This window comes from Gossypium arboreum, chromosome 8 (assembly GCF_025698485.1).
Source record: "Gossypium arboreum isolate Shixiya-1 chromosome 8, ASM2569848v2, whole genome shotgun sequence".
Taxonomy (NCBI): domain Eukaryota; kingdom Viridiplantae; phylum Streptophyta; class Magnoliopsida; order Malvales; family Malvaceae; genus Gossypium; species Gossypium arboreum.
The window spans coordinates 71,629,432-71,701,520 of record NC_069077.1 but is presented as its reverse complement, the minus strand read 5'-3'; the positions used below and the strand labels follow the sequence as shown (position 1 = coordinate 71,701,520).

Genomic DNA, 72,089 nt, shown 5'->3' with positions numbered 1-72,089 from the left:
AAAAAAAACTCAATGTCTTACTCAAGATTGCTACAAAGAAATTTCAAGAGTAGTCAATCCATCATTGCATGCATCATTAGCAAGCTTCACATTTAGCATGCAATGGCTTTAACACAATAATAACCTTGGCCAAATACCATTTCCATGGCATAACAAGGATTTGAACCATGGCTAACATGAACATCAAGTTAGCAACCAAAACATGCATGAATCTCATGACACAACCTCATACATACCTTAATCTTGATGCAAGTTTAGCCAAATCTCCTTCTAGATCTCTTCTAAACAAAGAAAATAAAGCAAAAATCTCTTCTTCCTCTTAAGAATTTCGGCCAAAGGAAGGAGGGGAAAAGATGAACAAATTTTTTTGTTTTTCTTTATCACCTACACGGCAATGGGGGGGGGATGCTACACTCACACACATTTTTTTTTTGTTTCTCTTCCCACATTTTAATTATTAATCATTTCTCTCATGCTCCATTAACAAAACATGTTTTAACATGTTTTCTTTGCCCATAAACCATGTCATGGCCGGCCACCACCTATAAAAAGGGGGAATTTGACATGCAAGTCCATTGTTTTGCATGCATGCTTTAATTAGTCATCACACATTTCCCCATCATACTTTCAAAGTTTACTACTAGGTCCTTTCTAGTGAAATTCACATTTATAGCTCTAAATCAAAACATCAAAAATGTCACACATGAATACACACATATTATAGGCATCAAAATAAATTTTAGATTATTTTTTTATGCCTCGGTTTTGTGGTCCCGAAACCACGTTCCGACTAGGGTCAATTTTGGGCTGTCACAACTCTCCCCCACTTAAGAAATTTTCGTCCCCGAAAATCTTACCGGTAAATAGGTTTGGGTATCGCTCTTTCATAGAATTCTCGGTTTCCCAAGTAGCTTCTTCTATCCCGTGTTTGAGCCATAACACTTTCACTAGCGGAACCCGCTTGTTTCGCAACTCTTTCACTTCACGTGATAGGATACGAATCGGTTCTTCCTCATAACTCATATTGGCTTGAATTTCAACCTTCGATGGACTAATCACGTGCGATGGATCAGATCTATAGCGTTGAAGCATCGAAACATGAAAGACATCGTGAATCTTTTCGAGTTCAGGGGGCAAAATCAGACGATATGCCACTGGACCGACTCGCTCGGATATCTCATATGGCCCAATGAACCTCGGGCTCAACTTGCCCTTACGGCCGAATTTGAGTATCTTTTTCCAAGGTGAAACCTTGAGAAACACTTTATCTCCCACCTGATGCTCGATGTCTTTACGCTTCAGATCCGCGTACGACTTCTGACGATCGGAGGCTATCTTCAGACTTTCACGGATTACTTTCACTTTCTGTTCAGCATCTCTAATCAAATCCACCCTGAAAATTTTGCTTTCACCGAGCTCACCCAAAACAATGGTGTACGGCATTTACGACCGTACAAAGCCTCGTAAGGTGCCATCTTAATACTTGATTGAAAGTCGTTGTTGTGGCGAATTCAATCAAAGGCAAATACCGTTCCCATGAACCATCGAACTCGAGGATGCAACATCTCAACATATCCTCGAGTATCCGAATTATCCGCCGGATTGACCATCGGTTGGGGGTGAAAGGCGGTGCTGAAATGCAACTTGGTACCCAAAGCTTCTTGCAACTTTTTCCAAAATCGCGAGGTAAATCTCGGATCTCTATCCGACACGATGGAAATAGGCACCCCGTGTAATCTCACAATCTGAGAAACGTACAGTTCGGCTAGTTTGTCCATTGAAAAGTCCGTACGTACGGGGACAAAGCGAGCCGACTTAGTCAATCTATCTACAACGACCCAAATCGCATCCTTCTTACTCACCGACGAAGGCGGTCCGGATCGAAGTCCATTGTGACTCGATCCCATTTCCACTCGGTATCGTGATCGGTGAAGTAATCCTGAAGGCACTTGATGTTCCGCTTTTACTTGTTGACATATTAAACACCTCGAAACAAAGTCGGAGATGTCTCGTTTCATACCATGCCACCAAAATCGACGTTTCAAATCGTTGTACATCTTCGTACTCCCCGGGTGGATCGCCATTCGGCTACAATGGGCTTCGTTCAGTATTATCGAAATAAGTTCCGAATTCTTTGGAACACACAGACGACTCCTGAACCTCAAACAATCGTCATCATCAATCTGAAACTCCGATTCCCTGTTCGGAACACACTCAGCCCGTTTTGCAACCAACTCATCGTCGACCTTCTGAGCTTCACAAATTTGATGTATCAATAATGGTTTGGCTTTCAATTCAGCTACTAACACGTTGTCGGATCGAACGGACAAGTGCACATTCATTGCTCGTAAAGCGAATAATGATTTACGACTCAAGGCATCCGCAACAACATTCGCCTTTCCCGGGTGATAGTCAATGACCAGCTCATAATCCTTTAACAGCTCGAGCCAACGTCTTTGTCGCAGATTTAAGTCTCTTTGAGTCATCAAATATTTGAGACTTTTGTGATCCGAATACACATGGCACTTCTCACCAAATAAGTAATGTCGCCAAATCTTTAAGGCGAATACGATAGCAGCCAATTCGAGATCATGGGTCGGATAATTTTTCTCATGTGGCTTTAATTACCTCGACGCATAGGCCACAACTCGACCTTCTTGCATCAATACACAACCTAACCCAAGTAGGGAGGCGTCACTATAAATGACAAACTCTTTGCCAGATTCGGGTTGCACTAGAATTGGGGCTTTAGTCAAATAAGTTTTCAGTTGATCGAAACTTTTCTGACATTTCTCCGTCCATTCGAACTTAACATCCTTTTGGAGTAGCTTCGTCATTGGCGTGGCTATCGTTGAGAAACCTTTTACAAATCGTCGGTAATAACCGGCAAGCCCCAAAAAGCTCCGAACCTCGGTAATATTTCTCGGAGGCTTCCAATTAAGTATGGCTGAAATTTTGTTCGGGTCAACTCGAATACCCGATGCAGATATCACATGCCCCAAGAAGCTAACCTCTCTTAACCAGAACTCACACTTGCTGAACTTAGCATATAATTGCTTATCCCGTAAAATTTGCAGCACTAACCTCAGGTGTTCAACGCATGTTCGGTCTCATTTCTTGAATAGACCAAGATGTCATCAATGAACACGACCACGAACCGATCCAAATATGGTATGAAGATCCGATTCATTAAATCCATAAATACCGCGGGGGCATTAGTAAGCCCAAACGGCATCACTGGGAACTCATAGTGACCATATCTCGCTCAAGGCGATTGGGTACGTCCAATCTCGAATTCGCAATTGATAATATCCCGATCTCAAATCTATTTTCGAGAACACCGAGGCTCCTTCAGTTGATCGAACAAGTCATCGATACGTGGTAACGGATATTTTTCTTTATCGTCGCTTTATTAAGTCGACGATAGTCAATCTGCAACCTCATGGTTCCATCCTTCTTTTTCACAAACAACACTGGCGCACCCCAAGGCGAAAAACTCGGGCGAGCAAAACCTCTATCCACCAATTCTTGCAACTGAGCTTTCAACTCCTTTAATTCCGTTGGTGCCATACGATACGGAGCTATCGAAATTGGAGTGGTACCAGGTACCAATTCGATGCCAAATTCTATTTCCCGAACAGGTGGTAAACCCGGCAATTCTTCAGGGAAAACATCCGGGTATTCACAAACCACTGGCATAGATTCGGGTTTCTTTTCTGACTCCTTGTCATCGAGCACATATGCAAAGTACGCTTCGCACCCTTTTCTTACATATTTCTGGGCCAACATTGCTGATATTACAGCTGGCAACCCCTTTAAGTCCGTAGACTCAACCCGAATTATCTCGTTATTCGCGCACCTCAAATCGATGGTCTTGCTTTTGCAATTTACAACCGTATCGTGCATGGTCAACCAATCCAAACCAAGAATAACTTCGAATTCATCGAACGGCAAAAGCATCAAGTCCGCCGGAAAACAAGAACCTCGGAATACTAGGGGACTTTTCTTGCACACTTTGTTGACAAGCACGTAATGACCCAAGGGGTTTGACACCCGAATTACAAACTCAGTAGACTCAATAGGGAAAGTCTTACTAGATGCTAAGGTTTCACATATATAAGAATGAGTAGAACCAGGGTCAATCAAAGCAATCACATTAGTATCGAAAAGAGTGAAAGTACCAGTAATAACATCTGGTGAGGCAGCATCCTCGCGTGCGCGTATGGCATAAGTCCTAGCAGGAGCACGAGCCTCGGGTCTTGTTGTAGCATCTCTCGACCCTCTCTGACCGCCACTAGCATTGCCCACATTTCTGGATGGCCTACCTCGAGCAGTGGTAGCACCCGGGTTTCCACTTTGACTTACATTTTGTTCAAACAACCTCGGGCAGTCCTTGACAAAGTGGTCGGCCGATCCACACTTATAGCAAGAGCGATCACGGAACCTACAGCTCCCCGAATGCCATTTACCATAATACAGACACTCCGCTCTCTCTCGGCGATCATTTCCACCACTGGCGATCGAAGTGACTCGTGTGGTCACAGGGGGTCGACCGCGATCTCGTCTAGAAAAGCCCGAAGCGCCTCTAGACCGGCTCACATCATCTTGAAATCTCTTGATGCCTATTGAAGAGACTTTCTCGAGACCTTTTCAAATTCTCCGGTTCCCACATCAACTTTTGTTTCTCCTTTCTAAGCTCTTGACTTTACAAGCTCGCTCAACAAGTACTACGAACTCTCGTATTTCGAGAATGCCAACGAACATCCTTATATCATCATTCAGCCCATCCTCGAGCGTTTACACATATAGATTCGGACGAAATGCATTCTCGGCGTACCAGCTAAGCCTCACAAATTTTCGTTCATAGTCGATGGCGACATAGAGCCTTGCTTAAGGTCAAGAAATTCCTTCGCTTTTGGTCGATGAATCTCGGATCGATATACTTCTTTCGAACTCGGTTTGAAAGAACTCCCAAGTCACTTGCTCTCTAGGCACCACAAGTCGAGTACTCCACCAATAGTAGGCGGAATCGCGTAGCAAGGAGATGGTACACTTTAAGCACTCATCGGGTATACAAGATAGCTCATCGAGCACCCGGATAGTGTTGTCCAACCAAAATTCAGCTTGCTCGGTATCGTCATCATCCGTAGCTTTAAATTCAGTGGCCCCATGTTTTTGAATCCTGTCATTGGGGGCTTACTTGACCTTATTTGGTCGATTCTGGAGGTATTGTAGGTCTTGAGGGGTTGCATTTGTCGGGAATGGAGGTTGTGGAACAGTAGTGTTAGTTCGAATGTATTGGTTAAACCAATCATTCATCACACTATAAAAGGCTTGCCTAGCCTCATCATTCAGATTGCTGGCCATAGGTTGAGAGTCCGCGGCGCTGTCCCTTGCGCGGAGCAGCGCCACACTCTCCACATCATCAGCTATTGCTCGGTTGGGATCGGGATCCATTGCTATAAACAAACACAAAGTCAAATTGTCAGAAATCACCACACTATCGATTCATCATTTAATGGCATGTATAGCTAGACCCCAAACATATCACGGTAGTCCTAGAATCGACTAAACCGTAGCTCTGATACCAATAAAATTGTAACACCCCGAACCCGAGACCGTTGCCGGTGTCGGACACGAGGAGTTAACAAGCCAAAACCACTTATGGCACCGACCAATTTGACATTCCAGGCAAGCTGGAAAACTGCGTTGCTGTTTTCTTAAAAAGCATATCTCGAGTTTCACAACTCGGAAACTGATTCCGTAAATTTTCCCTGAATTTAGACTCATATATCCATCCATGGATTTATTTCTAGAATTTTTGGTCGGGCCAATTGGTACAGTTTATTAGTTAAAGTCACCCATGTTACAGGGGTCGACTACACTGACCTTCGCGCGTTACAACTTGAATATCTCTCTGTACAGGGTTTCAATACTGATGCCGTTTGTTTCTAATGAAACTAGACTCAAAAAGAATCTTCACATATTAGGCATGACTTCTAATTCATTCTGGATAATTTATGGTAAATTTTAAAAGTCGCGACAGGGGACCCAGAAACCGTTCTGGCCCTGTCTCACGATAACTTTAATATCTCTTAACACGTAACTCCTATGACCGTTTCGTTTCTTCCATATGAAAGTAGACTCATCAAGGTTCATTTACATAATTCTTTCACTATTTAATACCATCCCTAAAATTTTTGGTGATTTTCACATTCCCGTCACTGCAGCTGGCAGCACCTGTTTTAAGGTAGGTCTTACCTATTTTGTAGTCTCCATGAACCAACTAGTCTTGCCATACATAGGTTCACCTATGATCATTTTAGCCATTCAATGGCTGATCATGTGACCAACACTCCCATTTCCAATCCATAATCACATCATGAAACCATATATATATATACAAATCACAAATGGTCTAAGTTCGTACTTTACTTCTACGGGCCATTTTCGCATGGCCGTACACATGTACATCACAACACATTTGAACCAACAAGGGTAGTCCTATACATGCCGTTTCAAAGTTCAACCAAAATTATACCAAAATGGAGGCTTTGATAGTGTGGATGACTTCGACTTCAATGATCCCGTATCCGATCGCTAACGAACAAAATCTATAAAGCGAGAGCCAAAGCAACGGGTAAGCATTTTTATGCTTAGTAAGTCTCAAGCAATAAAATCAGCTTTAACTAAAGCATTACATTCACATAGCCAAATGAATCATTTCATTAATACACATTCACATAATCATACTTACTTCACACTTCATCATTGTATACTTTCACAAGATATCAACCAATTCAATAGCTGAAAATTCGTTAGTCGATTGAACGAATGTTACTCAAACATATCGACTTTTCCAATGCACATGTAAACATACCTTATCCTTTGGGCTTTTCGAGCGTACTAATTAAATTTATTACAGCAACCAACGCTCACCTTCAGCCCAAGCTTCTTGAATACAACCGGATATAACCACATGCACGTATGTCTTGGTCTTAGCCGGATAGAACGACTTGCACAAATGCCTTCGGTATTAGCTTTGGATTTAACAACTTGCACGAATGCCTTGGTCTTAGCCCAGATTTAGTCACTAGCATAATTGCCTTGGTCTTAACCGGATTTAACTACTAGCATAAATGTCTTGGGACTTAGCCCGGATATCATTTAATTGCTCATGCACACACATACATCAATAGTCATTACACATCCATGTTTCGTTTTCGTTACTAAGGCTCAAACACAAACATATCACTAGCATAATCGCCTTCGGGACTTAGCCCGGGTATCATTCAAATACTCATACACACATAAATCAATAATCATTACACATCCATATTTCATTTCACATAATTGAGTAGGGTCATTTCTTGAGGACTTACCTCGGATGTTGTCGAACGGCTTCAACGGCCATTCGATCACTTTTTCCTTCCCCTTATCCAATTGTGGCCCTCTAAGCTCTCGAGCTTTATGTTAACAAGTAAATTGATTTAGTCGTTTGAATATCAAAGGGAATCTAAGGTACTTAGCCCTTATAAGGCCAGCACACAATTATATTCACACACTTGAGCTCATTAATTATAACATAGCATCAAGCACTCATATGGCCGATTATACTTAGTCATACTTGCACCAAATCAACAATAATTTCAAGGTTTTTCATACTATACATGCACTAGGCCGAATGTACATGCAAATTTCACAACCATTCTTCAACAAATTTCTCCTTTAAAGAAACATATTTATCACTTTCTTCATAACCAAAACATCATGTGCAAACATATATACACATATAGGTGTAAGGTCAATTTCAAGGTATCCATAACCATCCAAAACACAAATTTTAACTAACATGCAAGAAGCATAAACCATGCTCATGAATGCATCATGGCGAATACATCACAATCATGCCCCTTTCAACTTCGGTCATGGTTAAACAAAAAAAAAAACCCAATGTCTTACTCAAGATTGCTACAAAGAAATTTCAAGAGTAGTCAATCCATCATTGCTTGCATCATTAGCAAGCTTCACATTTAGCATGCAATGGCTTTAACACAATAATAACCTTGGCCAAATACCATTTCCATGGCATAACAAGGATTTGAACCATGGCTAACATGAACATCAAGTTAGCAACCAAAACATGCATGAATCTCATGACACAACCTCATACATACCTTAATCTTGATGCAAGTTTAGCCAAATCTCCTTCTAGATCTCTTCTAAACAAAGAAAATGAAGCAAAAATCTCTTCTTCCTCTTAAGAATTTCGGCCAAAGGAAGGAGGGGAAAAGATGAACAAATTTTTTGTTTTTCTTTATCACCTACACGGCAATGGGGGATGCTACACTCACACACATTTTTTCTTGTTTCTCTTCCCACATTTTAATTATTAATCATTTCTCTCATGCTCCATTAACAAAACATGTTTCAACATGTTTTCTTTGCCCATAAACCATGTCATGGCCGTACCACCTATAAAAGGGGAATTTGACGTGCAAGTCCATTGTTTTGCATGCATGCTTTAATTAGTCATCACACATTTCCCCATCATACTTTCAAAGTTTACTACTAGGTCCTTTCTAGTGAAATTCACATTTATAGCTCTAAATCAAAACATCAAAAATGTCACACATGAATACACACATATTATAGGCATCAAAATAAATTTTAGATTATTTTTTTATGCCTCGGTTTTGTGGTCCCGAAACCACGTTCCGACTAGGGTCAATTTTGGGCTGTCACAGTGGGTGCACGAGCCTCGAATCTATAGTAGTGTCTTTTGTTCCCCTCTAACTGACACTCACATTACCTGAATTTCTGGGAGGTCTACCACGAGATACATTGCCACTCGGCCTTGGATTTTGTACCATTTCTTGCTCAACAGACTCTAGGCAATCACAGATAAAGTGATCTAGTGATCCACATTTGAAACAAGCCCGATTATACAGTCTACAATTGCCGGGATGTCTTTTACCACAATGTTTGCACTCAGGGCGATTAGATCTGACATTTCCAACACTAGCAACAGATGTAGCTGGAGCTCTGAAGCTTGAATGTGATCTAGCACGATCCCTACTCAAATGCCCCACATTAGCCTTTGAACGGCTAAAATAATCTCGAAACTTCTTTGATACAGATTGAAATGACTTATTTGATGATCTCTTTCGCACTTCTTTATCTTCTGAATCAGCTTTTCTTTTGTTTTTTCTGAGTTCTTTAACTTTACATGCTCGTTCAACAAGCACAATGAATTCTTTGATCTTAAGAATACCGACTAACAAACGAATATCTTCATTCAACCTATCTTCAAATCTCTTGCACATAATAGCTTCAGTTGAAACACATTCTTGATCATATTGACTTAATCTCACAAATTCTCGCTCGTATTCTGTAACAGACGTACAACCTTGTTAAAGCTCAAGAAACTCTTTACGTTTCTAGTCGATAAATCTCTGACTGATATAGTTCTTTCAAAATTTAGCTCGAAAGAAATCCTAGGTGACTCGCTCTCTCAGAACCACTGATATCAAAGTCTTCCACCAGTAATACGCCGTATCTCTCAGAAGTGAAACGACACATTTTATGCATTCATCGGAATTCAATGATAATTCATCAAATACTCGTATCAAATTTTCTAACTAGAACTCGATTCTTTCGGCATGATCATTTGTCATGGCACGAAATTCTTCAGCTCTATATTTTCTAATCTTATCAATCGGAGCTTAATCAACTGATTCAGATTAGCTTGTGACAAGTAGGAACTTGAGAAGGATTGACCGAGGTTGGGGGTTGTTGAATAGCTGGATTAGTTCTAATGTATTGACTATACCAATCATTCATCATTTGATGGAAGGCTTGTCTAGCCTCTCCATCATGGCTACTCATAGCCGCTCTAGAATCGGATGGCACTATCCCTTGCGCAAAAGAAGGTGCATTACTTTCGACATCCTCAGCTATGGCTCGTTCAGGATCCATTTGCTATATAAAAACACATTTTCATTGTCAGGATTCATCACACTATCGCAGATCATAAATATGACATGAATAGCTAGACTTACATTAGTCCTAGAATTGACTAAATTGTAGCTCTGATACCAACCAAATGTAACACCCCTAACTTGTATCCGTCACCGAACTAGAGTTAAAGGCGTTACCGGACAATTGAAAACATTTTACAAACAATTCAAATACATTACCCACCATCATAATCAAACATGATCATAATGTCCCTTATATAGGTCATCAAGACCTTAAACATGCAATATAAAGGGGTCGAGACTAAATTGAGCACATACAAAATTTTTCGAAACTAAAACATTTTTCAAAGTTGTACAGGACACACGCCCGTGTAAACAGGCCGTGTGCCTCACACGGCTTTAGACACGTCCGTGTGTCTAGGTCATGTCAAAATAGGGCATACATACTGACTTATCCACACAGCCACAAGACACGCCCGTGTGCCAAGCCGTGTGAAAATTAGGGAGGCTACTAACTTGGATCACACGGCCAGTCACACGCCCGTGTGTCTAGCCCGTAGTAGAAATTGACTTGGCCAACGACCTAGCACACGCCCGTGTGTGCGACCGTACAGTCTGCCCAGACTCATTTCGAAATGGCCCTCGAGCAACATGGCTGAGACACACGACCGTGTCTCTACCCATGTGAGCAAAAATAGGCCATTTATAAGGCCAACTTTCAACCCATTAAGGGTCCTCCCTACAATCATCAAATAGGCACAAATTGCACATCAAATTCCAACCAATTCATAACCAAAACATACTCCATTTATGCCAATACATTATCAACAAATTCCATTCTCAATTCATCAACCAAATCATATCAAATCTAAACCAAAATCATACCAAAGCATATGTTTCAATTCTTCAAATTTACATCATACAATCTCATAACCAAACTTACAATTTTCTCAAATAAATATATATCAAAACTTACCAAAATTGACCATTTCATTTGGTCATTCATAAGCATATCACATATCATATACCAAAAATCAAACATAAGATCAACTAAACCAATCCATATCACATGGCTAAATATATACAACTCAAAACATAATCAAAGTACTTCTAGCCTATACATGCCATACTTTAATATATATATTTTCAGAAGGTACCAAATTAAGGTTTGATAGTGTGGTGACAATCCTCGATGATCCCCGAGCTCCCGATAGCTACGATATCTATAAAATAATGCAAACACACACAAAGTAAGCTTTCAAAAGCTTAGTAAGCCATATACAAATAAACTTATCATTTAAATCATATAATCATCATCAATTTGCATATAATTCATAGACAAATACTATCACAAACCTCAATGTTCATATATATTTCATATATTCCAAATTCTTTAGCACATATATTATATTTTCTTATGCTTTTATCACATATCATCAATTGATCACTAAAGTACATTTACTTACCTTTTTACATCAAATATGAGACCCATTCAAAATGTACCTGAATCGGATACATGTTCATGTTATAATTCATTTTCTCGGAATATTTTTTGAACCGTTCAGAATCATAAGGATACGCAAATAGCTCGGAAAGCTTGTACAATGCCAACGTCCCAGACGTGGTCTTACAGGTAATCAAATATCGATGCCACTGTCCTAGACAGGGTCTTACACGAAATCAAGTATGATGCTACCATCCCAAACGTGGTCTTACACGTAAATCATAAGTCAATGCCAACGTCCCAGACATGGTCTTACACGATAACACATATCGGATCCTATGTCATGACATATGTATCCTAACTATTCCTAAGGTTCGTACTGGGCTTTTTGGACGTCGAAACTTTGTCGATACTTTAATAGATGTCTCATATTCAAAGTATATAGCCATTCATCATTGTTCAATAACATATAAGCATAAATAAACCATTTCAAATACATTTATTTGTATATAGACTTACCTCGTACGGATTCGGATAGACAGAATCGGCTACTCGACGACTTTCGACTTTCCCCAATCTAATTCCGTTTTCTTTAATTCTTGATCTATATAAATTAAAATTTAACTCTCTTTAATTCACCAAATCACCCAAATCAATCCATAACCACACATTTAGGGCATTTTACAAATTAGCCCTCACATTTTCACATTTTGAAAATTTAGTCCCTAATAAAAAAAATCACAAAATACACAAAATTTGCATATACCCAAGTTAGGCCGAATTCTCATAGCTTTTATATGAGCCTATATGTTTCGTTTATTTCACATTTTAGTCCCTCAATTTACAAATTGCATGATTTAGTCCAAATTACTCAAACTCATAAAAAATTCAAAGACAAAATATACTAACCCAACACATATCTTTAATTTACCAACATTAAACTTCTTAAAGCTCATAGTTTCATCAATATCTCAACTCAAAATCATCAACAAAATCAGAAATTGAGACATGGACTTGATAGGATACTAAGCAACGATCACAAAAACGTAGAAATTATCAAAAACCGAACAAAAACATATACCTAAATAGCCAAGATGAGTATCGAAACCCTAGCACGCTTTTTGTTTTCTTTTTCTTTGAATTTTTAGCAAAAAAAGGATGATAATGGCTAAATTTTATGTTTGTTTTATCTTTTATTAATTTAAATACTAATTTACTTATATTACCTTAATTATAAAACATGAAATCCATTTAATTCATGTCCATAATAGTCCACTTACCATGCAATTGGCATAATAACAACATAAAGACCTCACATTTAATAATACAAATCAATTAAGCACTTTAACAAGCAGCAGGCAACTTTTACATTTTATGTGATTAGGTCCTTTTATCAAATTGAGCACACAAACGATTAAATTTTTATACGAAACTTTCACACATGCTAATTCACATATCATAAGCACGAAAAATAATTTTAAAATATTTTTCTGACTCGAATTTGTGGTCCCAAAACCATTATTTCAACTAGGGTCTGAATCGGACTATTACAGTATTTATTATGTTTTATTATTTATTTATTCTGAATTTTGGATATATTTTAAGCCTTTTAAATTATTTTGGAGTTTTATATTTATTACTCGAATAATAAAGTTTAGTTTAAAATTACTTCTTGTTTGGATTAATTAGAATTTCATTATACTTTAAAGTTTTATTTTAATGAAATTAGCTTGGAACACCCCAAACCCGGCTTAGATGTTATGGCCGAATTCGGAGATGTCACAAAGAATGGGTTTAGCAAACAGAGTCGTTTCGTAAAGTCATCTCATTTTATTAACTCATATACCTTATAAACATTTTCAAAAATGTTAATTAATTGGTTTATTTGTCAAAATTTATTTTACAGCAGAAGTTTAACAAACCCGTTTCATTTTAGAAATCTGATTCGTATTTTTAAAAAAATCTCTTTTTGCGTGAAAGTCATCGATCTCATAAAATATATTATCAAAGCATGCGGATTATCAACAAACCAAAAACCAACCGTTAAAAAACTTAATAAAGTCTAGAGAGTCCCAGAAATTAAAAACACTCGAATGAAAACCAAAATCATAAATAAAGCCATAAATTGCCAAGTTTAAACTGTTTACGACCGAGTGGTCACCGCTGAGTCTCTGCCGCACCAATCTGCCTAAGTCTAAGGATATCTTGAACAGAACAGACAAACAGATGTGAGTTTCCATAAACTCAGTGCGTAACCCAATAGAATTAGACATGTAAAACATACAGAATCATACACATAGTCAAATACAGTCTCAGATTCAAATAGAAAAAACAAATATGCAAAATCCTACCTGCATCCTCTACAAACCAACTCCGACCATCCTATCACTTCCTCCACATATACCAATCCCACCCAAAAATAGTTCCAGAAATCAGATACAAAATTTACAGATTAGACATGTTCAAGATGGTTATATATAGATATCAGATATACATATAACCGATTAGACAGACATGCTTAATAGAGTCCTCCTCAGAGCATATTATCAAATTACTAGTTCACTTAAACTTGGGTTTGGTTAGCCTTTACCGGCCCTACGGTAGGCCCCAGTCAATTGGAATGACCCGTGAATCCCTAGGGAAAATTTTAGAAAAATGGGCCCATATGCTTGTGTGAAATGCTCGTGTGGGCCCATACGCCCAACTTGGCCTAGCCCGTGTGGCTCACACGGCCATCACACGGCCGTGTCTTGCGTACGACCATGCCTTCATCGATCACACGGCTGTGTCTTGCACACGGAAAACCACACGGGCGACCAGACACCCGTGTGGTGTTGATAGAACAATTTTTTGACATTTGTCGAAGCCTCGTTTTCTGCATTTCGGGTACACACCTGGTACTTTTTTTATGGGAAAACAATCCCAAGCCTCTTGAAACCTAAAAATAGAATACTCAACAAGGAATTTAGAAGTCATTTCATGAACCCCACAAAGCTAAACTGAGTAAACGCACTCACTTACCGCCACCACACCCGTGAACTCGCACATTAGACCATTAAAAAGGAACTGTTGCTTCACCGAATTCTCCGATTATACGAACTAAAGATTCACAATGCCCAAAAGTGAGGATTAGCTCCAGAACAGAGTACGAAGGGAAGGGTTTAATTTCTGATAGACAGTAGATAAAACAAAAATAACGATAATGGGGATTTTGTTTGGAGGAAGAAGAACGTCAGAAACACAAAGAGAATTTTAGGAAAAATAAAATGAAAAAAAAAACTAATTAGATATCCCCCAACTTCCCACTAACACCTCAATCTCAACAACTTCATAATTTAAACTCTATCGAAACTCTCTCAGCCAACCGAGCAAAAATATAACATCTACGCTCATATAGGGATTTGAACACAAGACCTCTAACACACTAACCCCTTACCACTTGAACCAGCAGGCTCATTCTGATATGGATTAACAAACAATTTAATACAAGCCCATTCAATAAGAGTAAGGCTTGGATTAAGAAAAATAACAAAATTTAAGGCTTGGATTAAGAAAAATAACAAAATTTACCAAATGTGAGACTTTAACCCAAGACCTCACACACACACACACACCTAGAACACTTAACCAATGAAGTAGATACACAGTTGTGTTAGATGTTTACAAAAACATAAATAAATTATTCAAGGTGTTACAACTCTACCCCCTAAAAAAATTTTGACCTCGAAATTTACCTGATAAGAATAGATGAGGATACTGCTGACATATCGAGTCCTCAGGTTCCCACGTGGCTTCCTCAGTGCCATGATTCCACCATAGAACCTTCACTAATGGTATGAACTTCCTCCTCAGAACTTTAATATCACGATCTAGTGTCTGAACCAGCTCCACCTCAAAAGTTAGATCCGGTCTAACTTCGATCTCCTCAACAGAGACAACGTGAGATGGATCAAACCGATACTGCCTCAATATCGAGACTGTAACACCCCTTACTCGAGACCGTCATCGGAGTCGAGCACAAGGCGTTACCAGACTTATCTTACCTGTTCGGGGCATAAAAAATTTACTTTTAGAAAAATTTTGATTTGCTCACATTCATCCAATAAATCCATAAAAAAGACCCTCGAGGCCCTAAAACGTGCAATTTGAACAGTTCAAGACCAAACCGGGAACATTAAAAATTTTCCGATTACTTAACACAAATCAAAACAATTTATTTCACTATTCAAAATAAAACTGTCCATCTATGCAATAGTCCCTAAATTAATTATAACTCGAGTTACAAAACTCGAAATTTAAATCCATAAATTTTCCTTAAAACTAAACTCAAATATCTTCTTACCATAATATTTCCAGAATTTTTGATTTGGCCAATTAGTACAGTTTATTCATTAAAGTTTCCCCTATTTCACAGTTCAGCGGAGCTGACCTCTCTTCACTAAAAATCGATTATCTCATTATACAGAACTCAGATAATGTTTCTGTTTGATTCTAATGAAAATAGACTCACTAAGGAATCTAGACATATAAAATATGTTATAATTATTTTTGTAAAATATCTAGTGATTTTCCAAAGTTGGAACAGGGGATCACGAAGTTACTCTGAACTAGTCTTACAGAAATTTAAATATCTCAGAATATAGAATTCCTTTGCTTGCTCAGTTTCTTTATGGAAATAAACTCAATAAGCTTTAATTCTATATCCCATTCACCATTTAATTCCATTTCTACAATTTTTAGTGATTTTTTCCAAAAACAAGTCACTACTGTTGTTTCCTAACTGTTCCATGGCCAACTTTTACTCTTTCATAATTTCTTTGCATCAAACGTCATTTAGGCATACATAATTCCAAAACATGTTCTTATTTAGCTAATCATAAGCTAATCATTACCAAGTATTCACATGCCATTATTTAATCATATCATAAGGACATACATACACAATAGCCAAGTCCCTATACATGCCATAACTTAAAGTATTTCTAGTCACAAAATACCAAGATAGCTCGTTGATAGTGTGAGGCGATCTTCGACATCCTTATGATTTTCTGAGTTGGCTTTGTGATACTATAAAAAGAGAGAAAAGAAAGGGAGAAAGGATGAGGCTTAGTAAGTTTTCATGTAAATAAATAACAACATTCTAAATGAATTATCAAGATAACCTTAACCTTTCGAACATGGACTTATCTTACCTTCCCTTTGGTACACTCTTTGAATTTTTCGTTGAACCATTTGGAATACTAAGGATACACGGGTACCTTTCTTTTTAAAACTTACCATTTCCACGTCTTGACATAGTCTTACGTGGTATCCTTGCCTTATGAACTCACCATTGCCATGCATTGGCATTGCCTTACATGGGATCTTTGCCTTATCGTAGTTTATCAATGCCATGTCTTGACATGGTCTTACACGATTTCATTGCCTTGTAGAACTTACTAATGCCATGCCTTGGCATGGTCTTACTTGGTATCCTTAAACCCTAATGTCATGACATTTGTATCCTACACATTCCTAAGGTTCAACCGGGACTTTTAAGTATCATTTCTCCGTCAATTCTTGCTTGAATCATTAAGGAATAAATTTACAAAATAAATATATAGATGCTGAAAAATAACATCATTAATTATAAATAATAAAACATTGCATTTATTTACCACAAACTTACCTCGATACAAAATACGATCAAATATTTTGATTTAGTCCTCAACCTTTTTCTTTCCTCAGTCTAACCCCGAATTTCGTTCTTCTTGATCTATAATATAAAATTGAACTTATTTAATATTCAAATTTATCAAAACAGTCCTTAACTCTAACTTTAGCAAAATTATGATTTTGACCCTAAACTTTTGCATATTTACACTTTTTCCCCAAGGCTCAAAAATGAAACTTTATCCCTAATTCTTATGTTTTATGACATGCTGATCATTTATTTACCTACGGAAACATCAAATTCCCACTCTAACATGTACTTATGACCATTAGGTATTTTTACCGATTATGTCATTTTACTTGTTTTCGCTTAAAATCGCTTAGCTCAAGTCGTTTAACATAATTTCAAGCTTCATATTCTACCATAAAACATCAAAATAAACATGTTTCACCTATGGGTATTTTTTCAAATATGAACCCTAAGTTAAATTATTGCTAGAATAAGCTAAATCAAGTTACCGGGACTTCAAAAATGTAAAGAACATTAAAAACGGGGCTTGGAATCACTTACTATGAAGCTTGGAAGCTTGAAAAAACCCTAGCTATGACAAACCCTTGAAATTTCAGCCTAATGAAGAAGATAGGCACATTTTTCCATCTTTTTCCCTTTTTTTAATCTTTTAATTACCAAATGACTAAAATACCCTTCATTAAAACTATAGTTATTTTTATCTATGTATGTCCATTTTTGTCCATGAAAACCTAATGGTCTAATTACCATATAAGGACCTCTACTTCAATTATACTCTTCAATTTAATCCTTTAGCATCTAAAACTCATATTTATCAACTTTTGCAATTAAGCCCTAGTAGGCAAATTAAGCATGCTATCTATAAAATTTTCCATCAAACTCTAACACATGCATCTAATCACTTGGTAAATTATGAAAATTAATCGAAATAAACTCTTCTATCTCAGATTCATGGTTTCGCAACCACTTTTCCTTTTAGGCCCTATTTTAGGATGTTACATTTCTCCCCCTTTAGGGATTTTTGTCCTTGAAAATCTTACCTGTGAAAAGATTTGGATACTGTTTTCGCATAACCTCTTCAGGCTCCCATGTAGCCTCGTCTACCCCATGCCTATTCCATAATACTTCCACAAGTGTAATACTTTTGTTCCTTAGTTGCTTGACCTCACGAGCTAAAATCTTTACCGGTTCTTCACCATAAGTCATATCTTGCTAAATATCAACCTCTGTCTGTGAAATCACATGTGAAGGATCAGAACGGTAACGACGTAACATGGACACATGGAACACATCATGAATCGTCTCTAACTGTGGAGGAAAAGCTAACCGATATGCTAATGGTCCAACTCTTTCAATCACCCAAACGGTCTAATAAAACGTGGACTTAGTTTGCCTTTCTTGCCAAATCTAAAGACTTTCTCCCACGGGGATACTTTCAAGAACACTTTGTCACCAACTTGATACTCAATCTCTTTTCTTTTCAAGTCTGCTGATAAACCGTAATTTATCTTTTCAAGTCTGTTGATAAACCGTAATTTTTACATATTTCTATCCCATGCTTAGCATATTTTATGGATGATTTTTCCTTTAAATTGGTGAATTCGATGCTCCTAATGCCTTAATTTCATATTTTATACTTAGGTGAGCATAAGAGAGTGAAAGGAACAAGAAACGGGCCAAAAACGGAGAAAATGGGCCAACATACGAAATTAACACGGCCTGGATCTCCTCTCACAGTAGACCACACGGCCGTGTCAATTTGGCAGAATCGAAGCACAACTCACACGGGTGGACCACACGCCCGTGCCTCTTTAACATGCTTGACCACGACCTGAAGTAATCGCACATGGGCCTGTTACACAGGCGTGTCCCTATCGAGCCCAAGTTCAGTCCAATTCGGAAAAGTCCAATTTTGAGGGTTCTTAGGCATTCCAAAGCCTATAAATACACCCTAAAGGAGGAGGGAAAGGGAGACAAAGAGAGAAGGGAGCAAGGAATTGCTTAAGGAAAGCCAATCGATCCATCTCAGAAGCGGGATTCATCATCAAGACTAAAGATCTCCCTTCAATTTCCTTTCAAGAGTTTTGGGTTTTTCTTTATGTTTTGTATTCATTATTCTTCTGAGATGTTTACCTTTTTAGTTATGAACTAAAACCCCTAAATACCTAAGGGGAATGAAGCCTAAGATAGATCTTTTTATTATTATCATCTGAATTGTATGATAAATATTTGACTTGTTCTTAATTATGTGTTCTTAACTCTTGTTTTGATATTCCAGGATATTGATTCAAGTTAAGCTCTTATTCAGAGGAGGAATAGACCCTGTCTAAGAGTACATTTGTCATAATTAAGCGGAGTTAATTGCGCGCCTAGAGATAGGATGACAAGATTTTGCCAGATTAGGGTGAAACCTAATAAGGGGATCCATAGATCAAGTTAATGCAACCCTTGGGAGTTAATTAGAAAGAGATTTCAATTATTCAACCTAGGGTTAGACGTTGTTAGTCTCGAGAGAGATAATAATATAACTTAGGAATTTCTACGGATCAAGTCAAATGAATAAATCGTCCGATTCAGAGTCAAATAACAAGTGAAGTCTAGGTGAATTTTTCCTTAGATATTGTCTTAATTCAATCTTTTTTCCAAAAGTAATTCCCCAATTCTATTTTCTGTGAATTCTTAGTTTAGTTAATTAGTTAGTTAAAACAAACCCCATTATTCTTAGGCTAGATAATAAAAAGATAGTTATTACTAGTACTTTTAGTTCCTTTGGGTTCGACAATCCGGTCTTGCTAAAGCTATACTACTGTTCGATAGGTACACTTGCCTTCATCGTGATAATAGTTAGTTTCAAGAATGATTCCTTATAAATATTTAAAACCTGTCACGAATATCACGCATCAAGTTTTTTGCGCCATTGTCGGGGAACTAAGATATTAGGAACACTCGATTTTTATTACTTTAGCAATTTATTTTTACTGCAATTTAAATTTATTTCTAATTTTTATTACTAATTCTTCTTTTTCCCTTTTTCTAATAGGTTCTTATAGTTTATGACTAGAAGAAACCCGTCAGGACCATTACTTTTTGATAGTAAGATCGATCGCACAGTTCACAGAAACCAAATAGAAATAAGGCGAAGCTTACGTTACACAGAAGAGCAAAAGGAAGATAATTCAACCACTACGGAGGAGATGGCTGAGAACCAAGAAAATCTGCTACCTCCTGTGATTACTGTTGATCAAAATCCTACTCCACTCACTATGTATGATTATGCTAAACCTTCTTTAACAGGAACTGAATCGAGCATAGTTAGACCTGCAATAGCTACAAATACTTTTGAACGGAAACCTAACACAATTCAAATGATACAGCAATTTGTTCAGTTTGATGGTTTGCAGGACGAAGATCCCAACGGTTACTTGGAAAACTTTTTGGAACTATGCGATACATTTAAAATTAATGGCGTGTTTGATGATGCGATACGTCTTCAGTTGTTTCCCTTTTCATTATGGAACAAAGATAAATAGTGGTTGAACTCGTTACCACGAAGGTCAATTACTACTTGGGAACAAATGGCCGAAAAGTTTTTACTAAAATATTTTCCCCCAGCTAAAACGGCTAAATTACATAAGGATATCTCTTCTTTTGTGCAGATGGATTTAGAAACACTCTACGATGCATGGGAGAGATACAATGACCTTTTATGAAGATGCGCTCAACATGGGTTACCACTCTGGCTATAGGTTCAAACCTTTCATAATGGTCTGAATCCTTCGACTTGACAAATGGTTGACGCAGCTTCTGGCGGAACAATCAATAATAAAACACCTGAAGAAACTTATGAGTTTATAGAGGAGATGTCACTGAATAAGTATCAGTGGCAAGTCATGAGGAAGAAGCCAACTAAAATAGCCAATGTTTATAACATCGATTCAGTCACCAAGCTCTCTAATCAGGTAGAACTCTTGAGTAAGAAAATTGATGGTTTTCTTAGTTCTTCACAGGTTCACCCAGTAATGCAGAGCGAAGCAAGTGGAGGTGGATCAAGCAATTCAGAATACCAACCTTATGGCCACAAAATGGATAATGAGCAGTTAAATTACATAGGTAATAATCCTCGATCTCAAAATAATCCATATAGTAACACTTACAATGCAGGTTGGAGGAACCACCCAAATTTCTCATGGGGAGGCCAAGGAAATCAGAGACCACCTCCAGGCTACCAACAACCACCCTACCAACAGGAAAAGAAGCTGAACCTTGAAGAGATGCTCTTAAAGTTTATATCAGTGTCAGAAACTCATTTTTAGAATACTGAGATAGCACTTAAGAATCAACAAGCATCGATCCAAGGGCTCGAAACTTAGATCGGATAGCTTGCCAAATTGATTTCTGAATGACCACAAGGTATCTTACCAAGCAACACAGAATCTAACCCAAGGGAGCAACTTAACGCGATTACTAGTCAAGATGAAGAAGGGTTAGTCACACCTGTACCAGAACCAAGGCAAGAAACTGAGATAAACAAAGGTAAAGGTGAGGTCGACCACAATGAGTAGAAACCTGCAAGTACAAAATACTAACCTCGTGTGCCATACCCCAATGTGACAAGGAAAAATAGCTCAGATGAACAATTTGGTAAATTCCTTAAACTTTTAAAGAAACTACATATTAACTTATCGTTTATTGAAGCACTTTCGCATATGCCAAATGCAGTCAAATTTTTAAAAGAACTTTTAGAAAATAAACGAAAGTTAGATGAAAGGTCGCATGTGGAACTGAACGCGGTTTGCTCAGCCATTCTTCAGAATAAGCTACCCAACAAATTGAATGACCCAGGGAGTTTTACAATTCGTTGCTTAATTGGTAGTTTAAATGTTAATAATGCATTAGCTGATTTAGGGGCTAGTATTAACGTCATGCCTTACAAATTGTTTAAACAACTAGGTCTTGGGAAACCCAAACAGACTAGGATGAACATTCAATTAGCAGATAAAACTATAAGATTTCCTAGGGGTATTATTGAAGATGTGCTAGTTAAAATAGATAAATTTATATTTCCCGTTGACTTTGTTGTTCTAGACATAGAGGAGGATAGCAACACTCTTTTGGTTTTAGGAAATCCCTTTTTAGCAACTGCTAGAATGATTATTGATGTTGGCAAAGGCGACCTCACACTTCGTGTGGGAGACGAAACAATCACCCTTCAAGCTCGTAATTCGGACAACACATTGAAAATTGAAGGTGATTGTCTAAACCATTCTACTAAAACTGACAATATGGTGCAACCTACTTTGCAGGAAATTAGTTTGAAGGAAGTACATGAACCATTTTCAAGCAATAGTAGAGGACTTATTCATGAAGAATGAAGGCTACAAATCGAGGAGCTGGATGAATGGCGTACACATAAATCGAGAACACATAATGAACCAAAACTACGCCACAATAAGCTCAATACCTTTCCAAATCAACTTAAGGCTGAAGATAAAGTTTTATTTGATGCCACAGATCCTCACATTGTCACTGCCAAACCGAATGAAGAAATTCCTCTTACGCTACTTAGCATTTTTCCATTCAGTATAGTCGAGGTAAGCCATCCCAAGTTTGGCACTTTTAAGGTAAACAATACCCGCCTAAAACCTTATTTTGATGAGATTCACAGCAGGAATGAGGAGTATAAACTCCTCGAACCACCATGACCATTCAATGGAAAGGTAAGTCAAGCTTAGACTATAAATAAGTGCTTCTCGGGAGGCAACCCGAGCACTAACTATATTAACTTCTTTAAATTTTAGTGTTTAACACCTAACTTACTAGCGGAGCTCTTGAATACAGGTTTCCCACACAGACACGGCCTAGCACACGAGCGTGCCTTAGGCCATGTAGAAATAGGGCAAAGATTTTCCCCAACATGGGCTACGATAAATAGCCATGGTAGAGCGACATGGTCGTGGGAGAACTTGCCAAAACAACACGGGCGTGCGACATGCCCGTACCTTGAAATCGTGGCTGAACCTGTCAGATTAACACAGGTGTGCGACATGCCCATGCCAAGCAACTGTGGAAAAAACTGCCACAACAACACAGGCGTGGCCCTTAATACACAAACGTGGGATAGCGAACGAAGACAGACATGGCCGTGCGCACTAACACGCCCAAGGTACATGGGCGTGGGGAAATTGTCAAACGCACCCAAATTCAAAATTTGTGAATCAAACGGGCAAAAATTGGGGAACACGGGCGTGTTCCCTGGCCGTGTGTCCCAAAATCTATCAAATACCCCCACGTCACAAAGACCCACCGTCTCAGCCACCACCACCCTCTCATCCAGTTCTTGCGGCGGCTTCATATACTGACATCTCTGAGTGCCTCACTCGATTCGAGCAGCAGTGTTTTCAACAATTTGATAACATTGATGCTACTCTACAGCAGATTTGTCAGCACTTCCACATCTCATCGCCACTACCACCTCGCGAACCATCCAGCTATGATGATGTTTAATTTTATTTTATTTTATTTTTATTTTTATTTTTTTTATGTTTTTATTAATTTCACCTTTAACTTTTAAATGTTATTTCCTTTTTGTTACTATTTTAGGTTTTATAAACAAATCTCAGTTAATTCCTTATGAGTAATTATGTGACAGCCCAAAATTGACCCTAGTCGGAATGTGGTTTCGGGACCACAAAACCGAGGCATAAAAATAATTTAAAATTTATTTTGATGCCTATAATATGTGTGTGCTCATGTGTGACATTTTTTGATGATTGATTTAGTGTTATAAAGGTGAATTCCACTAGAAAGGACTTAGTAGTGAACTTTGAAAGTACGATAGGGAAATGTGTGATGACTAATTAAAGCATGCATGCAAAACAATGGACTTGCATGTCAAATTCCCCCTTTTATAGGTGGTGTACGGCCATGACATGGTTTATGGGCAAAGAAAACATGTTGAAACATGTTTTGTTAATGGAGCATGAAAGAAATGATTAATAATTAGATGTGGGAAGAGAAACAAAAAAAAATGTGTGTGAGAGTGTAGCATTCCCTCCCCCATTGCCGTGCAACTAAGTAAGAAAACAAAAAAAATTTGTTCATCCTTGTTCTCTCCTTTTTGGCCGAAAATACTAAGAGGAAGAAGAGATTTTTGCTTCATTTTCTTTGTTTAGAAGAGATCTAGAAGGAGATTTGGCTAAACTTGCATCAAGATTAAGGTATGTATGAGGTTGTGTCATGAGATTCATGCATGTTTTAGTTGCCAACTTGATGTTCATGTTAGCCATGGTTCAAATCCTTGTTATGCCATGGAAGTGGTATTTGGTCAAAGTTGATATTGTGATAAAGCCATTGCATGCTAAATGTGAAGCTTGATGATGATGCATGCAATGATGGATTGTCTACTCTTGAAATTTCTTTGTAGCCATCTTGAGTAAGACATTGAGTTTTCTTTTGTTTAACCATGATTGAAGTTGAAAGGGCATGATTGTGATGTATTCGCCATGATGCATTCATGAGCATGGTTCATGCTTCTTGCATGTTAGTTAAAATTTGTGTTTTGGATGGCTATGGACACCTTGAAATTGACCTTGCACCTATATGTGTATATATGATTGCACATGATATTTTGATTATGAAGAAAGTGATAAATATGTTGTTTAAAGAAGAAATTTGTTGAAGAATGTTGTGAAATTTGCATGTACATTCGGCCTAGTACACATATGATGTGAAAATCTTGCAATTTATTGTTGATTTTGTGCAAGTATGACTAAGTATAATCGGCCACATGAGGGGAATTATTGTGCATGCATTCGGTTAGAGGCAAGCTTAATGATGCCTATTCTTGACTTAGGTAATCGGCTACCTTGTTGTGAGCTAAGGCCGAATGTGTGCGTAATTAAAGAAAATTGACTAAAGTGCTTAGTGATGTGATGTTGAGTCAATGATATGTGTATTCGGCCAAGGCTAGAAAGCAAGACTTTAATGAATTGAATTTGTTTGAATTAGCTCAAGAGCTTAGAGGGCCACAATTGGATAAGGGGAAGGAAAAAGTGATCGATTAGCCGTCGAAGCCGTTCGACAACATCCGAGGTAAGTCCTCAAGAAATGACCCTACTCGAATTATGTGAAATGAAATATGGATGTGTAATGATTATTGATTTATGTGTGTATGAGTATTTGAATGATACCCGGCTAAGTCCCAAGGCGATTATGCAAGTGATATGTTTGTGTTTGAGCCTTAGTAACGAAAATGAAACATGGATGTGTAATGATTATTGATGTATGTGTGTGCATGAGCAATTGAATGATATCTGGGCTAAGTCCCGAAGACATTTATGCTAGTAATTATATCCGGGTTAAGACCCGAAGGCCATTGTGCTAGTGACCACATCCGGCTAAGACCCGAAGGCATTCGTGCAAGTTGTTAAATCCGGGCTAATACCCAAGGCATTTGTGCAAGTCGTTCTATCCGGCTAAGACCAAGGCATTCGTGCATGTGGTTATATCCGGTTGTATTCGAAGAAGCTTGGGCGAAGGTGGCGTTGGTTGCTGTAATAAATTTAATTAGTACGCTCGAAAAGCCCAAAGGATAAGGTATGTTTATATGTGCATTGGAAAAAGTCGATATGTTTGAGTAACATTCGTTCAATCGACTAACGAATTTTCAGCTATTGAATTGGTTGATATCTTGTGAAAGTATACAATGATGAAGTGTGAAGTAAGTATGATTATGTGAATGTGTATTAATGAAATGATTCATTTGGCTATGTGAATGTAATGCTTTAGTTAAAGCTGATTTTATTGCTTGAGACTTACTAGGCATAAAATGCTTACCCGTTGCTTTGGCTCTCTGTTTTATAGATTTTGCTCGTTAGCGATCGGATTCGGGATCATTAAAGTCGAAGTCATCTACACTATCAAAGCCTCCATTTTGGGTATAATTTTGGTTGAACTTTGAAATGGCATGTATAGGACTACCCTATTGTAGAAGGTCATGTACCTTTCGGTTTTATGTAAGCTTGGATAGCCATGCGAAAATGGCTTATATACATTGTTAGTATGATTCTATAATCGTTTGTATGATGATCATTATGGGGTATGGAATGGTTTTGAAAAGATTAGCCATTGGAATGGTTAATCATGATCACACTTGTGCTATGTATGCGAAAAGGGCCAATTGAATCGTGGAAATCATGAAATAGGTAAAGGTTACCTTGAAAACAGATGCTGGCAGCAGCAGTGGTGTGGTTTTGAAAAATAACCAAAATTTGTAGGAATGGTATTAAATAGTGAATAAGTTATGTAAATGAACCTTTATGAGTCTACTTTCATATGGAAGAAACGAAACGGTCATAGGAGTTACTTGTTAAGAGATATTAAAGTTATTGTGAGACAGGGCCAGAACGGTTTCTGGGTCCCCTGTCGCAACTTTAAAAATTTTCTATAAATTATCCAGAAAGAATTAGAAGTCATGTCTTATATGTGCAGATTCTATTTTGAGTCTAGTTTCATTAGAAACAAACGGCACCAGTATTAAAGCCCTGTACAGAGAGATATTCAAGTTGTAACGCGCAAAGGTCAGCGTAGTCGACCCCTGTAACATGGGTGACTTTAACTAATAAACTGTACTAATTGGCCCGACCAAAAATTCTAGAAATAAATCCATGGATGGATATATGAGTCTAAATTTAGGGAAAATTTACAGAATCAGTTTCCGAGTTTTGAAACTCAAGATATGATTTTTAAGGCAACGGTGACGCGGTTTTCCAGCCTGTCTGGAAATGCCGAATTGGTCGGTACTTTAAGAGGATTTGTCTCGTTAACCCCTCGTGTCCGACACCGGCGATGGTCTCGGGTTCGGGGTGTTACAAATTATTCTTCCTAATATCCCCTAAAAAGTTCCTAATTTTATCACAGTTATAAAGAGCTACAAAGCTCACCATTACTTAGGAACTTGAAACTCCACTGGCAAAGGTTCTCTATGACTGCCATGTCCTACTCGACCACGACCATAACTACCACCAGATATAATATTCTTTTGGCGCTGGACTTATGGACTAATGAACCTCTACCACCACTAGAGTATCCTCTTCCACCCCAAGCCGATTATTCTCCAAACCTCCAATTCAAGGAAATTCATTCATCACTCAGGAAGTTTCACTTATCTCCCTATCTTATATTTATATTCTCTTTTATAGATCTATCTTTGTACATTGAGGGCAATGTACATCTTAAGTGTGGGGGGTATTCATTTCACTATCAGAAAAATCCCTGAATGATTGCCTTGTTCTCTTGAAAAGCTCTCATATCATGTTTAGGATAAATTTTGATTGATTAATGACTTATTGATATATGTTGAATTAAAACATAGGCATTTATGCATTGATTGTTTAAACTTTAAGACATCAGGGAATCAAGCATGATAAGTTAATTTTTGAAGAATTAAAAACTTTTAGGTTGTTTCCTTGAGTTGGAATTCACAAGTTTAAACATCAAAAAGCCATAATTTTTGTGAGATCTTGAGCTTTTAGAGCAATTATTATTTCTTTCATGCTCACTTTAATTATGAGTGCGTCAGTATTGAATTGTTACTCTAGAACTTGCTTGATTATGCATGTCAAGACCACACCATTTGATTTGATATGTCAAAATGAGAAAGGCACTTAGGTTTAACCCACTGACTCCACAAAAGCCTACCTTCACAATTAACCCTTAGTGAAACCCCTTGAGCCTAACAACCCATTCATTGATTTATCCTTAATATTAACCCATAACTTATTATTGTTGAAATCCCCTAAATTAATTTGATCCCTATTTTTGTCGAGATTTGAATTGAAATAGTTGCTCAGCTATGTCTTGTTCTTAATAGTTAGTCTATGTTATTTTACTTGTTTTATATAAAAAAAAAAGTGTATACACATTAGTAGTAATCTTTTGTTTTTGAGCTTAAGTATTTAAATTCCATATTCTGAGAAGAAGCTCTGTTGTATGCAAGTGATGATTAAATCTTTTTCTAGTTAAGTGATTTTTCAATTCAATCTCGATTCCAACCTTTTCTTTTAGCTTGTGACCACACCTCCTAACTAAGCCTCGTTACAACCCTCTAAAGACCTTTTGATTGATGTTTCATCTAAATTTATAGTGGTGGAGATTTGATTTTCATGCAAGCCTATGGTAATGACTTTTCATTATTGACTGTTGAGTGCTTCATTTATTGTCCTTAAACACCTCGAGTGATTTGAGTGAATCTTTAGTGAGGATGTGAAACTCTGTGACATTTTGATTCAAAGGTAATTACTTAGACGAGGGGAGACACCTATGTTTTCATGATAAAATACTCAACTTGGAATGTTTGAAACTTTGATGTTCTTTCAGTCAAATTTTCAAAGTATAATTACCTATGGATTATTTTAAGATATTAACGATAGAAATTATAAGTTGAGAAGAATTTATTTTGATTATGAGTTGAGGATTTTGCTTGAAGACAAGCAAATGCTTAAGTATGGGGGTATTTGATAAACCATAATTTATACATATTTCTATCCCATGCTTAGCATATTTTATGGATGATTTTTCCTTAAAATTGGTGAATTCGGTGCTCCTAATGCCTTAATTTCATATTTTATACTTAGGTGAGCATAGGAGAGTGAAAGGAACAAGAAATGGGCCAAAATGGAGAAAATGGGCCAACGTACGAAATTAACACGGCCTGGACCTCCTCACACGGGTAGACCACACGGCTGTGTCAATTTGGAAGAATCGAAGCACGACTCACACAGGTGGACCACACTCCTGTGCCTCTTTAACATGCTTGACCATGGCCTGAAGTAATCACACACGGGCGTGTCACACGGGCGTGTCCCTGATGAGCCCAAGTTGAGTCCAATTTGGAAAAGGCCAATTTTGAGGGTTCTTAGGCATTCCAAAGCCTATAAATACACCCTAAAGGAGGAGGAAAAGGGAGACACAGAGAGAAGGGAGCAAGGAATTACTCAAGGAAAGACAATCGATTCATCTCAGAAGCGGGATTCATCATCAAGACTGAAGATCTCCCATCAATTTCCCTTTAGGAGTTTTGGGTTTTTCTTTATGTTTTGTATTCATTTGGGTTTTTCTTTATGTTTTGTATTCATTATTCTTCTGAGATGTTTACCTTTTTAGTTATGAACTAAAACCCTTAAATACCTAAGTGGAATAAAGCCTAAGATAGATCTTGTTATTATTATCTGAATTGTATGATAAATATTTGACTTGTTCTTAATTATGTGTTCTTAATTCTTGTTTTGATATTCCAGGATAATAATTCAAGTTAAGCTCTTATTCAGTGGAGGAATAGACCCTGTCTAAGAGTACATTTGTCATAATTAAGCGAAGTTGATTGCGCGCCTAGAGATAGGGTGATAAGATTTTTCCGGATTAGGGTGAAACCTAATAAGGGGATCCATAGATCGAGTTAATGCAACCCTAGGGAGTTAATTAGAAAGAGATTTTGATTATTCAACCTAGGTTTAGATGTTGTTAGTCTCAAGAGAGATAATAATATAACTTAGGGATTTCTACGGATCAAGTCAAATGAATAAATCGTCCGATTCAGAGTCAAATAACAAGTGAAGTTTAGGTGGATTTTTCCTTAGATATTGTCTTAATTCAATCGTTTTTCCAAAAGTAATTCTCCAATTCTATTTTCTATGAATTCTTACTTTAGTTAATTAGTTAGTTAAAACAAACCCCATTATTCTTAGGCTAGATAATAAAAAGACAGTCATTACTAGTGCTTTTAGTTCTTTTGGGTTCGACAATCCGGTCTTGCTAAAGCTATACTACTGTTCGATAGGTACACTTGCCTTCATCGTGATAATAGTTAGTTTCAAGAATGATTCATTATAAATATTTAAAACCTGTCACGAATATCACGCATCATCTGCATAAGACTTTTGTCTATCTGAAACTACTTTCAAGCAATCTCTGATAACTTTCACTTTCTCTTCAGTTTCTTTAACTAAATCAACCTCGTAAATCTAATTTTCTTTAAGCTCTGTCCAATACAAAGGTGTGCGACATTTACATCCATACAAAGCTTCATAAGGTACCATTTTCAAACTCGACTGGTAACTATTATTATAAGCAAACTCTACCAACGACAAATATTTCTCCCAACTACCTTGAAATTCTAAGATACAACATCTGAGCATATCCTCAAGTATCTGAATAACTCTCTCTGACTGACTATCGGTCTGAGGATGGAAGGCTATACTAAAACTCAACTTTGTGCCCAAAGCTTCCTGTACCTTTTTCCAAAACTGTGAAGTGAATCTCAGGTCTCCATCTGAAATAATTGATAACGGTACTCCATGTAGTCTGACTATCTCTAAAATATATAACTCAGCCAACTTGTCAAGTGAATAATCCATACGAACTGGAATAAATTGAGCCGTCTTCGTTAGCTTATTAATCGCGTGATTTCGTGATAGGTTTTAAAAATTTATAATTAATCATTCTTGAAACTAACTATTAGCTCGATGTAAGAAAGTGTACCTATCGAACAGTAGTATAGTTTTAGCAAGACCGAATTGTCGAACCAAAAGGAACTAAAAGTACTAGTAATGACTGTCTTTTTATTATCTAGCCTAAGAATAAGGTGGTTTTGCTTTAACTAACTAATTATCTAAACTAAGAACTCACAGAGAATAGAATTGGGGAATTGCTTTTGGGAAAATCGATTGAATTAAGACAATACCTAAGGAAAAATCCACCTAGACTTTACTTGTTATTCTGGCTCTGAATCGGACGATTTATTCATTTAACTTGTTCCGTAGAGATCCCTAAGTTATGTTATTATCCCTATTCAAGACTAATAAGGTCTAATCCCTAAATTGAATAATTGAGACCTTTCTTTAATTAACACCCTAGGGTTGCATTAACTCGATCTATGGATCCCCTTATTAGGTTTCACCCTAATCCGGCAAAATCCTGTCACTCTATCTCTAGGCGCGCAATCAACTCCACTTAATTATGACAAATGTACTCTTAGATAGGGTCTATTCCTCCTCTGAATAAGAGCTTATCTTGAATGAGTATCTTAGGATATCAAAACAAGAATTAAGAACACATAATTAAGAACAAGTTAAATATTTATCATACAATTTAGAAAATAATAACAAGAATCATCCTAGGTTTCATTCCCCTTAGGTATTTAGGGGTTTTAGTTCATAACTAAAAATGAAAACATCTCAGAAGAATAACGAATACAAAACATAAAGAAAACCCAAAACTCCTGAAGGGAAATTGAGGGGAGATCTTCAGTTTTGATGATGAATCTGGCTTTTGAGATGGATCAATCGGCTTCCTTCGAGTAATTCCTTCCTTCATCCCTGTGTGCCCTCCTTTCTTCCTTCTCTAGGGTGTATTTATAGGCTTTGGAATGCCTAAGATCCCTCAAAATTAGCCTTTTCCGAATTGGATTCAACTTGGGCTCGGCAGAGACACGCCCATTTGACACGCCCATGTGCGATTACTTCAGGCCGTGCTCGAGCCTGCCAAATTGACACGGCCATGTGGTCTGCCCGTGTGAGGTGGTCCAGGCCGTGTTGATTTCGTACTTTGCCCCATTTTCTCTATTTTTAGCTCGTTTCTCGTTCCTTTCGCTCTCCTATGCTCTCCTAAGTATAAAACATGAAATTAAAGCATTAGGAGCACCGAATTCACCAATTCTAATGGAAATCATCCATAAAATGCGTTAAAAATGGGGTATAAATATGTATAAATTACGTTTTATCAAATACACCCACACTTAAGCATTTGCTTGTCCTCAAGCAAAATTCTCAACTCATAAGCAAAATAAATTCTTCTCAATTTATAATTTCTATCGATAATATCTCAAAATAATCCATAGGTAAACATACATTGAGAATTCAACTAAAAGAACATCACAGTTTCAATCATTCCAAGTTGAGCATTTTATTCTGAAAACATAGGTGTCTCCCTTCGTCTAAGTAATTACCTTGGATTCAAAATGTCACAGAGTTTCACATCCTCACTAAAGATTCACTCAAATCACTCGAGGTGTTTAAGGACAATAAATGAAGCACTCATTAGTCAATATGAAAAGTTATTACCGTAGGCTTGCATGAAAATCAAATCTCCACAACTATAAATTGAGATGATACATCAATCAAAAGGTCTTTAAAGGGTTGTAATGAGGCTTGGTTAGGGGGTGTGGTCACAAGCTGAAAGAAAGGGTTAGAATCGAGATTGAGTTGAAAAATTACTTAACTAGAAAAATATTTAATCATTACTTACATACAACATAATTCCTTTTCTGACTATGGAATTTGAATACTGAAGCTTACAAACAAAAGATCACTACTAATATGTATACATTTTTTTAAGAACAAGTTAAATAACATAGACTAACTATTAAGAACAAGACATAGCTAAGCAATTTATTCAACTCACATCTCGACAAAAATAGGGATCGAATTAATTTAGGGGATTTCAACAATAATGGGTTAAGGGTTAATATTAAGGGTAATATAAGAAATGGCTTGTTAGCTCAACGGGGTTTACTAAGGGTTAATCGTGGAGGTAGGCTTTTCATGGCATGAGTGGGTTAATCCTAAGTGCCTTTCTCATTTTTGCATATGGAATCAAATAGTGTGCTCTTGACATGCATAATCAAGCAAGTTCTAGAATAACAATTCAATACTGACGCACTCAAAGCAATAATAAAAGTGAGTATGAAAGAATTAATAGATGCTCAAAAGGTTCAAAAATCTCACAAACATTATGGCTTTTTGATGTTTAGAACTTGTGAATTCCAACTTAAAATAATACCTAGACTTGGGGAAACAACCTAAAATTTTAAATTCTTAAAAATCAACTTATCATACTTGATTCTCTTACGTCTTAAAGTTTAAACAATCAATGCATAAATGCTTATGTTTTAATTCAAGATATATCAATCAAAATCATAAATCAATCAAAATTTATCCTAAACATGATATGAGAGTTTTTCAAGAGAACAAGGCAGTCATTCAGGGATTTTCTGATAATGAAATGAATACCCCCCACACTTAAGATGTACATTGTCCTCAATGTACAAAGATAGATATATAGAAAAGAATATAAAAATAAGTAGGGAGAGAAGTGAAACTTCCTGAGTTAAAAATGGATTGAATTCTTGGATTAGTGAGAGCTAGTTGATGGAAATAAGCTAGAGGACAAACATGATTCTGAAGGAAAAAAGGAGAATTGGGGGAATAATTTGATAGTAATCATAAAAATAAGCCGTGTTTAAAAACAAAAAAATCTCCAAAAATTAATAAAAGTAAAATAAAATAAAATAAGATAGATGATCTGATTTTTTCGAGTGGCACGGCCAATTCACATGCCCGTGTGGATCGTGTGTCGCCCGTGTTTGTCGCGAAGTGAGATATCATCACACAGCCTTCGGGCACGCCCGTGGGTATAGGCTATGTGTGTAAATGATCAAGTTACACAACCGTGTGTGATGTGGTTTGTTTCTCCCATAGTCGTGTAGTTCTCCGCATGCCCGTGTTCATTTGGCAGATTTGTCTATGGCCAGGCTGCACGCCCGTTGCCACTTATCGTAGCTCGTGTTTGGGGAAAATCTTTGCCCTGTTTTCACACGGTCCTAAGCATGCCATTGTGCTTGGCCGTGTCTCTGTGGAATATATTCAAGAGCTCCGTTAGTAAGTTAGGTGTTGAACACTAAAATTTAAAGAAGTTAATACAGTTAGTGCTCGGGTTGCTTCCTGAGAAGCGGTTATTTATAGTCTAAGCTCAACTTACCTCTCCATTGAATGGTCATGGTGGTTCAAGGAGTTTATACTCCTCATTCCTGCTATTCATCTTATCAAAATAAGGTTTTAGATGAGTGTTGTTTACCTTAAAAGTGCCGAATTTGGAATGAATTACCTCGACTGTACCGAATGGAAAATTGCTAAGTACTTTAACACCCCGTACCCGAGACCGTTGCCGGAGTCAGACACGAGGGGTTTGCAGACTTAAATCACTTATTTGCATAGTCCATTTTAAATTTCCAGACGAGCTGGCTAACTGCGTCACTGTCACCTTAAAAATCATATCTCGAGTTCCAAAACTCAAAAACAAGTTCCGTAAATTTTTCCTGAAACTAGACTCATATTTCCATCTACAAATTGTTTTATAGAATTTTTGGTCGAACCAATTAGTACAGTTTATTAGTTAAAGTCTCCCCTGTTTCAGGGTTCGACTACACTGACCTTTGCGCATTACGACTTGGATATCTCCCTGTACAGGGCTTCAATACGGATGCCGTTTGTTTCTATAGAAACTAGTCTCGAAAAGGAATCTATACATATATGGCATGCCTTCTAATTATCTCTGGTTAATTTATAATGAATTTCAAAAGGTGGAACAGGGAATCCAGAAACCGTTCTGGCCCTGTTTCGCGAAAACTTAAATATCTCATAATATACTGTTCATATGATTGTTTCGTTACTTTCCTATGAAAATAGATTCATCAAGGTTAGATTACATAATTTATTCACTATTTAATTCCATTCCTACTATTTTTAGTGATTTTTCACATTCACATCACTGCTACTATCAGCATCTATTTTTAAGGTAGACTTTACCTATTACATAGTTTCCATGATTCAACTAGCCCTTTAGCATATATAGCACAAAATGTGATCATGATTAACCATTCTAATGGCTAATCGTTCCCAAACATTTCCATACCTCTTAACGAACATCATACAAGACGATTATAATACTAAGCTCAAAGTGTATATAAGCCATTTTCGCATGGCTATCCATATTTATACAAAACCAAAGGGTCCATGACCAACAACAAAACGGGTAGTCCTATACATGCCATTTCAAAGTTCAACCAAAAGTGTACCAAAGGGGGCTTTGATAGTGTGGGCGACTTCGACTTCAATAATCCCGAGTCCGATAGCTGACGAACCAAAATCTATAAAACAGAGATTCAAAGAACGGAGTAAGCATTTAATGCTTAGTAAGTTTGAGCCATAAAATTAGACACAACTAAAGTGTAGCATTCATATGGCTAAACAGATAATTTCATATGCACAAATTCTCAATATCATACTTACTTCACATTACCAACCCTTATATTCATACACAAAAGATCAACTTAGCCAAAGGCCGGTAGCTCATTTATCGACTGAGCGAATACTATTTGTAGGGGATCAACTAATTCAATGCATATACGAAACATACCTCATCGCTGGGATTTTACGAGCGTACTAATTGAAACTATTACAGCAAGGTCGCTCATTCCCAAGCCAAGTACCTTCGGGATTTAACCGGATATAGCTACTCGCTCGAATGCCTTAGGGACATAGCCCGGATATAGTAACTCGCACCAATGCCTTCGGGACTTAGCCCGGATATAGTAACTCGCACAAATGCCTTCGGGACTTAGCCCGGATATAGTAGCTCGCACAAATGCCTTCGGGACTTAGCCCGGAACTAGTCACTAGCGCAAATGCCTTCGGGACTTAGCTCGGTTATCATCCAAATATTCATGCACATATCAATAAATCATGACACATCTATATTTCATTTTCATAATTAGAGTTTAAACACAAGTCACGTATTAAGCAATCCCATTTTCGGCTCACTAGCCACATACAAACAGCATGGTTTAGTTTGCTTTATGACACGATCTCTATGCACATACGGCCACCCGTCATACGCATAGACTAATTAAGTCAACATATAATTCAAGTAGAATCATCATATCACCGTATATTTGTTATGCTCATACGTCATGACTTAATCAAATCGTAAACTAAGTCTCGTTACTCGAAAACTTACCTCGGATGTTGTCGAATGATTTTGATGGCTATTCGACCACTTTTTCTTTCCCTTTATCTGATTTAGTTCCCCTTTGCTCTTGAGCTTAATTTAACAAATAAATTGATTTAATCATTTGAGCATCGAAATGAGGAACTCAAGGTACTTAGCCCATATATAAACATTAGACATTAAAGCCACATACATATGAAATCATGAATCAACTCAACATATTAACCCACACTCCCTTTTAGCCGATTGTCTAAGCCAAGATAAAAGCATCAATATGCTTGCCTCTAACCGAATACATGCAACACCAATCTTCTTCCTATGGCCGAATATGCATGTCTATGTTGAGGCCGATTATATGCTTAATACTTCTTACAAGTATGGTTACTTGTATTGATTATATATCATTTTGTTTCAAGTTCAAAACTCGGCTAATACGCATATATACACTAGCAATCAAATACTAACATTTTTCACTTCACCTTACAACCATTTCACATCTACTTTCTACCATGGCCGAATGCATCAAGACACCATACCATTCAATTTTGGTCATGGGTTACACAAAGAACTTAATGTCTAACTCAAAAATGCCAAAAAGAAAATCCAAGAGTCATCAATCACCATCACATGTATCATTACAAAGCTTCACACTTAGCATGCAAATGACATCAACACAAATCCACCTTAGCCGAATCTTAACTCATCTTCATGCCTCATCAGCACAACATCAAACATCAACCAAGAAGACAACACCCATGGCCGAATATCTTCTCCATCTCATAGCAAAGTTTTAAACCATGGGCTAGGTAGAACTCAAACTAACAACTAAAAACATGCATGAATCTCATGGACAACATCAAACATACCATAGTCTAGCAAACCACCATAGCCGATTTTCTCAAGCTCTTCCCCCTTCTTCTCTTTCTTCTATTCGGCCAAGAACAACATGAGAGCTTTTTTTTTTCTTTCTCTTTTCTTTTTTTCATCATCATTTACCTTCCCATTATTATTTTATTGCCCATACTCCTTATTTTATTTTTCCTAACATAAATCACTAACATAACATGTTTATGACATGTTTTGCCCATAACATTTTGTCCACCCTCCTTGTCATGGCCGGCCACTACTAAATTAAGGGGGAAATTGACATGCAAGTCCACCTTTTTATTACATGCACTAATAGATCCTTATAGATTAATCTATCACATTTCAAAAGTGTCACACATAAGTCCTATTAGCTGAATTCACATGCAATCGACTAAATCGAAGCTTAAAACTTTCACACATTCATATTCACATTTTTGGACAATAAATATCATATTCAAATAAATTGGTGACTCGGTTTAGCGGTCCCGAAACCGCTTTCCGACTAGGGTCACTTTAGGGCTGTCACAAGTACCGTAAGAGGGACGTCTTCATTCGGTTTGGTAGTGACAATGTGAGGATCTACAGCATCTAATAAAACTTTATCTCCAACCTTAAGTTGATTTGGAAAGGTATTGAGCTTGTTCTGGCGTAGTGCAGTTTATCGGGTGTTCTTGGTTTATGTGTCCGCCATTCATCTAGCTCATCATTTGTAGCATTCGTTCTTCATGAACAGGTCCTCTACTATTGCTTGAGAATGGCTCAGGTACTTCCTTCAGACTCATTTCCTGTAAAGTAGGTTGTACCATATTGTCAGTTTTAGTAGAATAGGTTAAACGATCACCTTCAATTTTCGATGTGTTGCCAGAATTCAGAGCTTGAATAGTGATTGTTTCGTCTCCCACACAGAGTGTGAGTTCACCTGTGCCAACATCAATAATTGTTTTAGCAATTGCTAAAAGGGGCCTTCGTAAGATCAAAGGAGTGTTGCTATCCTCCTCTATGTCTAAAACAATGAAGTCAACGGGAAATATAAATTTATCAATTTTAACTAGCACGTCTTCAATAATACCCCTAGAAAATCTTATAGTTTTGTCTGCTAATTGAATGTTCATCCTAGTCTGTTTGGGTTTCTCGAGACCTAATTGTTTGAACATTTTGTAGGGCATGATGTTAATACTAGCCCCTAAATCAGCTAATGCATTATTAACATCTAAACTACCAATTAAGCAAGGAATCGTAAAACTCCCTGGATCTTTTAGTTTGTTGGGTAGTTTATTTTGGAGAATAGCTAAGCAAACTGTGTTTAGCTCTACATGCGATGCCTCGTCCAACTTCTCCTTATTTGCTAAAAGCTCCTTTAAAAAATTCATTGCGTTTGGCATCTGCGATAGGGCTTCAATAAACGGTAAGTTAAATATGTAATTTTTTTAAGAGTTTAAGAAATTTACCAAATTGTTCATCTGAGCGGTCTTTCCTTGTCGCGTTGGGGTGTGGCACATGAGGTTTATATTCGACATTCACTGATTTGTTTTTATTATGACCTACCTCACCTAGACCTCTGCTTACCACAGTTTCTTGCCTCGGTTCTGGCTTAGGCTCAACGACTCCTTCGTCATCTTGAATATTAATTGCGTTAAGCTATTCCCTTGGGTTGGGTTCAGTATTACTTGGCAAGCTACCTTGTGCTCGTTCAGAGATTAGTTTGGAAAGCTAGCCTATCTGAGTTTCGAGCCCTTGGATTGACGCTTGTTGATTCTTAAGTGCTGTCTTGGTGTTCTGGAAATAGGTTTCTGACACCGAGATAAACTTTGTGAGTATCTCTTCAAGTTTCGGCTTCTTTCCTGTTGATAGGGTGGTTGTTGAAAACCCAGAAGATGTTGTGGTCTTTGATGTCCTTGACCGCCCCACGAGAAATTGGGATGGTTCCTCCAACCTGCATTATAAGTGTTACTATATGGATTATTTTAGGATCGAGAGTTATCGATACCCATATATTCGACTTGTTCCTCCTTGATGTTAGGGTTGAAGGGTTGAAACTCTATGCATGCTCTTCATTCATCTCACACCTCATTACTGGATGTACCTGAGTAGAACCAAGTAAATCATCAATCTTTTTATTTAGAAGTTCTACCTGGTTTGACAGCATAGTAACCGAATTGACGTTATAAACGCCTACTGTTTTAGTTGGTTTTGTCCTCATGACTTGCCACTGATAGTTATTCAGTGACATCTCCTTTATAAACTCATAAGCATCTTTAGGTGTTTTATTGTTGATGGTTCCTCCAGTAGCTGCGTCAACCATTTGTTGAGTCAAAGGATTCAAGCCATTATGGAATGTTTGAACCTGTAGCCAAAGCGGTAACCCATGGTGAGGGCACCTTCTCAGTAAGTCCTTGTATCTCTCCCATGCATCATAAAGAGTTTCTAAGTCCATCTTCACAAATGAAGAGATATCATTATGTAATTTAGCCGTTTTAGTCGGCGGAAAATATTTTAGTAAAAATTTTTCAATCATTTGTTCCCAAGTAGTAATTGACCCTTGTGGTAACGAGTTCAACCGCTGATTATCTTTATTCCTCAATGGAAAAGGGAATAACTAAAGATGTACGGCACCATCAGAAACGCCATTGATTTTAAATGTATCACATAGTTTCAAAAAGTTTGCTAAGTAAGCGTTGGGATCTTCATCCTGCAAACCATCAAACTGAACAAACTGTTGTATCATTTGAATTGTGTTAGGTTTTAGTTCAAAAGTATTTGCAGCTACAGCAGGTCTAACTATACTTGACTCAGTTCCTGTTAAAGTAGGTTTAGCATAATCATACATAGTGCGTGGAGTAGGATTTTGATTAATCGCAATTACAGGAGGTAGCTAATTGTCTTGGTTTTCAGCCATCTCTTCTGTTGGGGGTTGAGTATCATCCTCTTGCTCGTTCTCTATGTATCTTAAGCTTCGCCTTATTTCTCTTTGGTTTCTGTGAGCTATGCGATCGATTTCTTCGTCAAAAAGTAGTGGTCCTGACGAGTTTCTTCTTGTCATAAACTATAAAAACCTACCAAGAGAAAGGAAAAGTAAATTAATAAATAATAATAATAATAATAATAATAATTAAATTAAATTGCAAGGAAAAAAAAGGCTAGAGTAATAAAAATTGAGCGTTCCTAATATCTTAGTTCCCCTGCAACGGCGCCAAAAACTTGATCGCGTGATTTCATGATAGGTTTTAAATATTTATAATTAATCTTTCTTGAAGCTAACTATTAGCGCGATGTAGGCAAGTGTACCTACCGAACAGTAGTATAGTTTTAGCAAGACCGGATTATCGAACCCAAAGGAACTAAAAGTACTAGTAATGACTGTCTTTTTATTATCTAGCCTAAGAATAAGGTGGTTTTGTTTTAACTAACTAATTATCTAAACTAAGAACTCACAGAGAATAGAATTGGGGAATTTCTTTTGGGAAAATCAATTGAATTCAGACAATACCTAAGAAAAAATTCACCTAGACTTTACTTGTTATTCTGGCTCCGAATCGGACGATTTATTCATTTAACTTGTTCCGTAGAGATCCCTAAGTTATGTTATTATCCCTATTTAAGACTAATAACGTCTAATCCCTAGATTGAATAATTGAGACCTTTCTCTAATTAACACCCTAGGGTTTCATTAACTCTATCTCCTTATTAGGTTTCACCCTAATCTGGCAAAATCTTGTCACCCTATCTCTAGGTGCACAATCAACTCCGCTTAATTATGACAAATGTACTCTTAGACAGGGTCTATTCCTCCTTTGAATAAGAGCTTATCTTGAATCAGTATCCTGGGATATCAAAACAAGAATTAAGAACACATAATTAAGAACAAGTTAAATATTTATCATACAATTCAGAAAATAATAACAAGATTCGTCTTAGGTTTCATTCCCCTTAGGTATATAGGGGTTTTAGTTCATAACTAAAAAGGAAAACATCTCAAAAGAATAACGAATACAAAACATAAAGAAAACCTAAAACTCCTGAAGGGAAATTAAGGGGAGATCTTCAATCTTGATGATGAATCCAACTTCTGAGATGGATCAATCGGCTTTCTTCGAGTAATTCCATCCTCCCTCCATATGTGCCCCCCTTTCTTCCTTCTCTAGGGTGTATTTATAGGCTTTGGAATGCCTAAGAGCCCTCAAAATTAGCCTTTTCCAAATTGGACTCAACTTGGGCTCAGCAGGGACACGCCCGTGTGCGATTACTTCAGGCCGTGCTTGAGCCTGCCAAATTGACACGGTCGTGTGGTCTGGCCGTGTGAGGAGGTCCAGGCCATGTTGATTTCGTACTTTGGCCCATTTTCTCTGTTTTTGGCCTGTTTGTCGTTCCTTTCGCTCTCCTATGCTCTCTTAAGTGTAAAACATGAAATTAAAGTATTAGGAGCATCAAATTCACCAATTCTAATGGAAATCATCCATAAAATACGTTAAACATGGGGTAAAAATATGTAGAAATTATGGTTTATCACTTATCAATCACAACCCATACTGCATATTTCTTTCTCGGTGTCAACGACGATCCTGTCACAAAATCCATGGCAACTCAGTCCCGTTTCCACTCAGGAACTAACATAGGCTGCAACGAACCTAAAGGTACCTGATGTTCGACTTTTACCTATTAACAGATCAAGCATCTAGAAATAAACTCTGAGATATGTCTCTTCATTCCTACCTACCAATACATTTTCTTCAAATCATTATACATCTTTGTACTACCTGGATGAATAGACAAAGAACTGCTATGTGCTTCCTCTAAAATCTTTCAAATAAGCTCATCATTCTTTGGTACACATATCCGATTTCTGAACATTAAACAACCGTCAGAATTGATCTAAAAATCTGACTCTATACCCGACTCACACTGAGCTCTTTTGGCTTGCAACTCAGTCTCATCTTTCTGAACTTCACAAATTTCTTTAAGAAACATAGGCTTAGCTCTTAATTTGGCTAAGATAGAACCATCATCCGATAAGGTTAAACTAGTGTTCAAAGCTCTTAATGCAAATAAAAATTTTCTACTCAAAGCATCAGCAACTACGTTTGCCTTACCCGGGTGATAATCGATCACTAGTTCATAATCTTTAATCAACTCTAGCCATCTTCTTTGCCTCAAGTTCAAATATTTCTGAGTCATCAAGTATTTCAAACTTTTATGATTAGTAAATATTCGACACATCTCACGATACAAGTGATGTCTCAAGATTTTCAACGTAAATGCAATGGCAGCTAGTTCTAAATCATGTATCGGATAATTTTTCTTGTGTGGCTTTAGCTGTCTAGGGGCATAAGCAATTATCTTTCCTTCCGTGCATAAGTACACAGCCTAGTCCATTCAAGGACGCATCACTGTAAATCACAAACTCTTTACCCGGTTCTGGTTGTACTAAGACAGAAGCTTCAGTCAACAATGTCTTTAACTTATCAAAACTCTGCTGACACTTTTCAATCCATTCAAACATGACATCTTTCTGTAGAAATCTTTTCAATGGAGTAGCTATTAGGGAAAATCCCTCCACAAATCGTCTATAATAATCGGCAAGACCAAGAAAACTTCTGACCTTTGATACATTCTTAGCAGGCTTCTAATAAAAAATGGCTGAAATCTTACTCGGATCAACTCTAATACCTTCACCTGAGACTATATGTCCAAGAAAACCAAATTCCCGTAACTAGAACTCACTTTTGCTAAACTTGGCATAAAGCTGGTTATCTCTTAAAGTCTGTAAAATTGTTCTCAAATGCTCTGAATTCTTAGTCTTATCATAAGAATAAATCAAGATATCATCAATGAACACACTACAAATTTATCCAAGTAAGGGCTGAAAATTCGATTCACTAAGTCCATGAAAATGGCAGGAGCATTAGGCAAGCCAAATGGCATCATAAGGAACTCATAATGGCCATACCTAGTCCAGAAAGCAGTCTTCGAAACATCTAAGTCTTTAACTTGCAACTGATAATATTCGGATATCAAATCTATCTTGAAGAACACAGTAGCTCCCTTCAATTGATCAAACAAATCATCAATTCTAGGCAGTGGATACTTGTTCTTAATAGTCACCTTGTTAGGCTGCCGATAATCATTGCACAATCTCTTCGAACCATCTTTCTTTTTCACAAAGAGTACTAGTGCACCCCATGGTGAACAACTAGGTCTTGCAAAGCCTTTCTCCGTTAGTTCCTGCAACTGAACTTTCAATTCTCTCAATATCCATTGGAGCCATTCTATAAGGAGCAATAGAAATGGGTGTTGTACTCGGAAGCAATTCAATACCAAACTCAACTTCTCTGATAGGAGGCAAACCTGGTAGTTCTTCCAGAAACACATCAAGAAACTCACATACCACAGGCACTGATTCAATTTTCAACTCTGGATCTTTAGTATTCAACACAAAAGAAATATAAGCTTCATATCCTTTTCTCAAGTATTTCTGAGCAGACATAACAGAAATCATGGAAATTAAACTATCTGACTCATCCGAATTAACCCTAAGAATTTCACCATTTTCGCATTTCAACTCAATAAATTTCTTTCCACAATTCACTATCACGTCATGCGCAGTCAACCAATCCATACCAAGAATCACATCAAACTCATCAAATGGCAATAGCATGAGATCGACTGGAAAACAGTAACATCTAATCATCAAAGGGAAATTTTTACATACTTTGTCTACTAATACATGCTAACCCAATGGATTCGATACTTTAATCACAAATCCCGTAGACTCTATGCACATGTTCATACTAGGCATCAATTTCATGCAAACATAGGAATGGGTCAAACCTGGATCAATCAAAGTAATAACATTAACATCATAAAGAGAAAATGTACCTGTGATTACATCAAGGGAGTATGCCTCTTCACGAGCACGGATAGCATAGGTCTTTACAGGTGCTCTTACATTTGGTCTTCGTTGCTGAATCTCTAGATGCACCTCTACCTGCCCCTATTCCTAAACTTCTCAGAGGTCTGCCTCTAATAGGGGCATTGTTTGATCTTACACTCGGTATTACTTCTCTTTTAACCATCTCAAGACACTCCTGAATGAAATGATCTGATGCACCACATCGGAAACAATCAGTCTCAGTTGCTCGAAATTGACTTAGATGACGTTGACCACATTGAGGACACTCGGGTCTATCAGGCTGAATACTGCCAACACTCACAATTGAAGTGGTCTGAGTTTTCTCACCTATAAATCTTCTACTCTGTTTTGGCTAGAATACCCTGCTGAAAAATTAGATCTCGTAGAGAACTCTCTAGGCCTCTTGGATGTAAACTGAAGTGACTTGCTCATCTGTCTTTTCTTCATGTCTTGCATCTCAATTTCAGCTTTACCCTTTCCTTTTAGCAACTCCTCTGCCTTACAAGCTCTTTCCATTAAAATAACAAACTATTTTATTTTTAAAACACTGACTGACAGTCGAATATCATCATTAAGCCCATCTTCAAATATCTTGCACATAATAGCTTCAGTAGACACATACGCTCGAGCATAATTACTGAGTCTGACAAATTCACGTTCATATCCAATCACTGTCATCTTACACTGCTTTAGTTCAAGGAATTCTTTTCTTTTCTGGTCGATGAACCTCTGACTAATGTATTTCTTACAGAACTCCTCCTGAGAGAAATCCCAAGTAACCCTCTCTTTCGGTACTACTGACACAAGTGTCTTCCACCAATGGTAGGCTGAGTCTCGTAAAAGTGATACAACACACTTCATGCACTCCTCAGGTGTGCAGGATAACTTATCAAAGACCCTGATAGTATTCTCGAGCCAAAATTTAGCTTCCTTTGCATCGTCATCTTTAGTAGCCCAAAACTCTTCGACCCCTTCTTTTCTAATTTTATCAACTGGTGGCTTCTCTCTTTTGACTATATCTGTGACTAGGGAAGCTAAATGGATAGTCTAAGGATCATGAGGGGGTGGAGGTCTAACAACCGGATTCGTACGAACGAACTCGACAAACCATTCATTCATAGCTTGGAAGAAGGCTTCTTGAGCCCCTCCCCATTGACTAACTATAACGGGCCTTTCACTAATATCTGGTGGCACCGTCCCTTCTACGGGAGCGGGTGTGTTACTTTCTACATTATCTGCACCAACTCATTCGGGATCCATCACTATGAAAGAAAAACATTTTAAGATTGTCAAGAATCATCACACTATCAAAATATAAGTATGGCACGTATAGATAGACTCTTATTCATACTGAATATTCTGAGAACCGACTAAACTCTTACTTTGATACCAATAAATGTAACACCCCTTACCCGAGACCGTCTTCGAAGTCTAGCACGAGGCGTTACCAGACTTATCTTACCTGTTTGGGGCATAAAAAAGATTTTACTTTAAAAAAAAAATAATTTGCTCACATTCATCCAATAAATCCCTAAAAAGGACCCTTGAGGCCCTAAAACATGGAATTGGAGCGGTTCTGGACCAAACCGGGAACATTAAAAATTTTTCGATTACTTACACAAATCAAAACAATTTATTTCACTATTCATAATAAAACCGTCCATCTGCGTAACAGTCACTAAATTAATTATAACTCGAGTTACAAAACTCAAAATTTAAATCCGTAAATTTTTCCTGAAACTAAACTCATATATCTTCTTACCATAATATTTCTAGAATTTTTGGTTTGGCCAATTAGTACAGTTTATTCATTAAAGTTTCCCCTGTTTCGCAGTTCAACGAACCTGACCTCTCTACACTAAAAATTGATTATGTCATTATACAAAACTCAGATAACGTTCTATTTGTTTCTAATAAAAATAGACTCACTAAGGAACCTAGAAATATAAGCTATGTTATAATTATTTTTGTACAATTTCTAGTGATTTTCCAAAGTTGGAATAGGGGATCATGGAGTCACTCTGAACTAGTCTTACAGAAATTTAAATATCTCAGAATATAGACATCCTTTGCTTGCTCAATTTCTTTTCTATGAAAATAAAGTCAATAAGCTTTAATTCCATATCTTATTCACCATTTAATTCCATTTCTAAAATTTTTAGTGATTTTTTTCAAAACCACGTCACTACTGCTGTTTCCTAACTGTTCTATGGCCAACTCTTACTCTTTCATAATTTCTTTGCATCAAACCTCATTTAGGCATACATAATACCAAAACATTTTCTTATTTAGATATATCATAAGCTAATCATTACCAAGTATTCACATTCCATTCTTTAATCATATCATAAGGACATACACACACAATAGCCAAGTCCCTATACATGTCATAACTTAAAGTATATCTAGTTACAAAATACCGAGATAGCTCGTTGATAGTGTGAGGCAATCTTCGACATCCTTACGATTTTTCAAGTTGGCTTTGTGATACTATAAAAAGAGAGAAAAGAAAGGGAGTAAGCATAAACCCTAGTAAGTTTGCATGTAAATAAATAACAACATTCTAAATGAATTATCAAGATAACCTGAACCTTTCGAACATGGACTTATCTTACCTTCCCTTTGGTACACTCTTTGAATTTTCCGTTGAACCATTTGGAATACTAAGGATACACAGGTACCTTTCTTTTTTAAACTTACCATTGCCATGTCTTGCCATGGTCTTACGTGGTATCCTTGCCTTATGAACTCACCATTGCCATGCCTTGGCATGGTCTTACATGGGATCTTTGCCTTATCGTAGTTTATCAGTGCCATGTCTTCACATGGTCTTACATGATTTCCTTGCCTTGTAAAACTTATCAATGCCATGCCTTGGCATGGTCTTACTTGGTATCCTTAAACCCTAATGTCGTGACATTTGTATCCTACACATTCCTAAGGTTCAACGGGACTTTTAAGTATCATTTCTCCATCAATTCTTGCTTGAATCATCAAGAAATAAATTTACAATATAAATATATAGATGCTGAAAAATAAGATCATTAATTATAAATAATAAAACATTGCATTTATTTACCGCAAACTTACCTCGATACAAAATACGATCAAATATTTTGATTTAGTCCTCAACCTTTTTCTTTCCTCGGTCTAACCCCGAATTTTTTTCTTCTTGATCTATAATAGCAAATTTAACTTATTTAATATTCACATTTATCAAAACAGTCCTTAACTCTAACTTTGGAAAAATTATGATTTTGACCCTAAACTTTTGCATATTTACACTTTTTCCCCAAGGCTCGGAAATGAAACTTTATCCCTAATTATTATGTTTTATGACATGTTGATCATTTATTTACCTACGACAACATCAAATTCCCACTCTAACATGTACTTATGACCATTAGGTATTTTTACCGATTATGTCGTTTTACTCATTTTCGCTTAAAATCGCTTAGCTCAAGTCATTTAACATAATTTAAAGCTTCATATTCTACCATAAAACATCAAAATAAACACATTTCACCTATGGGTATTTTTCCAAATATGAACCCTATGTTAAATTATTGCTAGAATAAGGTAAATCAAGTTACCGAGATTTAAAAAATGTAAAGAACATTAAAAACGGGGCTTGGAATCACTTACTATGAAGCTTGGAAGCTTGACAAAACCTAGCTATGAGAAACCCTTGAAATTTCGGCCTGATGAAGAAGATGGGCACATTTTGCCGTCTTTTTCCCTTTTTTTAATCTTTTTATTACTGAATGACTAAAATACCCTTCATTAAAACTATAGTTATTTTTATCTATGTATGTCCATTTTTGTCCATGAAAACCTAATGGTCTAATTACCATTTAAGGACATCCACTTCAATTATACCCTTCAATTTAATCCTTTAGCATCTAAAACTCATATTTATCAACTTTTGCAATTAAGCCCTAGTAGGCAAATTAAGCATGCTATCTATAAAATTTTCCATCGATACTCTAACACATGCGTCTAATCACTCAGTAAATTATAAAAATTAATCGAAATAAACTTTTCTATCTCGAATTCGTGGTTTCACAATGACTGTTCTGTTTAGGCCCTATTTTGGCCTGTTACAGAGACGTGAAACATATTTTGAATACGGTCTAATTCTTAAGGTAGCTCTAACTGATAAGCGACCAATCCCGCACATTTTAGAATGCGATATGGTCCAATAAACCTAGGGCCCAACTTGCCCATACGATCGAATCTCAAGACCTTCTTCCACGGAGAAACCTTATAAAATACGGAATCACCCATAGAATACTCAATATATCGTCTCTTCAGATTTGTATAAGAATTCTGTCTATTAGAAGCTGCCTTCAAACGATCCCGAATTAGTCTAACCTTATCTTCGATCTCAAAAACCAACTCAAGACCCAAAACCTAATGTTTACCCAACTTAGTCCAACATAGCGGTGTACGACAGTTACGGCCATACAAAAGCCTCGTATGGTGCCATTTGAATGCTAGACTGGAAACTGTTATTATAGGCAAACTCACTAGTGGCAGATAATCCTCCCAACTACCTCGAAAATCAATTACACAACTCCGAAGCATATCCTCTAGTATCTGAAGCACCCTTTCAGATTGACCATCGGTCTGACGATGGAACGTAGTACTAAAGCCTAATCTCGAAACTAGAGCCTCGTGCAATTTTTTCCAAAACTAAGATGTGAAGCAAGGATCCCAATCAGAAATTATCAAAATAGAAACCCCATGCAATCTTACAATCTTAGAAATATACAGCTTTGCTAACTTCTGCAAAGAAAATTCCATCAGAACCAAATTAAAATGACCAAACTTGGTCAATCGGTCCATGATAACCCAAACAGAATCCTTCTTAGTGGGTGTCAAGGGCAACCCAGTAACGAAGTCTATCGTTACTTGTTCCCATTTCCATAAGGGAATATTAACTGGTTAGACCAGACCAAAAGGCAATTGGTGCTCAGCATTAACTTGCTGACACGTTATGTAACACCCCTTACCCATATCCGACGTTGGGACAGGATTTGAGGCATTACCGGGCTAAAACATTAACATTCACACAAAACCGATCATAAAATTTCGTTCAAATGTAAAACTTTTCAATTTCATGTAAATTGTCCCTTATAAGGGCCTACGAGGCCCAAAACATACATTGAAGGTGATTCGAGAATAACCGAGGTCTTTAGAAAACTTTAGGGTAACTTAGAAAAATTTTCCTACTTTGGGAGTCACACGCCCGTGTGGGTAAGCCGTGTGATTACACACGCCTGTGTCCTCAGCCCATGTAACGCTCTAACTATGATGTCATCATACAATTAGGGTCACACGGCCAAGTCACAAGCCCATGTGCTTAGGCCATGTGAAAAATTAAATTCTCAAAATTAAGTGCAAACTTCACACGCCCTGGGCACATGCCAATGTCCTAAGGCCGTGCCTGTCACACGGCTGAGACACACGGTCGTGTCTCTGCCCGTATGCTTACTACTGGGCATTTTGTTTGCAATAATTAGGGTGCAGAGGACACAGTCTAACCACACGCCCTTGGGGTAGACCGTGTGTCACACACGGCCTAGACACATGCCCGTGTGTCTACTCGTGTGGACAAATTTGAGGCTTTTTTCCAAGCCATTTGTCACCCTTAAATGCTCATTTACTCATTCGTCTAAGATGACATGCAACCTAGTACATTTTGTCACTTAAAGACTCACAAATGTGATTATGCCAGGCCTTTGTAATGACAACATGTCGCTTATCCAAAACATCATACTTTCATATGGCATTCCACACCAATTTCATATTCATTCATTATGCTAAATCTACTTTTAATTTACCTAATTGTACCATAGATTGGGCATAGTTATTAACCATGATTTATTCACATAGCATATGTGCCATTCATCACACATCTCATCCACAAACAAACACATCAAACATAAAAACATTGCATGCATGTGTAATTGATTAGGGTTACAACCCAAATGATCAACATGAACCATATCACATGGCCATATACAAAATAAATCAAATATTTCTATAAGCCAACACATTTCACTAGACCAATATGACATATAATAAAAATACCAAGTCCCTATACATGCCATACTCAAGATATTGAGACTAACTATACCCCAAATGTCCAGTTGGTAGTGTGATCGAGCCTCTAACTTTCTTCGATCCCCGAGTTGGCTTGGTGATACTATAAGAAAATGGGAAAAGAGAGGGGAGTAAGCATGAAGCTTAGTAAGTTCGCATGCAAATAAATAGCAACAATAATCGTTGATATGTATATATATATATATCAACATTAGTGACATAGCATAGATGTACTTAGGTGTTATTCTGAACTCATAAATATAACTCAAATTTGTAAACATAACTTACACATTTTCAATCTTACCAAAAATTCATCACATATTGAGCTCATACATATGAGTTTATCGTACATACATGTACCAACTCAAATCACAATGTCATATTCCTTCTTCATTGATTTACTTGTCGATTGACTCACAAAGTTTACCCATTAAACACTCGGAATATTATTGGATACACGGAAGACTTGCACATAGTGCTTCAAACGTAGCCACATGCTACCTCATATCACAATGACATATTTCTTGCTCATGAGCTAATCACGAGCTTGCTCTCACAAGCTGACAGTTAGGACGTAACTACTTGGGTTGCTCACACAAGCTGATAGGTACCTGCAACACATGCCAGGCTACCCAGCCACCAGTAGGACGTACAAGACCAGCACCCGAATTCACATATCAAATTTACACATATATCCATGAGCTCATATCTATATAGTTCCTAGTGACATGTCACATTGTATCCTAAACTATTCATAAGGTTCAAACGGGATTTTCTTGATATCTTATATTTGTCGAATTCATTCACAATCTCGTGCTCATAGATTACCACATCATTCACACACTTGACATAATAAGTAATCACATAAACTCATACATTAACAAAATATTAAAAACATGATATATCATTGCAACATTTACACATGAACTTACCTTGGTACAAAATGATGGTAATCGAGCCTAATCATCGTGTACTTAATTCTTCCCTCGATCAAGACCCGTATCACGTTTTTCTTGATAATCAAGCTTGGAAATGTTGAACAAAACCCTAGCTATGGCTATTGGGAAATTCGGCTAGCACTTGAAGAAGATGGACACATTTTTGCTTTGGTTTTCCCTTTCTATTCTTTTAATTACCAAATGACCAAAATGCCCTTAGGGTCTTTCTTTCAAATTTTTCCTATGCATGTCCATTTTTGTCCAAAATTATAGAAATTGGTCAAATTTCTAATTAGGACCCTCTAATTCATAATCTAAAGCAATTTCATGCTTAAAGCTTCTAGAATGCAAGTTTTGCATATTATTCAATTTGGTCCCTAAAATTCAATTGGACATTTTATGCATAGAATTTCTTAATGAAACTTTCACACAAGCATGCAATCATATCATAGACCTCATGAGAATCATAAAATAATTATTTTTATTTCAGATTTTGGTCTCAAAACTACTATTCCTACTAGGCCCTAATTCGAGATGTTACAATTCTCCCCCTTAGGGATTTTCGTCCTCGAAAATCTTACAGGTGAAAAGATTCTGGTACTGTTTCCTCATGGCCTACTTGGGCTCCCATGTAGCCTCTTCAACCCCATGTCTTTGCCATAAAACTTTCACAAGAGAAAAACTTTTATTTCTCAAATGCTTGACTTCCCGAGCCAAGATCTTAACCGGTTCCTCACCATATGTCATATCCAGTCTGATTTCAACCTCAGTCAGTGTAATCACATGAGAAGAATCGGATCTATATCGGTGCAACATGGATACATGAAATACATTGTGAATCTTTTCTAACTTAGGTGGTAAAGCCAATCGATAAGCAACAGACCCTATCCTTTCGGTAATCTCATACGGTCCTATATAACGAGGGCTCAACTTACCTTTTCTACCGAATCTCAAAACCTTTTTCCATGGAGAAACTTTCAAGAATACTTTATCACCGACCTGATACTCAATTTCCTTTCCTTTCAAATCCACGTACGACTTTTGTCTATCAGATGCCGCTTTAAACAATCACGAATTAATTTCACCTTTTCTTCGGTTTCCTTAACTAAATCGATTCCATGAATCTTATTCTCCTTAAGCTCAATCCAATACAACGGTGTACGACATTTATGTCTATACAATGCCTCAAAAGGCACCATCTTCAAGCTTGACTGATAACTATTGTTGTAAGCAAATTCAACCAAAGGTAAGTACTTTTCCCAACTACCTTGGAACTCAAAAACACAACATCTGAGCATATCTTCAAGTGTCTGAATTACTCTCTTGGATTGTCCATCAGTTATTGGTGAAATGCAGTACTAAAATTCAGTTTTGTATGCAAAGCTTCTTGTAACTTCTTCTAAAACCGCAAAGTAAACCTCGGATCTCTTTTCGAAATAATCGATAAAGGTACTCCATAAAGTCTCACAATCTAAAAAATATACAATTCGACTAACTTATCAAGTGAATAATCAACATGTACTGGTATAAAATGAGCCAATTTGGTTAATCTGTCAACCAAAACCCTTACGACATCTTTCTTTCTTGGTGTCAAAGGGGAACCCGTCATGAAATCTATAGTAATACGGTCCCATTTCGACTCGGGAACCATCACAGGATGAAGTAAGACTGAAGGTACTTGGTGTTCAGCTTTCAATTGTTGACAAATCAAGCATCTCAAAATGAACTTGGAAATATCTCTTTTCATACTTGGCCACCAATAAAATTTCTTTAAATCATTGTACATTTTTGTATTACCCGGATGTATAGACAAACGACCATAATGGGCCTCAAGAAAAGTCTTCTGAATCAACTCATTATTCTTAGGAATACAAATCCTATCTCAGACCATTAAGTACCTATCGAAACTAATCCGAAAATCTAATTCTATATTCGATTCACATTAGACTCTTTTGTCTTGCAATTCACCGTCACTTTGTTGAGCTTCATAAATCTCTTGAAGAAACATTGGTCTAGCTCTCAACACAGCTAGAATCAAACCATCATCTGCTGAGGCCAACTGACAAACCATAAGTGTAAGATATTTTAATCCTATTCTTAATGCTTTTATGGATGATTAATAATGTAAATTAGTGAATTTGATGCTCCTAATCCCTTAAATTCATGTTTCTACACTTAGAAGAGCATTTGGGAGCAAAAAGAGCTAAAAAGGGGCCAAAATCAGAGTTTTTAGGATCCATATGGGCAGGCCACATGCCCATGTGCCAGCCTATGTCGATATCGCTCCCTGTTTCCCAAATACGCATAAAAAGCCAATTTTTAGGGTTTCTGAGCATTCAAAAGTCTATAAATACATACTGGAAGAAGACCCAAAGGGACACACAGAGTATAAAGCAGAAATTACTCGAAGGAAGCCGTTGGAATCATCTGAGAAGTAGATTCACTTCAAGATTGAAGATCTCCATTCAAATTTCTCTCGAAGTTTATTTGGGTTTTTTATGTCTTTTTGTTTTTTCTAAAATTGAGATGTCTTCCTTTTACATTATGAACTAAACTCCCTAAATACCTAGGGTGGATGAAACTTACGATGGATCTTATTATTTAATTATCTAAACTACACGATAAATACTTGTTCTTATTCTTAATTATGTGTTCCTAATCCTTGTTTTAATATTTTCAGGATATTATTCCAAGTTTGATGTGCTTATTCAGCGGAGGAAAAGTCTCTGTTTAAGAGTAGATCTAGCATAATTAAGCAGAGTTGCATGCAATCCTAGAAATAAGACGACATAAATCTGCTGGATTAGAGTCAAATCTAATAGGGGAATCCATAGATCGCGTTAATGCGACGATAGGGGTTTTAATTAGAAAGAGATTTTAATTAATCAACCTAGAGTCAGTTGTTCTTAGTCTCGAAAGAGATATTAACATAATTTAGGGATTTATACGGATCAAGACAAGTGAATAAATCATTTCATTCAGAGTCAGGATAATAAGTGAAGTCTACGTGGATTCTTCCTTGGGTATTTTCTTTATCATTGGTTTATTCGATTATTTTCTTCACTCCATGTCGTGTTCATTAGTTAATTAGTTTAGTTAAATTTAGATTAAAATAAATCTCTTTTATTCTAGGCTAAATAATAGAAAGATAGTTAGTACTAGTACTTTTAATCCTTGTGGATACGATATTTTGGACTCATCAAAGCTATACTACCATTCGGTAGGTGCACTTGCCTTTGTCATGATCGTAGTCTAGTTTAGTGAACCATAAAATGATCATCAAGTTTTTGGCACCGTTGTCGGGGACTAAGATATTAGGAACGCTTTATTTTTATTAATTTAGCCATTTTTTATTTTATTGCATTTTATTTTTGTTTTATTTTTATTTTTAATTACTAAATTTTCTTTTGTTTGTTTCTGGCAGGTTCTTGTAGTTTATGACTAGAAGAAACTCGTCAGGACCTCTACATTTTGACAGTGAAATTGAAAGCATAGCTCGTAGAAATCATAGAGAAATAAGGTAGAGTCTACAGTACATAGAGGAAGAGCATGAGGATGATACCAATATTACCGAGGAGATGGCTGACAATCAAAATAATCTGCTACCTCATGTGGTTGTCTCGAATCTTGTAAATCAAAATCCTACTCCTCATACTATGTATGATTATGCTAAGCCCACTTTCATTGGGGCCGGATCAAGTATTGTTAGACCTGCTATTGCTGCAAATAATTTTGAACTTAAACCTAACACTATTCAAATGATTCAACAGTTCGTTTAGTTTGATGGTTTGCAGGATGAAGACCCAAATACTCATTTGGCCAATTTCTTAGAGTTCTGTGATACATTCAAGATAAATGGCATTTCTGACGATGCCATTCGCCTATGATTATTCCTCTTCTCATTGAGAAATAAGGCTAAGCAGTGGTTGAACTCCTTACCACGAGGTTCCATCACTACTTGGGATCAAATGATCGAGAAGTTTTTATTGAAATACTTCCCCCGGCCAAGATAGAAAAGTTGAGGAATGATATCTCTTCCTTTGTGCAAATGGACTTAGAGACCCTATACGATGCATGAGAGAGGTATAAGGATCTATTGAGGAAGTGCTCGCACCGTGGGTTACCTCTATGGCTACAGGTTAAGACTTTCCACAATGGCTTGAACCTCTCAACTAGGCAAATGATCGATGTAGCTACCGGTGGTACTATAAATAATAAAACACCTAAGAAGGCTTATCAGTTCATAGAGGAGATGTCACTGAATAATTATCAGTGGCAAGTTATGAGGACAAAGCCAAAAAAAGCATCCGGTGTTTTTAACATTGATGCGGTTACCATGTTGTCAAATCAGGTAGATCTTTTAAATAGAAAGATTGATGGTTTATGTGGTTCTTCGCAGGTATATCCGGTGATGCAATGTGACACAAGTGGAGGTGGAATGAGCAATTCAAAAAAATCTACTCTACGGTCCTATCATGGAAAATGAGCAAATGAATTATATGGGTAATAATCCTAGACCTCAAAATAATCTTTACAGTAACACTTACAATGCAGGTTAGAGAAACCACCTAAATTTTGTAACACCCCTTACCCGAGACCGTCGTCGGAGTTGAGCACGAGGCATTACTGGACTTAGCTTACTAATTCGGGGCATAACAGTTTCTTTTAAAATTAATTTAGTTTCATTCATTCAATATGTCCCTAAAAAGGGTACTAAAAACCCTAAAACATGAAATTGAAAAGGTTCGGGAACAAACCGGAATCAATAAAATTTTTTCGATCACTTCAACAAATCAAAACAATTTATTTCATCTTTCATAAATAAACTATCCATCTGCGTCATAGTCACTCAATAAATCATAACTCGAGTTATGAAACTTGAAATTCAAATCCGTAAATTTTCTCTGAAACTAAACTCATATATCTTCTTACTAAATTTGTTTCAGAATTTTTGGTTGATAAACTGTAATTTATTCATATTTTTATCCCATGCTTAGCACATTTATGGATGATTTCTCCTTAGATTTGGTGAATTCGATGCTCCTAATCCTTTAATTTCATGTTTTATACTTAGGTGAGCATAGGAGAGTAAAAAGAGCGAGAAACGGCTCAAAAACAAAGAAAATGGGCCAACATGGGAAATCAACATGGCCTGGACTTCCTCACACAGGTAGGCCACACGGCCATGTCCATTTGGTAGAATTGAAGCACGACTCACATGAGTAGATCAAACGTCCGTGCCTATTTAGCAGCCTTGACCATGGTCTGAAGCAATCGTACACGGGCGTGGCCACTTTGGAGGGCTCTTAGGCATTCTAAAGCCTATTTAAACACCTAAGGAGGCACTTAGGAAGACACACACAGTAGGAGGCAAGAAATTACTCAATGAAAGCCGATTGATCCATCTCAGAAGTCAGATTCATCGTCAAGACTAAAGATCTCCTTTCAATTCCCTTCAGGAGTTTTAGGTTTTCTTTATGTTTTGTTATCTTTATTCTTTTAAGATGTTTTCTTTCATAATTATGAACTAAACCCCCTAAATGCCTAAGGGGAATGAAACTTAATTCGAATATTGTTATTATTATCTGAATTGTATGATAAATATTTGACTTGTTCTTAATTATGTGTTTTTAATTCTTGTTTTAATATTCTAGGATATTGATTCAAGTTAATGCGCTTCTTCAGAGGAGAAAAATTCCCTGTCTAAGAGTAAATTTTTCGTAATTAAGCAGAGTTGATTGCACGCCTAGAGATAGGGTGACAAGATTTTACAGGATTAGAGTGAAACCTAATAAGGGAGTCCATAGATCGAGTTAATGCAACACTAGGGTGTTAATTAGAAAGAGATTTCAATTAACCAACCTAGGGTTAGACGTTATTAGTCTCGAGAGAGATAATAATATAACTTAGGGATTTCTACGAATCAAGTCAAATGAATAAATCGTCTGATTCAGAGTCAAATAACAAGTGAAGTCTAGGTGGATTTTTCCTTGGGTGTTGTCTTATTCAATCGAGTTATCCCAAAAGTTTTTTCCTAATTTTTGCTCTGTGCATCCTTAGTTTAGTTAGTTAGTTTAGATAAACAAATCCCTTAATTCTTAGTTTGGATAATAAAAAGAAAGTAATTACTAGTACTCTTGGTTCCTTTGGGTTCGACAATCCGGTCTTGCTAAAGCTATACCACTGTTTGATAGGTACACTTGCCTTCATTGTGATAATAGTTAGTTTCAAGAAAGATTAATTATAAATTTTTAAAACCTGTCGTGAATATCACGTATCAAGTTTTTGGTGTCGTTGCCGGGGAACTTAAGATATTAAGAACACTCAATTCTTATTACTTTAGCCATTTTACTTTATTTGTAATTTAAATTTTTATTTTATTTTCTAATTTTCTTCTTTTCTAATTTTCTCTTTTATTAGCTTCTGACAGATTTTTCTAGTTTATGACCAGAAAAAACCCGTCAGGACCGTTACTTTTTGATAGTGAGATCGATCGCACAGCTCACAGAAACTGAAGAGAAATAAGGCGAAGCTTAAGATACACAGAGGAAGAGCAAGAGGACGATATTCAAACCACAATCGAGGAGATGGTTGAAAATCAAGAAAATCTGCTACCTCATGCGATTCTGCTGATCCAGTAAATCAGAATCCTGCTGCGCCCACTATGTAAGATTATGCTAAATCTAATTTAACAGGAACTGAGTCAAGTATAGTTAGGCCTGATATTGCTGGAAATAATTTTGAACTGAAACCTAACACGATTCAAATGATACAACAAAATTGTTCAGTTTGATGGTTTGAAGGATGAGGATCCAAATACCCACTTAGCGAATTTTCTAGAGTTTTGCGACACATTTAAAATTAATGGCATTTCTAATGATGCCATTCGCCTTCGGTTATTCCCATTTTCATTGAGGAGAAAAGATAAAAAGTGGTTGAATTCATTACCACGAGGGTCAATCATTACTTGGGAACAAATGATCGAAAAGTTCTTATTAAAATATTTTCCACCGGCTAAAACAGCTAAATTACGTAATGATATCTCTGCTTTTGTGCAGATGGATTTAGAAACACTCTACGATGCATGTGAGAGATACAAGGATCTGTTGAGAATGTGCCCTCACCATGGGTTACCACTCTGGCTACAGATTCAAACGTTTCACAATGACCTGAATCCTTCGACTAGACAGATGATTGACTCAACTGTTGGTGGAACTATCAATAATAAGACACCTGAGGATGCTTATGAATTTATAGAAGAGATGTCACTGAATAATTATCAGTGGCAAGTCATGAGGACAAAGCCAACGAAAATAGCCAGCTTTTTTAATGTCAATTCGATCACCATGCTTTCTAATCAAGTAGAACTTTTGAATAGAAAAATTGACGGTTTTCTTGGTTCTTCACAGGTTCACCCAGTAATGCAGTGCGAAGTAAATGGAGGTGGATCAAGCAAGTTAGAATACCAACCCTATACCCACAACATGGAGAATGAGCAGTTAAATTACATGGGTAATAATGCTCAATCTCAAAATAATCCTTATAGTAATACTTACAATGCAGGTTGGAGGAACCACCCGAATTTCTCATGGGGAGGCCAAGGGAATCAGAGACCACCACCTCCAAGCTTCCACCAACCACACTACCAACAAGAGAAAAAGCCGAACCTTGAGGAGATGCTAACAAAATTCATCTCGGTGTCAGAAACTCGTTTTTAGAATACCGAGACAGCACTTAAAAATCAAAAAGCATTGATCCAAGGGCTCGAAACTCAGATAGGACAGCTCGCCAAATTAATATCTGAACGACCACAAGGTAGCCTACCGAGTAACACTGAATCTAACCCAAGGGAACAACTCAGTGCAATTACCATCCAAGACAAGGAGGGGTTAGTGGAACCTAAACCAGAACCGAGGCAAGGAATCGTGGTAAGTAAAAGCAAATGTGAGGTAGACCAGAGTGAACAAACACCAGTAAGTAAAGGGTACAAAACTCGTGTGCCATACCCCAATGCGACAAGGAAAGACCGCACAGACGAAGAATTTGGTAAATTCTTTAAATTATTAAAGAAATTACATATTAACTTTGTAACAGCCCTAATTTGACCCTAGTCGGAATGTGGTTTCGGGACCACAAAACCGAGTCATAAAATTTACTTAAAATTTTATTTGCATACCTTATATGTGTGGTAGTACTTGTATAAAAATTTGATGTTTTAATTTTTATCTTAGGAATGTGAATCTTGCTTGAAAGGATTTAGTTGAGAGACTTAGAAAATTTGATAGGTAAATAAGGACCAAATAGTATTGAAATATGAAAATTTGGGTTTGCATGTCAAAATGCCCCAAATTATGTTGAGTGGCCGGCCAAGCATGGCTTCATACTTCCAAGGTTATGTTGTTTATTATTTAATATTGGTGAGTAATTAAAATAGAGAAGAAATAAAGATTAATAATAAGAAAATGAACAAAAAAAAAAGAAGTGTGTGTTCATCCTTGCTATCCTTTAGCCGAAAAACCAAGTAAAAGAAGGAGAGAAAAGCTTTGGAGAAATTCGGCCATAATTGCATCTAGGTTGAGGTATGTTGAAGTTATTCCTGTAACACCCCGTACCCGAGTCCGCTGCCGGAATCGGACACGAGGGGTTAACGGCTTAAACCATTCACTTTCACAGTCCATTTTAAAAATTTTCCAGGCAGTTAGCTAACTGCGTCACTATCACTTTAAAAATCATATCTTGAGTTCTAAAACTCGAAAACCAGTTTCGTAATTTTTCCCTAAAACTAGACTCATATATGCATCTACAAATTTTTTCTATAATTATTGGTCAGGCCAATTAGTACAGTTTATTAGTTAAATTCTCCCCTATTGCAGGGATCGACTACACTGACCTTCGTGCTATTTAATTGGATATCTCCTGTACAGGGCTTCAATACTGATGCCGTTTGTTTCTATAGAAACTAAACTCAAAGAGGAATCTATGCATATATGGAATGACTCCTAATTATCTCTGGTTAATTTACAATGAATTTCCAAAGTTGGAACAGGAATCCAGAAACTGTTCTGGCCCTGTCTCACTAAAACTTAAATATCTCTTAACATACTGTTCATATGATCGTTTCGTTACTTTCCTACGAAAATAGATTCATCAAGGTTCGACTACATAATTTATTCACTATTTAATTCCCTTTCTACTATTTTTAGTGATTTTTCACATTCACGTCACTGCTGCTACCAGCATCTATTTTTAAGGTAAACTTTACCTATTTCATGGTCCTCCATGGATCAACTAGAGTTTGTCATACATATACCAAAAGTGATCATGAATGACCATTACCATGGCTAACCGTTACCAACATTTCCATACCTCTTGACAAACAACATACAACGATTATAATGCTATGATCAAAGTATATCTAAGCCATTTTCGCATGGCTATCCGAATTTACACAAAACTGAAGGGTACATGACCTACACCAAAAGGGTAGTCCTATACATTAACCAAGATATCCTCTCACTACTAGTCTATTCTATACATGCCATAAGATATTCCAAAACATAGCAGTACCAAACAAAGGATAGTGATAGTGTGACTAGTTGTTGACGATCCCCGAGCCCTGTAGCTTCCAAATGAGATCTATAAAACAGAGGAAACAAAGTACACTGAGTAAGCATTACAATGCTTAGTAAGTTTCAAGCAAGGTCAACAGATAACAATCAAGTTATAACATAGTTGTTCGTATTTTTATTTCACTCTTCCTTCTAGCATACCACCCTTTATCCAAATATGCACATCTCATCATAATCATAGGAATAGTCTCATAGATTGCTCTCGTATGCATCACATAACTACCTTATGGTTTAGTTTAAATCAAGCTCACATATAAGCTTGGAGTACATACTGCTTAACCTTTCAGCATTGCGTATTTTTATAAGCAATTCTTATAAAAGAAGTCTTACCGGACATAATCTCCACACGTAGTCATCGGGTCTTACTCGGTCATAATCTCCACACGTAGTCATCGGGTCTTACCCGATCATAATCTCCACACGTAGTCATCGGGTCTCACCCGGAACATATTCCAAGTTTCATGTACATTTAATCACATGTTACAACATTCACATTAGCCATTCGGCTTTACCACATATGCATATCACACATATATTTTACATTAGCCATTAGGCCTTATCACATATACATACACTTTCACATTCACCACATCGGCCATTAGGCCTCATCACATATACATAAACTTTCACATTCACCACATCGGCCATTAGGCCTCATCACATATACATACACTTTCACATTCATCACATCGGCCATTAGGCCTCATCACATATACATACACTTTCACATTCATCGCATTGGCCATTCGGCCTTATCACACATATATGTATATCATACATATTTCATATTTTTCTTGTACATCAATTTCAGCAATAGCTTATAAGCAACTCAAATAGTTTCATCAAAGTTTACAACAAAATCACATATTCACTACAAGCAGTTTTTCTGACCAATAGTCACTAAGTTGTTTATAACTGGAGCTACAAAACTCAAAATCAATTGCCGTTAATTTTCCCCGAATGTAGACTAATGTATCTTCCACCCATAAAATTTTCAGAATTTTAGGTTTGGCCAATCAATACCAGATTTTTCTTAAAGTTTCCCCTGTTTCACTGTTTGACTAATCTGACCACTCTTCACTACGAATCAAATTTTTCATTGTACAGAATTCATAATGTGTTCTATTTGACTCCATTGGAAACTAGACTCATTAAGGAGTCTAAGCATATAAATCTTATCTCACAACCATTTTTGTACGAATTATAATGATTTTCCAAAAACAGAACAGGGGATTTCGGAGTCATTCCGACACTGTCCCGCACAACATTAAATATCTCTTTATAGGAAATTTCTTTGCTTCCACGGTCTCTTTTATAAGAAACTAGACCAACTAAGCTTTGATTACATATTTTATTCATCCTATAATTCCACACCAACAATTTATAGTGATTTTCTAAAATTACCTTACTGCTGCTGTCCAAGCAATTTATTACAATTTGCTCTTAAATTTCCAAGTCCAAACACTTATGAACTTACCATTTGGGTTTAAGACATATCATGGCCACATCATATCTTATCAAATCAACTCATTATGCCCTATTATGATTGAATTTACTCAACGATTTATCGCTTAAAACTTACCTCGAAAGTGGTCGACGACTAGATATCCACGGCTATTCGCTTACTTCCTCTTTTCCCTTATCCGACTTTGATCCTCTAGGCTCTTGAGCTAAATCAAACAATTTACTTCCCAATCAAACACCATCACACGGCATCCATATACATTTTAGAACCATTCTTAACATATTTACTACTCAAGCATGTAACTTAACAACTTAACCATTAGTTGCCGAACCACAAACAAAACATATTCATACGTCAATATCTCAAACCTTACCATAACAACCAATATGCAAGATATCACATATACATAACTTAGCTTATGAGAACATATGTATTACATCATAAACACATCTTTTACCAATTACCTCACTTAAGCCAAATTTTTATAATCAATCACAAAGAAAATATACCACAATCACACTTCCAAAATGAGCTACCTCCATGGCCGATTATACTTCATCATTGACATATCTCATTTTCGAATCATATAATCAACATTTGTTCAAGACATCAAACCTCTTTAATTTCGGCTATTACTAATATAAACATTCACAAATATATTCTTAGGAAGACCGATTTCTTTCCATAACACATTCATCATCAATACACCATCACATGCACCATTACAAAGCTTCACTTTTAGCATGCAAATGATATCAACACAATCTTACCTTAGCCGAATATCATCTCCATGACATAGTAAGGATTGGAACCATGGCTAGTTAGAACTCAAGCTAACTACTAAAATATACATGAATCTCATGGCAAAACATCAAACTTACCTTAATAGTGACCTAGGATAGCCGAATGCTTCACTCCCTTCTTCCTTTTTTCCTTCAAATTTTCGGCCAAAAGATGAATCAAAGGATGAACATTTTTTTTTTCTTCTTTGTTTTCTTTCTTCCATTCACGGCAAGGGGAGGGGGGAGCATGGATGAGACCATTTTTTTTTTCTTTCTTTGCCCATGCTCTTTAATTTATTTTTCCACCCATGATGCACCAACAAAACATGTCTATGACATGTTTTGCCCATCATCCTTTGTCATGGCCAGCCACTAGCAATTAAAAAGGGGGAATTTGACATGCAAGTCCTCCTTTTTGTTTACATGCACTATTAGATCCTTGTAGATTAGCCTATCACATTTCAAAAGTGTCACACAAGTCCTTTTGACTAAATTCACATGCAATTTACTAAATCGAAGCTTAAGATTTTCACACATTCATATTCACATATTTTAGACCATAAATATCACATCCAAATAATTTGGTGACTCGGTTTAGCGGTCCCGAAACCGCTTTCCGACTAGGGTCACTTTAGGGCTGTCACAATTCCTTTAAATTCATGTATATTTTTGGTTGTTAGTTTGAATTCCATCTATCCCATGGTTGGATTTGGGGTTGTTGGAGAGTTGGGATTTGACAAAGAAGCTTAAAAATTTTAGTTGATACCTTGATGCTATTAACGTGATAGTTATATGGATGTGTTAAGTTGCTTGTTATGTTAGCATGAAAGTTGAAGTTGTTAAGTCATGGTGTTGGAGGTGCCGAATGTAGGACTAAGAAGAGGATGAGGATTCGCTAACATAGTTGAAAGGGATGTTGCTGATTTTAGATTTAGATTATGGGAGTGGCTATAATGGGCATTAAGATGTTAAACTTAAGAAATGTAGTCACATGGGGATTTATATGATATTACAAATAGAGGTGAAGCTATGCTAGATTGGAAAAAAAAATCGATCAAGTGTGCATGAGAAGAATTTAGGTGTTTAGATGATGTTATAGATGACATTGTACATGTATATATATATTCGGCCATCAAAGTGAGTATGTAGCTGATGTTGAATCAAATTTTTGGTGCACATTCGGTTATGTATATATATATATATATATATACATAAGTATGCCCATTCGTGATGTTACCTTTAACTATGTGTATAATCGACTAAATGGGTAATTAGTAAGAGTGGTTGCCGAATATACAAACATACATATGCATGTGTAGTTGAGTTATAAATGTTTAGCAAGATGACTAAACTAGTTAATTTATTTATTAAGCCCGAGAAGTTAAAGAAGGGAATCAAGCAAGGGCAAAGCCAAGGACATCGAGTAGCCGGTCGTGAATCATTATACCCAACACAAGGTAAGTCCTTAAGCACTTTTGCTAGAACTCCTTGGATAGATATTTTTCAGAATGATTCCCCTACTTAATAATATGACCATATGTACAATTTGAGCTAAGTAAATTGCTTTACCATGATGAAACAACATAGGGCACTATGTGTGCAAAATTATGTGGCACTATGTGTGCCGATTGGGAGGTTGAAGCATGAGGGAATCTCAAATGCACTATGTGTGCGATTTATTATGGCACTATGTGTGCGATTTACTATGGCACTATGTGTGCGAACATAATAAGCACTATGTGTGCAACATTCGGTTGTTGATATAAATTGTGCATGAACGAGGTAAGTGATTGAGCTACTAACTAAATATCGAAATTAAGATTGTGCGGTGTATGCATAAATTTATCTAGTGCATCGTTGTTCCAAACTTGAGGAAATGGATCTAAATCGATTGGGCTGACTTGGCATTTGATTTGATTGAAGGACTTGGCATGAGATCGAACCAAAAATTTAAGAAATTGTAGCATAGTTTGTTATGGTTGGAAAAATTGATTTGGTATTATTTGTTTTTCACTTATGATTGTTATTGTTGGACGGTAGAGTAGTGCTTATGACTTACTGAGTTATGTACTCATTTGGTGTGCTTATTTGTTGCTTATTTAGGTTCTTGATCCATTTTGTGTGCTCGGGACCGTCGTCGAAGTCATCACACCGGCTAGCAACTTTTGGTATCTTCTTTTTAGTTGGTCTAGGAGAACATTTCGCATGTATAGGCTATTATATTTTTGTTGAAATTGGGTATGTAAACTTTAGCCATGCGAAAATGGCATAATGTTCGTTGGATTTGGTTCTATGATGTTTGGACACAAGTCTTGGTAATTCGGTTTTGGTTGAGTATTGGTCGAGGCCTACTCGATTATTATGCCATATGTCATGGCTAATTATTTTCGTGGTAAATTCATGATTTGGTAATAGTGTAGTAGGGAGATGCTCGGTGATGATTAACCCTTGGCATGGCTAGTCATGATCATAATTTGTAATATGTATGATGAATTATTAGTTAGATCAAGGAAAATCATGAAATAGGCATAGTTGCTTTAGTAACAGATGCTGACAGCAGCAGTGATGTGAGATTGAAAAATCACTAAAAATAGTAGAAATGGAATTAAATAATGAATCAGTTATGTAATCGAAGATTGATGAGTCTATTTCCATATGGAAGAAACGAAACTACCATATGAGCTGTATGTTAGGAGATAATTAAATTCTTGTGAAACAGGGCCAGAGCGATTTCTGGATCCCCTGTTTCGACTTAGAAAATTCACCGTAAATTTTATCGAGATAATTAGATGTCGTGCCTTATATGTACAGATTCGTTATCAAGTCTAGTTTCATTAGAGACAAATAGCATAGGCATTGAAGCCCTTTACAGGGAGATATTTAAATCGTAAGGTACAGAGGTCAGTGTAGTCAAACCTTGAAACAGGGGAGACTTTAATGAATAAACTGTACTAATTGGCCCGACCAAAAATTCTACAAAAATTTCCCTATATAGATATATGAGTCTAGTTTCGAAGAAAATTTACGGAATTGGATTTTAAGTTCCAGAACTCAAGATATGATTTTTAAGGCGACTACGATACAGTTAGCCAGCTTGCCTGGAACAAATAAAAATTAAATAATAAATAGGGGAAAATAAATGAAGTAAGCTCGGTAACACCTCGTATTCGATTTCCGGTAACGGCCACTGGATTGGGGTGTTAAAAACTTATCGTTTATTGAGGCTCTTTCGCAGATGCCGAACGCAGTCAAATGTTTAAAGGAGCCTTTAGTAAATAAGCAAAAGTTAGACTAGGCATTGCATGTGGAGATGAATTCAGTTTGTGCAGCCATTTTACAGAATAAGCTGGCCAACAAATTGAAAGATCCAGGGAGTTTTACGATTCCTTGTTTAATTGGTAGCTTAGATGTTAATAATGCCTTGGCTGATTTAGAGGCTAGTATCAATGTCATGCCTTACAAAATGTTTAAGCATATAGGTCTTGGGAAACCCAAACAAACTAGGATGAGCATTCAATTAGCATATAAAACAATCAGATTTCCTAGGGGTATTATTGAAGATGTACTCGTTAAAATTGACAAATTTATATTCCCAGTTGATTTCGTTGTTCTAGACATAGAGGAGGATAGTAACGTGCCTTTAATTTTAGGGAGACCCTTTTTAGCAGCTGCTAGAACGATAATTGATGTTGGTACAAGTGAACTCATACTTCGTATGGGTGATGAAACAATCACTCTTCAAGCTCGTAATTCGAGTAACACCTCAAAAATTGAGGGTGATTGCATAAATCATACTACTGGTACTGATCATGTGGTGAAACCCTTTGTGCAGAAAGCAGGTTCGAAGAGAGTACATGAGCCTTGTTCAAGTAACAACAAAGAACCTATCTATGAAGAACGAAGGCTACGAGTTGAGGAACTAGATGAATGGCGAACACATAAACCAAAACCACGCCTTGATGAGTGCAATATTTTACCAAATCAACTTAAGGTTGGAGATAAAGTACTACGGATGCAACAAATCCTCGTATTGCCACTTCTAAATCTAATGGAGAAATTCCTCTCACGGTACTCAATATTTTTTCCATATGGTACAGTCTAGGTAATTCATCCTAAATTTGGCACTTTTAAGGTAAATAGTACTCGATTAAAACCTTATTTTGATAAAATTGATAGCAGGGAGGAGGAATGTAAACTCCTCGAACCACCATGACTATACGAAATCGAGGTAAGTCGAGCTTAGACTATAAATAAGCACTTCTCGGGAGGTAATCCGAGCACTAACATTATTGATTTCTTTAAAGTTTTAGTTTTTAACATCCAATCACTAACTGAGTCTTTGAAACACAGGCGTTCTAATCCACACAGCCAGGCACAAGGGCGTGCCTTAGGCCATGCTCACACCATGGGCGGAGACACGGCCGTACGATAAGGCCGTGTGAAAACAGGGTAAAATTTTTCCCCAAAATGAGATGCAATAAGTTGCCACGGCCATGCAACGTGGCCGTGGGCGAGTCTGTCAAAACAACATGAGCGTGCGACACGCTCGTGTCTAGAAACCGTGGTTGAAACTAAGAATTTAGCACGGGCATGTGACACGCACATGCCCACCACCTGTGCTCAAGATTGATAAAAGAACACGGGCGTACACCTATACACAAGGGCGTGGGAGATACGAACGAAGTAGAACACGGTCGTGCAGCATGACCGTGTGCATCGACACTCCCAAAGAACACAGGCATGGGACGAATTTTAGACGCGCCCAAATTTGAAAATCACGACAAACACGGGCTGAAATAAGGGCACACGGGCATGCCCCTCGGCTGTGTGCCCCAAAATCTATATAAACCCCTTACTATTCATCACCCCCTTCTCCAAAATCCTTAACCCTAGCCGTCACAACTCTTGCCCACGCCCTCCTTACCATGCCCGTGTTCCTACCACAACACCACCCTCGATGATCCAAGCTCTTCCCTCTTGCGTTTGTTTACTCTTTTCTCTCTATTCTTTTCAAATCTTTTACTTATTTCATGATTTTTTATTGTTTTATTTGACTATTTTGGGTAAATATTCATGGTTATAATAATGGTAATACTTTTGCTCTTTGTTAGAAATTTTCCATTTTAGTCAATACATTATGCTACATTCATCCATTTTTCTTGTTTCCATGGATTTCATGCTTACCCACACCATATTCCATATTATCAAACCCACATGCATTCATTCACTAGATATTCCATTTAGCACTATTCTCATGTGCCTATTGTTAATAATGACTTCCATTAGGATTTAGTTACTTTTCGGTACATCTTACCTTTTACCTGTGATGCCCATGAAGTATTCTTCTTTAATTTTAACATATTTGCATACCTCCCCATGCTATTCTTGGGGAGTATTGTTTTAACTTCGAATTTTCATTGCAGGTATACCATGTCAACCTCACGTGGCAAGAAGACCGCCGTCCCCGCTTCGAAGAAGAGGAAAGGAGCAACGTCATCCTTGGGTCCTTCCGTTGAAATTCACTACCCTTTCCTTTAGTTTCCCATGGGACCTCAGGAAGAACTGTTTCAGATACTTCGGGCCCGGCCCCTAGGTGCGGGCCGCTGTATTGACTGGGCCACACTTGAACAAATCCAACTCGCTGATGTGGTCAGAGCCCTTCTGTTGACTGATCCATGGGAGCTTGTAACACCCTCAAACCCGGCCCAAACGTTATGGCCAAATCTGGCGTGTCACATTAAAGTGTTTTAAAACCTTGTTTTCATTAAAAACCCTTCCTTAAAAAGTTACATCTCAATTACTTAGTAAAATCACTTTTCTGTTGCGAGCTTTGCTTAAAACATTTGACTTAAGAAAACTTATCCTTTAAAACTTTAGTTGCGGAAACGTAGTATTAAAAGAAAACTATAGCTTAGAAAAAAAAATCTATGTTCCACTTCTTATAATTACAATGCACGATTTTAATAATCCAAACAATAATAAAAGGGGGAGGCCTTATTACAATCCATACTAAATGAAAATTACTTAATTAAACAAGTAACTTCTATACTTTTAAAATGAATCCAAATTGTCTTGCTAGCTGGCCACCCAGAGTCCCTCCAAACATCAAACCTACTACTGAGCATCACTTAAGAAAAATAAAAGAGGGGGTGAGTTTTCGTAAACTCAGTGTGTACAACCCTCAACAAGTAATAAGCAAACATCATTCACCATACAACATACATGCAATGCAATACAGTGCAACCCACCCCAATAATCCATCCGCTACACAACAACTCCGTCCCTCGGTACACACCATGTGAGGATATAAATATCAATCCACCCATCTGATACACTCCAATGGTAGCCCGGTTGTGGAACTACCTTCATTGCAGCAAGCTTCCAATCACATGTTGGGCTTTAAAAGCCGTCGGTGGATCCACAGTTGTCAAGCAACCATGTGACCCTCATATACTTCCTCCGTTCCATAATTCCTAACCTCATATGCATCTTAAACAGAATATCATATGAATGCAAAAGATATACATGTAGCAATCATAAATCTTACACTCATCGCATAGGAGTATTTTAGTCATTTTTGCCCTTAAGGGCATTTCGATAATTTTTCTTTATTACGAGTTTTTACTTACCTTGGCCCATTAACAAATCCCGTGAGCTAAGATGAACGAATACCATGCACCAGATAGAATTCTAGAGAAGAGGAGGTGGGTCATTAAGACCACTTAAGTACCAAGCTCTCCTTAGATCTAATCCTAGACATGCTTATACCTGTTGCCACACCTTAACCCTATGACTTGTCCACGGTCTTTAGTAAATTAATTATGTTTTATGCAGTCATCATATACTAGGCCTACAACCTCTTACAAAGCCCAAAAAAATCCCCATACCTATATATATATGGCCCACTAGGCCCAATCTCTTTCATATGGCCCATTAGGCCCATTCACATTTATGTGGCCCATTAGGCCCAAATCACATTCATATGGCCACTAGGCCCAAATCACATTTACAGTCGTGCTCACATACAATTTTCTATCAGATAGCATTAATTATCAATTTTTGCCTATTATAGGCCCAACAGCTCATCGGGCCCATTTAGCCCACTCTGGCCCGTTTGGCCAATTCAAAACCCAAGTCCATGGAATCGCCCATGGGCCTCAAGAAACCTATCGATTCCCCCCTTACGAGTGTTCGTGCACTCACAAGACTACCGTAGCTAAACTTTCGCCTTTTTCGGTATTTTGGCTTTTCGACATTTCGGCTTTTCGAGATTTACTGATCTACTTATGTGTGCAGTGTATGTACACACCTGGTAATAAAATGTGTTGTGATTTCCTTAGCCCCAAACCTACAATCGACATCATCCTTCAATTAATCGCATGCTTAAAACATATCTCTACCAAAACCGAAACCTCACCTTTCACCTTACCTTGCGCGACAAGTTGTAATAGTCCATTCTTTAATCACTAACCACGCTCAACCCCTAGATCTACACCAATATTAATTATTGAAACCAGAATAACAGGTGACTTCTATCCAACACAAGTCCCCCTTACCTTAACTATGACCATTTGGTCAACTAAGATCAAGAACACTTACCGAGGTTTCTCTCCTGATGAGCAAATCGGCAGAGATCTAAAGACTGAGATTCGATACCTATTCCTACCCAAAATCAATTAGAAGAAGTGAGGGAAAATAATCGATACTTAGCAAAACAAACCAATTAGAAGAGCGAATACTTACACTAGAATCGACTCAGTGGAAAGGGTAGTGGCGACACCAAGGGTATTCGGCCAAAGAGGTGTTTGGCCCCTTGAGATTTGTATGGAAAAAAAAGACTATTCGATACCAAGGGAAGAAGAAAGAAGAAGTCGACTAAACAACAAGTGAAACAAAGAAAATTGTGTAGAGGAAGGATAGAAATCGACACAAAAAAAAGGAAGTAAAGCAAAGGGTTTTTGGCTTTTAGGGAAAAGGGTTTCTGGCAACAAGGTGAAGGGAATTCGGCATTAGCCTGGCCACCTCCCATTCGGCACCTATTTATAGCCCCTATAGCCGAATTTCTCAAGCCCAAGTTCCCAATTCAGCTCTACCTCATCCTTACTCCTCATCTCCTCGTTTTTCTTCCTGATAACCCATTGATCCTTTCCTCACATTTCTCCTCTTATCACTCCCTACAGAGTTCATTTCCAACGCCACCACTGTCCATCCCTTAAGCAAAAAGAAATCCTTCTTTCGTGCAAGGAGGGATTTGGACCTCATACCTCCTTGCCTTGCATGTGACGCCCCTTGCCACTCCACCACAAGGCTTTCTTATGTCCAATTCTTCTTTCATTTATTCAAAAAACCAACCTACTTGCCAACAAGGTTCTTTTAATAATTAAACCATAATTTCCTTCACCCCTAAGTTCAAACTCACACCTTAACCAAGACCTACTATCACATAATTAACACTTGACACCTACTATCACATAAGTAACACTTGACTAGGAATGTTAAGCACAATTTTTATTGAAACAGAAAAAATATAAAAGTTCGTGATTTCGGGATTTTTGGGGTGTTATAGAGCTCTTCTTTAGGATCATCGAGCCGACATACCTTGAGCTTGCACTGGAACTCTATTCAACATTCAACTTCCAAACCATTATGACGGAGTTCGATGATATAGGAGTAGTCCAATTCTGCCTTAGTGGCTTGGTTCGCCAGTTGAGCGTACCTGAGTTTGGAATTGCACTGGGGCTATATACAGAGGAATTTATGGACAACAACGAACTCGACACCCTCCTTCGCTACATCCACTACTCTCCTTCGAAATGCTGGCAAGCCTTAGACCTGCCTCAGCCACCTACGACCCTAGCTGCTCCAAGGCATCGGCCCTCGACCCATCCCTAAGGTATTTACACGCCATCTTGGCCCACACTCTGACAGGACGATGAGAGAGCACTGACGTCATCAGCACTCACGATGCCTACTATTTATGGAGTATGGCGAACGGGTACATCTTTGACCTTGCCTATTTCATTACCCTCGCAATCTGCCATCAGACGGAGCGGCATAGGAGAGGAGTCATCTCCATTGGCCCCTATGTGACTAGACTGGCACAGTACTTCAGGCTTCTCAACACAGTAGCACAATCATCCTCCCTCACCCTCATTGGCCAGATGTCCCCACAGGGCATCTCCAGTATGCTACATATGAGGATGATTGAGAAACGACGTGGAATCTACCCTCCTCAGTACCACCTCGTCCAGTCCGCCAAGTAGGAGGACCCAGTGGATATTACTGATGATGTCCCTCCGCAACACGAGGACCCACCATCTCAGCCACTACCTATCCATCGTCCAGTTCATGCGGCGGCTTCATACTCTAACATCTTTGAGCGCCTTACTCGATTTGAGCAGTAGTGTTTTCAGCGCTTTGATCACATTGATGCTACTCTTCATCAG

The 72,089-nt window shown here is 37.3% G+C and overlaps 4 non-coding genes across 4 annotated transcripts; 1 reads left to right on the top strand and 3 right to left on the bottom strand.

The window, feature by feature from the left end:
• Positions 1-20,731: 20,731 nt before the first annotated feature.
• Positions 20,732-20,837, bottom strand: LOC128279801 (small nucleolar RNA R71). The gene has a single exon (XR_008269996.1). It is a non-coding gene; the product is annotated as a small nucleolar RNA R71 (small nucleolar RNA).
• An 18,337-nt stretch (positions 20,838-39,174) lies between these two features.
• On the top strand, positions 39,175-39,280 carry LOC128280223 (small nucleolar RNA R71). The gene has a single exon (XR_008270404.1). It is a non-coding gene; the product is annotated as a small nucleolar RNA R71 (small nucleolar RNA).
• A 15,502-nt stretch (positions 39,281-54,782) lies between these two features.
• On the bottom strand, positions 54,783-54,889 carry LOC128279849 (small nucleolar RNA R71). The gene has a single exon (XR_008270042.1). It is a non-coding gene; the product is annotated as a small nucleolar RNA R71 (small nucleolar RNA).
• Positions 54,890-57,792: 2,903 nt separating this feature from the next.
• LOC128280241 (small nucleolar RNA R71) lies at positions 57,793-57,899 on the bottom strand. Its single transcript, XR_008270421.1, has one exon. It is a non-coding gene; the product is annotated as a small nucleolar RNA R71 (small nucleolar RNA).
• Positions 57,900-72,089: the final 14,190 nt, after the last annotated feature.